Consider the following 68727-nt stretch of genomic DNA (forward strand, 5'->3'; position numbering starts at 1 on the left):
CTAGCACATTTTCTTTGGAACACTTTGAACTTAATTCTGGGGTGGCACATGGGAAAGGGATAATAATACAGGAAAATAATCATGAAGATGAATCATTCAGTTCCTACTTTGACTTGCCTTCTATAATTCTTAAATGCAGAGGTGATGATGATGATGCTTAATTAATTTTGCAATTGTTTTTGCAGGCAATGTGGATAGTTTTCTGTTTTTGTTAATTTGGTGAGAAAATATTGAGACACAGTGATGTTCCTTTTGTTCTTCAATATTGAGTTGAAAATATACCTGTGTACATGTGATTGTTTAGAACATTGTTTTAATAGAAGATGTTTATTCTATTAATTAAAATAAAATGGCTCATTTCATCGCCAGTGAGAGAAAAAAACTCTGTTAAACCAGTTCATATAAATAAGTAACCCGATTTTAACTTAATTTTTCAAAAATAAAAATCAATGTTTTAATTTTTTCTTCTTCTTATTTTTAGTTTAATTTAGAACAGTTTAAGATAAATATAACTTTCAGTTAAATAAATTTCTTAATGAATGTTAATAAAAAGGGTAAATTTTGAATAAATTTCTTGATGAATTAAAACAAAACAAATAACTATCTTAAGCTTTTATAAATTTAAAATCACTTTATATATATCTCTAGCTTTTCTTTAAAAGCCATCTCATCCAACCTTTTTATAATTTAGACCCACAAACCAATTTTGATAATAAAAACTTATTTTATCTTTAATTTTCATTTTTATAAGTATTTGTTGAAAACTTTATCTAAATTAAGCCTTCTACCACTTAAATTACAATCATTAGATGCATGCCTTCTCATTACTAAATAATATTAATGAAAATCTAAATTTTAAAATTTATGAGAATTTAATAAAAGTAATAATCATTGGAATATTAAAATTAAATTTAGCTAAATCTACAAGAATTAATGTTTGTAAAATTACATTTAAAATATTTTTTTTTAATTTATTACGTTTTTTTTTTTGTTACCACATATCATTTTATCTATTCCAATAAAATAACAATAAAATCATTTTTAGTTTATCCTTTTATTTGTCTTTCGTTCTAGAAAAAAAAAAAGGTTGCTTATCCTATTATTTTTAGCTATATATCATATCCCTTATTTAATTAGCCTGGTCAGTAGACTTATGGCTTAATTAATTATTGATCTGGTTAAAGATACTTGTTCGATTATGGACGTCATTAAATGATTCGATTTCTTTTTTTTTTTATGTAAAAGAATTAGATTATGTTTAGATGATTTTTTTTAATAAATATTTATGGGGGAGAAAAAAGAGAAGAAATTAAGTATTAAGTCAAAATTAAGTTTTGTTATTCAATTTTTTTAATTGTTTATTTTCTCCAAAAATTAGCACGTATAAATTAGTTTGTAGAAAATTTTACTATTTAATTTTTGTTTTTCCTAAAAGTACTTAATATATTGTGTAAAGAAGACTTTAAAGTACTCTACAACCAAAATATTTATGCAAAAATCAATTGTTAAACTTTAAGAGATACAATGTATTTTGTCTTTCTAATTTATCATTACTATTGTACTTAACATTGAATCCTGAATTATCATTATCTATCACATTATTCTTGATCGTTAATATTAAGATTCCATTTGAAATCGACTAATTTAAGCAATGGATCGTACAAAAAAAAAAAAACTTTCCACTTACCCTCCATAAATTATCATTCGATAATAGACCATAATTAAAGACCGACTTTGGTGTCTTTCTTTACAACACCTTTCAAATTAACTGATTTTTCCATATTTCAATAAATTACTAATTTGTTTTCTTCTTGATTCATCTACAAACTAATTATTTTATATGTATTGTTTAAATTAGTACATGCGTTGACAGAGTGAGACTATCTCAATAAAATTATTTTAAATAGTGATATATTTATTGTCTAGTAATGAGATGGAATATTCTCTCCATTGTTGCAATTCAATGTTGGCACTTAGAACAATTTGATGAGAATACAACTTTTTTACATGGTGATCTAGATGAGTAGGTTTACATGACACCACCAGCTGGTTTGCATCTTTCTGACCCTACTCTTGTTTGCAAGCTCATAAAATCTTTATATGTCTTTGCCAAGCTAATAGGCAATGGAATTTTAAATTGACTGCTACTTTCACTGTAGAGGTTTTATTCAGATCAATCACTGATTTTATCATTGTGCTTACTTGTGTTGATGATTTGATCCTTGTAGGGAATAATCTATCTGAGATCACCCAACTCAAATCCCTATTACATAACAGATTTGGCATAAAAAAACTTTGGTCCTTTGAGGGTTTTCTTAGGTTTTGAAATTGCACGATCTTCCAAAGGCATTTCCCTTAATAAACGCAAATATGCACTGGACCTTTTACAAGATACTGGTTTGTTGGCCTCCAAACCTCTTTCAACATCAATGGATTACTCTCTTACACTTTTTATGGTTGTTGGATCTTATATTCCCGATGCTTCTATATATAGAAGATTTCTTCGCAGATTGGTCTACTTGACAAATTCCATGCCTAACATTAGCTTTGTTGTTAGCAAACTTAGTCAATTTCTCAGCCAACCGTCTTCCATTCATTTATAAACCGCTCTTCGCATTCTTTGGTACATCAAAGGCAACATGCACAAGGTCTCTTCTTTCCCACTCAGTCCTCTCTTCACCTTACTTGTTTCTCTGACTTTGACTAGGGGGTTTGCCCTGACACAAGACAATCTGTCATTGGCTTTTGTTTCTTCCTTAGATCTGCATTGGTTTCTTAGAAATCCAAAAAACAAACTATTGTCTCGAGATTTTCGTTTGAGGCCGAATATAGAGCTCTAGCTCAAGCAAGTTGTGAAGATCAATGACTAGGTCTATATTCTATAGGATTTTGGCATTTCTCTCGTACGTTCAATAGTTCTTTATTGTGATAGTCAATCGACTCTTCACATAGCAACAAATATAGTCTTCCATGAAAGAACCAAACACATTGAACTTGATTGTCACTTGGTATGCGAGAAAGTTCAGTCCAAACTTATTCACCTCATGTTTATTCCTTCCAAGGACCAAAATTGCATATCTCCTCACAAAACCTCTTGCTCCAGGACTGTTTCAATATCTTGTTTCCAAGCTTAGAATGATCAACATCCATTCGAGCTTGCGAAGGGATGTCGACGTGCAAAATATTTAACCTTTGTTATTCTATTTAATTTTTGATGATTATGTTTTTAGCATGTATCATTCTATTATGTTTACAACTATATTGGGTTAGTAATTAATTTTCTTTATCACATGCTTAGGTTCATCTATATAATGGGCTGGTACTGAAATTTTATCAGAGTGAATAATACATATTTTCATCCCTATTACTCTATATCCTCTTCCCTTCTATTCTTTTCACAATTATCTTATAAAAAATCTTTATCATATTTTTTCAAAACAAATTGAATTGGTGAATAAGCTAATATAGTGTGGTAGTGTAAACAAAGAAAAATACACCATAAAAACCGTCTATATCTAATCTAGGTGTTTGGTGCTAATTAAGTATTTAAATGTGAATTAGAAGTTTAACATTTGGTAGAAATTAATAGAATAACCTATATATAAGAAAAAAACACAAACATGTTACTTTTAAAATTTTATAATTTTTTATTTTTTATTTAGAATTATTTATGACGCATTCATATCACACTTAAAGAAAAGTTCACTTGAAAAAGAAGATAATTAAAATTTTCAATAAAAATTGAAAGTTTTACGTCAAATAAAAATAAATAAATAAATTATATATAGAAATTTATTCACAAACATATTATTTTTAAGATTTTAGGTTAAAAATTATAGTTTGTATCTTTTATAATATGTATAGTCACAGCTCGATGTTATCAAATTTACAAGCAATAAAAAAACTTTCCCCTTCTGTTTTGTTTGAAGAAAATATGTATCTGAAAACTAAACTTTCGATTTTTTTTTTTCAATGATACAAATTTTGGAGATTTTGTATGTTTTACAGGGAAGGATGGGTCAAATTTAGAGGTGGGCCTAGCCCGAAAAAGTAAGGGCCTTCAAATAAATCCTCTAATGGTCGAAGTTTACTTTTAACACCCCCACAATTATTAAATGCACTAATACTAATATTAGAAAACCTAACTGCGTCATATCACCGCTATTGTCGCAGAAGAAGAAAAATAAAAGAGAAATTGTAACATGCAGAAAAAGCTCATTCCAAAAATATTGTTCTGAAAATCCTATTCTGAAATTTCAAAAATGTTAGAAAGTTTGTTCCACAAAATTTTCAGAACAAATAATCCAGAAGTCCCTCACGCGTGATTTTGAAAATTGTGGGGGTGCAGGAAGAAAAAACTAAAATGGACTTCTCAGACTCCAAACGCTACCCATGAATTATCGGGCAAAGCCCAACCTCATTTCTAACTCGTGTGCTGTAAGCAGAGCGAGCCTAAATACAAACAAGAAAATTTGAATAAAGAAGAAACACTGAATTACATTAATATTTCTGATTTGTTTTGGAATTATATAAAATGTTTTGTAAAATAATTATTCTTATATACACATTGTGATATATTCCACAAAATTAAAACAGATTAAAGTAATTCACCAATAGTATCAGTGTTGACCCGTTTTGCCCCAAAAAGATTAGAATGCATAAGCTGCAAATCACCACATTGCTTTTTCATTCGAAAAAACAACCTAAAATTCAGAATATTTTCCCATTTGAAAAAAATTAAAATAATTTTTGAGGAATAAAATTATTTAAAATATAAAATTAAACCTAATTTAAAATTTATAAAATAGAAAAATAGAAAAGTATCCATCATTATCTATAAATACCTCTAAGTATGAAGTAGTTTGCAAGCATCATTCAAGGAAATATCCTACAAAGGAAATATACTTTTTTGACAAGACATACAATAAATATTTATGTACATTGAATTATTTTTAATTTTTAAAACATCAACACTTTAGTAATTAACACATGTTTTCATTTTGTTAAATCAAATCCAATTTAAGAAAAATTAATTATAACTTCCGTTTTACGCATTAATTATCTCCGTCCAAATATAAAGTCCACTATTTCCTTTGTCCAATAACTATTTTTTCCCAAAAAAAAGGTATTTTAATCTTTCTTATTAATCACTATGTTATTGTCATGTATCTTAAAAAGAAATGAAATAATTATAATTCTTTTTATTTAAACTAATAATTTAAATGTGTTAATTTAAATGAACAGAAGAACGTAAACTAGATATTTACAAAAGTATAAAAAAACTTAATATAGTAATTGTTTCTACTCGATCCAAATCACAAGATTTATTTATTCTATATTTACTGGGTCCAAATCTGGGGTCCAATGTCAACTTTAAAGATCCTTCGACAATTTTTAGTAATTTTAGTAAGAAAATTTTTAGTAATTTTAGTAAGAACAATAATCAAACTTAAAGATAACTTTTTACATATTTACTTTGAAAGGAATTTTATGCTTTTGAATTGAGAATGCTAATATAAAAATTATACATATATATTTTAGAATTTTTAGGTTTAAACTGAAAAAAAAGTAAAAAATACATGAACGGTGCACAATGTCATAACCATTTATGTAATAACAATTTATGTAATGCAAAGTATAAAGCTTTCCCTAATATTATTGGTTCACATGTCACAATTGCTATTGCAAATCATCTTTTTTCAACTGATAATGATGATGAAGTATTCCATATATTTCAGTTTTAAGTTAAGACATTAACAATTATTTTAATTTTTTCTACCGAAATACATTCCTTTTAAAAAAGGTTAAATATGTTTTTGTCCCTCGAGTTTTAGTGAAATTTGAAATTAGTCTATTTTCAAAATTTTTGAATAATTTAGTCCTTCATCTTTAAAAATGCGTGAATTTAGTCCTTTTAATCAAATTTTGTTAAGTTTATTTGACGTTTCAAATACGTTTTACGATAATATTTGAGTTAACATTAAAGATAAAATGTGTCAAACGAGGTAAACAATTCAACTACTATCATGAAATGTATTTAAAATATCAAATAAACTTAACAAAATTTGGTTAAAATGACTAAATTCACGTATTTCTAAATATGAAGGATTAAATTGGTCAAAATTTTCAAAAAGGAACTAATTTCAAATTTCACTAAAACTTTAGGAAACAAAAAAAATATATAACCTTTTAAAAAATATTGATCAAAATTTGAATTAAAGAACCAAATATACATATACATGTTCTTGCAATTGGCTTATTTAGAGATTTTTTATTTTATTTTTTTGAAAGGTAGAAATTTAGGAAAAATTTCTACAAACAGAAAACATAAAAATAAAATAAAGAAAGTTGTGATTCCAATGTATTACTATTTGTAAGTTGTAAGTATCTCTTAGAATGATTCATAGTAGTCAACTAAAACATTTTGACGTTGTTCTCTTGGAACATGCATTGTGATTTATTCAGGAGATTGAATAAGATGATAAAATAAGAGGTTTGGAAGAGGGAAATTTGATAGGAAAATAAGAACCACCATTGAAATGAATTTGAGAAAGCAACCACTTCTATTATTGTGTTAAAATACGCACTTTATTATAGCAGACAAAATGGAAAAAGATAGGATTATATGGTAGGTCACAGGAATTATTCATTCCATTAATCAACAAATTGTCTATGTCTCTCTTTTCACAAATTATATATATTTATTTTTTAAAATGATATGTATCTTTATATTTTCCAATCACAATAATAAAACTGTGTCGTATAAGCAACAAGTCCTTTTAATACTCTTTGGTTCAATGATTAGAGAGCGTAGGTGCCATCGCCCTTCCAGGTCTTAATTGGGAAGGTGCCATTCAAGTTTAGGTTACTGTTTTAACTTTTCTCACGTTCTATTACATTATAACTAAAACAACTTCGAACAGTGTGTGATTTATTTTATTTATATATACCTGTCTCAGCTTATTATGAAACCGCAGATTTTGAAAAAGCAGCAAAATAATGTAAAATAAAATTATTAAACATTTTTTACTCTCTAAATTTTAATAGGAATTAGGTAAATTTCGATATATTTTGATCTTTTAATTTTTAAAATGAATAAATATTATTTTTTCAATTTAATTGTGTTGAAATTTTTTATGTATTAAACTTTGTTTTAAATTAATATTTAAATTGTTACGACCATTTACTAGTTTTCGTTATTTAACATGTAAATAAAAATGAGGGTGGTCAAGTTAAAAGTATTCTGTCATTCGTTTTTTAATATAATATTAAAATTTATCAAAATTTGTAGCTTAACAATTTTTAATTTGATCTAAGTTTAGAAATTACAAATCATTACTTTAATATTTTGTATTGAATAATATGAAAGTTGGGTTCAGCTGAGTTTTTTTAGTGTTGATTGAACATTAAAAATACATAAAATTTTAATATTTAAAAATTATTTTTATATATTTCAAAACTTTAAAATCAGTAGTTATTTTTGTATTTTAAAAACACTAACAGAGGGTCGGTACAGAAAAAATTAACAAAAAATTTAAATTTGTGAAATTTGAAGTACCGCATTAAATTATGTTTTATTGATATTGTATCTCTGAAATTTTTTATGAGGAACTCGTCATCTAGTTAGCGAAGTACTTAGAAACTATTGATGGAGGTTGACAGCAACAATTTTGGATGAGATTCACAGACCCACCCAGACAAATAATTTTTTGTACATAAACAGTAGATGCAGAAGGAGAGTGTGATGATGAAGCAGCTATGAACTGTTCCTTGAAGAACTGGACCAGCACATGGTGCAGTAGGTAGTAGAACCTCATTTGCATGTAAACCATTGGTTTTTCTTCTTACTGAAAAGAGAGATAAAGAAAGAATGAATTTCATTAACTATGTAGCAGTGACCATTAAATTTTCACAGCTCTCATCTTAAGTGAACATAAAATGGAGTGATGTCAGACTCATTTACTCCTCTATCCACGTTTCTAGTCCTTTGCATCTACATCAACCCAAACAAATAGGAGGTTTATGGCAAAAAGTCAGAAGCTGTGGAATTTGGTTGCAGATTAAACCAAAGTACTGACCTGGACCAACGTCAGTAATAAAATATTGCTGCAATCAAACGGTGCATTATTTAATGCTTTCATGCTCAATCATGTATACAAACATGTGTTAGGTTTATAGAGGGAGTTTTATTGAAAATAATAAACATTAATAAGATTTAAGTCCAATCATATAAGGTACGGGACACAACCATCAACTCTAATACCACTTATTAGGTTTATGAGGAAGTTTCACTAAGAAGAACAAACACAAATAAAATCTGAGTTTAACCACATAAGGTATTGACACTACTTTTAACCCAAAACCTTAAGATAATAAGTTTATAAATCTTTATCCTTATATAGTGCTCTACTCTCTCATTTCTAATCAATGTGAAACTTAAACTCATATTTATATATTTTTAACAATATGAAAAACTAATTAAGTAGAAACTTGTACTTCTGTGAGAAAAAAAAAATCATCAATTTCATATGATAGGGAAGGTGATATCTAGCAGCCACTTTAAGCAATATTTTATTAACTGGTTTGATAGGTAGAAGTGAATACTTCTTAATATATAGCATGTGATGTGAGAGTATATAGATAGTATTTTTATTAGCAACATAGGTACATTTGAGATGCTTATACTAAAATATAAATTTGTGATGAATTGATGTAGCTGTTATTGAGTGATTGTGTGATGTAGAACATATGGAGGCTATATATAAATGATGGAACTTTCCTATCATTATAATTGATTCTTCAATGGCCCTTTCTATGAAGTATCTAGTCTTTTACTTTTTGCTTCTCGTGAAGACCAGAGAAGGAAAAAAGAAGAAAAAGAAATTCAGAAATTGGAGACTCCCAACAAAACCATTTGATGTATTATTGTTAAATGCTTCCTCCATTCCTATTTTGCCAGCTCTTTCCCATGACGTGCCACCACTGCTAGTTAGGGTCCATTCATTTGTCCCCTTCACTGTAATCTTTTGTCTTCTTCTGCTCTTTTCTTCCTTCGCTGAAAACAACCCTAAACTAACTCATCTTGTTGCAAGCTTTACTTATTTACTACTGAATTTTTGATATGGTCTCTATATGTATATATTAATTAGAAGTCTCACGTTAACTAAAAATAAAATAATTTTGTAATATATAAATATAGTACAAACCTTACCATAAATCGATTTTGTGATATTGAGTTAGATTTAAAATTCACCTTTTAACATGATATCATAATTATACTTAAAAAGTCTATCTTAACCGAATTTTTGTTTCTTTGACATATTTTTCCACCCGCTATCGGACAGTTCGTATTCATAATGCAATGATGAAAGTAGGAGATGAAAGAAGGTAAAAATAGAAAGAGTGTAGTTGAAGTATACTATCATTGAAAAGCAAGTGAAGGAAAGAAGAAAGATGTGGACTAATTTTGAAGGGTGATTTTTGAGAATTTGGATTCTTTACTGGATTGTTTAGTGCTGTTTTTTTTACTGTGTCTCCATAATACACGGATTATCACTAATTTTAACGTTTTAAAATATATTAAAAAAATATATAAAATGCTAACACATTGCATTTTTAATTCTAAAAAGAAAAGATCAATAAAAAATCTGAACACGATTTTCGATAGTATAATGTGTATGGATATGTGCGTGTGTCGGCTGGGTGAGAATTTGATATTGGATACCCTACAAGCTGCCCTTCAACATAGTCACAGCAACACTTTCCAACCACAGAAGAAAGCATGGCAATAGCCTTGTAGGACCTTGCCCTTTTCTTCTCATGTGGACCACATTATCGTTTACCAGACCATGCTTTTCGATTTACACACTTTCAATATCTGTCTCAAATTTTTGTGTTTTGTGTTAATAAACACAGGGAAATTATTTAATCACACCATTGTGCTGTGAAGCCATTCCTCATCCTACCGACAACTCGACGAGGTACTTCCTGAGATTCGGCTACAGCCACGTATTAAATTTATTTTATTATTTAATACAAAAAAAAATGTGTTTAGCAAATAATTAAATCATTCTAATCATTATATAGTAATTTTGGAATTATGAGTCGATTCAATTCACTGAGATGAAAGTCAACCTACACATCGACTGGTCCAAATTTTTGACGTGAAAGTTTGCTAAACAAGTGTGTTTTACCTTATCATTAATGTATTTGAGGACAAAACAAAACTACTTTTACATTATAAGAAATAGAGTAATATTCAGTTTGAAACCCTACCTAATAATTTAAAAATGTAATAATAGAATAAATAATTTTTTTTTTCTTATTAGTACATGCATGATCTTGAAACTCCTTCAAACATTTCTCCTAATTTTATAAAGATATGTAATTAAATAGTTTGTGATTAATTAATTAAGTGATTAAATGACATATATTAAAGAATTTAAATACGTATATAATTGTTTTTCATAACCTATTTCGTCTCACTGTTTTTAAGTTGATTTTAATATCGCTTTACAATTTTTAAAGTCATCAATTAGCATTCACTAAATATAGCAATATTTTAGTTCTATTGTTATGAATTAATATAAAATTTTAATTGACGATGTTCAATAAATAAATAAACAATTTTTTTACGTTTTTTTTTATTTATACTAGCCACTGAAATGTGTTTCAGTGTGAAGAAATATTTTTTTAATCTTTTTTGTGGAAGATATTTGATTTTTAAATAAATATACATACGAAACTCGTATATTATACAAATAAAACTTTAAAAGTAAAGATTATAAAATGAAAATGAAATGTAAAGACGAACAAGTAAAGATAAATGAAACTGAAGTTTGTAAATGATTAAGGTAAAAATCAATCAAGATTAATATATAGAGAAACACTCTTAAAAAAAGCTTAAACATAAGTACATGGAAAACAAAAAATAACATAATAAATGAGGTTGAGTTGTTTTGGAAATTTTTTTAAAATTTTCTTTTTTATAGTTAATGCAGGTCCAACCAGATGATACATAATTATATATTAGTTGAATCCATCATAATATGTGAAATAGAATAAAATATCAAGAAAAGAGAATATACTCAGAGTATTCTTATACCGAATTTTTAATTAATTAGTCAAGTTTAACTAGCTAAGCTAATATTATGAATTACACACAAATATTCTCTATTGATATTCATGTTAGGGTTTGTGATATTTTTTTAAAATTTATCATCTTAAAAATTGGATTTTTTTTTCTTCTACTTACCTTTCCTTTTCTCTCTGTTTCCTTCATTATTTTTTTAAGTTCTAGACTTCAGATGCAGAATTTATGTATGAATATTTGAAACTTCTTCATAAACAGACACACGCCATAAAGACACCTTTGACTTATTAGGGTTTGCGTTGCATAGATCTATTACATCATTCTCAATATGTAAATGCATTTACTATATTATAAGAAAAAAAATTGAAATTTAGGAAATGTTTTTAAATTTTATATCGCCTACATAATTCACCTGCTGAAGTGGTTCTTTTTGATGAATTTTAATTAGTATATGTGTATACTAATGGGTCAATTTTAATATATTGATTTTACTTTAGAAATTGATTATTTCAGGAAGACACAATAACCTGTCTTAGTTTAGGAAAATGTATCCTATTATATGTAAGAATAAGTAGCAGCATTAACTACAAGATTGATTTAGAATTTTAAAAAAGTAGATTAAATCTATTGAAGTATTATTGAATGAAAATATAAAGTTTAAGAAGAATAGTAATGCATCGAGTCAAAATCAAGTCCCAATGATACGTTGAAGCGCGTTTTGTTAATTTTAAGCGCGTTTTTAAAAATCTATTTATTTGCAACAGATGCAGAATTTACGTGGCTTCATCTTCTGTTGTTTCCCATCAAAATCGCATATAGAAGTACTTTTGCGTCCAAATGAATGAAAAACGCGGAAGCTACAAAGGAAACGTCAAATTGTTTGGCATGTTGAATTTGGAATTGCCATTGATGCTAATTTATTCTCTCTCTCTCTTTTTTTTTAAGTTTAAAAAGGTTGAATAATTTTTTTCTTCTTTTGAGTGTGTATAATTTGTAATTGGTATGAAATTGAAAGAAATCACGCCTATTTTTGTTTAAATCACAAGTGAAATGGATATATAAAATGGAAATTGAATGAAGAAAAGCCATATAATTTAAATAGATTTTCAAATAATATATTGTTATGTGCAAAATTAATTACAATCATAAAATAATTATTTTTTTAGTTATCAACTCTTTAAATTTTATACAATTATATACAAAAAATCAACTTACATTTTAAATTTATCTAAATTAATCATACATTTCGTAATTTTAAATATTTATTTAAATTTACAAACGAATAATTTTTAGTAACTGATACATTAGACCATTTTTACATATAGTTTATTTTGGTCCATTTTATTTGTAACAACCTCTTTATAAGAATCTTCATTTATAAACAAAAAACGTTGATTTGAAACTTTTATTATAAAGAATTTATATTTTAAAGACATAAACCCCAAAAATAGATAAATATCTCATAGATAACAATATATTTAACTCTAATTTTAGCTAATAAAAATAATATAAAAATGTGGTGAATTCATTGCGCCTTCGTCTTATTTTAAATCAGTTTGTTAAAATCCCAATCAATGATTTTAATAAAGGACTTATACAAGAAATAGATCGAGTTTACTTATTAAAGAACAGAAAATTACTTATTTTATTAAAAACACTTATTTAAAAAATAAATGCCAATAAGCTGACCTTTGTCTCATGTAATTATTACTATTTTGGCATATTCCTCCAATTTTTTAACACTACTTACTGAACTTTCTCAAATTTGTGTTAAATTAAAAAGATACTGTAAAAAGCCATATAAAATTAGGTATTTCCAAAACACAATTATGATTTGTTAAAAATAATTAGTTACAGAAGACCAATGGTTGAATGATGCTCTTTTTGACTTCTCCAAAAGCTAACCCCTTTCAGCAATCACTTCCTCCCAAATAAAACACGTTCAGAATTTTCAACAACTTTAACATAAAAGTCTACGAACTCCACAAATATGCTTGGTATTAGAATTACGTAGCTTTCTTTTTCTTTCTCTGCAACAGGGACGTTTACGAAATTTCTTAAAATTAATTATCAAAATTATTCGATTCATTTCCTGTTATTAATTAACATAAGTGATGATTAAATCAAATTTAAAGGGTACTTAGCAAAAATTAATGGAACTAAAAATGAAATAAACCAACTACTATATCACTTTTAGAGATGAAGAATCTTAAGCGGAATAATTTAAAGAAAATAATAAAAAAAAAATAAAAAGATGCATGAATACCAGCAAAGCAACAGGAGCACATTAGGCACCCTCCATATGGAGCCACTGTAGGTGGGGATGCCATCATGTCCCACACCGACAACATAATTGAACCATTCATCTTTATTCATTATTTTTTACAAAATGTAAAAAGGGAAAGAATAAAAAAAAAAAGGAACACATATTAAAAATGAAACAAAGATCATATACCCATCTGTAAATATACCACATAAAAAAATGAAAAGAAAGAACTGCTCAATGAATTCCTATTTTCTAACACAAGTTAAATTATTATCATATAGTTCAAAAAATAAAATAAAAAAGTGTTGGCAGTGTCATTGCCGTGTCTTCTGTATCCTATTTCCAATCATCTTGAGCTCAAATTTCTTGATCACACCAGCAATGTCTCTCATGGTGGTGTCCAACACATAAGGGGTTTTCTCGTACGTGATTTCTGTCGAATTTATAAGCATTTTACAAGATTCTCTCCTTTCAGCTATGGTTCCATGGTAGTGGTAGTACATTATTTTGCCCTCTGTTTTGTGGGTTGTCTTCCCCGCAAGGTTCTGCGACATGTGAACACCGGTCGCAAACAAACTCCTAGGTTGCACTGCGTATTTTCTATCCCTTCTGATCCCTTTCTTCGAATCTTTATACACCAGCTTCTCAAAACCCCATTTCCTGCAATGCAAAATTTCACACCACACCATGTGAGACCACACACACAACTACAATGGTTGACAACTGTGTGGGAAATGTAGTTGTCAAAACAACTGTAAAGGCAAAACAAGACATTCCCTCCAACAGCATAAACCAGCTTTCTTCTACATTCAGCGTATGGTACAAAAAGCCACCCGTAAACACTTACGTTAGAAAAAAAAAAACTAGATCTAACTGTTGTTGAAGGAGTGTGAAATTGGAAACAGTAACTTTCATGAATGTAAAAAAAGTTTAGTGCACCCCAACAAAACCGTCGCAATCAAAGGTGTGGTGGACCGGGTAACATAACACGGGTCTCATTCCAAAACCAGAATCAAATACAAGTGAACGTTCAGTAAAACAATAATCATCATTATCATCATCATCATCACTTGTTAGCACGCCCTACTACTATTCTTTCATTTCAATTACCGGAACTAACAAAAGGACATGTTTGTGATAGAATTAAAGAACACTTATGAATTCTCAGTGTCACATTAAAATACTCTTAAACCAGACAGCACCAGCTAATAAATAAGGAATAATAAATAAATCAGTCTCCTAGAAAGTTCAGAGACACCACCACACACACACTCTTCACCTGTCCACACAGGAATGGGCTAATTCACGCTTCTACAGTACAAGCCAAATCAATCCCCACCTTCCACGCTGGGGAATGAAACACCACGCAACCACTCAAGATCTGCGACATTACCGAGCACCGAAACAAAACAACATAAAACAAATGACATCACATTTGTTCCTCCAAACGAACCACCCCAGTAAATGCTCATTAAACTCCACACAACCATCCATCATTCACTTAACTCATAAACTAAAACCCCTAACCAATCCACTTCAAAAACCTCCACAGATCCATCTCCAAATCTCACAGTTCCTCGATCCACCAAAATTCACAACCGACACACAAAAAACCAAATCTTTCTCACACTTTCGAAACACGCAAACACCCAAATTAACCAACCCGAATCAAAAACTAAAAACATGGAAAAATCCAAACTTTTGGCATGCCCGTTATGAGTTATTGCTACAGAACTACCATGATTCTTTCTTTGACACAATCTTTCTTGAGTCGGCTAAAAATATTATCTTTTTAAGGCGGTTGGATACCTAAACTTCTTACTTCAAAATACTGATTAAGTTGGCAAAACCCAGTTAGACAAAAACAACAATTATGAAAAAAGTAATGAGTTTGAGGAGAATGTACCTATATGTTTTGCCGTAATCGGAAGTGAGGCACAGCTTGCTACTCATCGGCATCTGTTCAATGGTGAATTGCGAGTACTCGGAGAGTGAATCAAGCACAGACTTGATAGTGCTCTTGGGTGGCACATAGATGTATTCATCCACATCAAAGAAGAACATCCACTTAGTCATGAACTTGTACCTATGTAGGCAATCATTCACCACCATGAACTGGTTATGGTAGTATCCATCAAACCGCTCCTGGTCCGTTATATCCTGCAACGTCACGTACCCCAGATCAATCCACGGCTGGAGCACCTCCCGCACCTGCGCGTGCACGCCGCCGGCGTCGTGAATCACGAAATGCGACCTCGGCCCGAAGAACTTCACATGGTACGCGATCCACTCCCTCACGCGCTGCGCGTTCAGGTTCCCGTAGAGAGAGGAACCGCAGTACAGGTAATCGTACTTCGGCCTCGACGTGAACAACGTAGTGTCGAGAGTGCCGGGTTGTTCCGTGAGAGCTTCTATGGTGTCGGTGATGTTGAAGCTGGCGTCGCCGCCGCCGGAGGTAGAGGCGGAGAGGACGAGCTTCCCCCCGGAGTTGTCAGCATTGAGTGGAGCCGGGAAGGTACAGTTCACTATAACGACGGTGTAGACGCGGCCGTAGCCCCAGTCGGGGAGGATCTTGTAGCCGACGGCGGTGGAGAGTTTCTCGCCGGCGAGTGAGTGCCACGCGCACTCGTACGTCGGTTTAGCGTAAACGTGAAGAGGCTTGGACGCGAGGCCAATGATGGCGAACGTGTTGAGGCCACCACGGTAAGAGCCCATGGTGATGAAGTTGTAGGCTGCAGAGCCGTAAGGGTTGAACACACGCTTGATGATGCCTCCGGGGAGGACTTGCTCCGACGGTGGCGGTGGAGGCGGTGACGGCGGCGGCAGCGGGGGTGGTGAGGCATGTGATAATGATGCTTTTATTGGGTACGACGAAGTAGCGTTTGTTGTGTTGGAAAGTATGGGTGTTGTTTGCGTGACACGTGAGATGCAGACACGGAGATCGGAGGCTGAGATGGTGAAGCGGGAAGGGAGGAACTGAAGAAGCGTGGCCACCACGCAGAGGAGAAGCAGTGTTGTGAGGAGAAGCTTGAGTTCTGCAGCGTAGTTTCCGAGCACTGCCACGTAGAGCTTCTTCTCTCTCTCTTTGGCCATTGCTGAGAAAGAAGAAGAAGAAGATGTGAGAAGCTGTGTTTTTTTTTTTTTGTGTGTGTGTGTGTTTGTGATTTGTGTTATGAAGAGGTGTTTGAGGTGGCTTATAAACACAGTGTGTTTACGAGGAGGAATATTTATGTCATGATATTATAAATCGACGTATTATGGTGATTGTTGTTGATTGAAGGTTGTGTTTGAACTGTGAAACGATGCCGTTCATCTAAAGGGGATTTCTTTATTTTACTTTCAATTAGACAACCTTAACCTACGTTTTCAACTGTGCGTGCTTCTAATTAGACAACCTTAATATTATAGTGTTTTTCTTTTTTGAAAATTCGTCTTCATTTTATTCCGATTTAGATGGAAGAACAATATTAGAAGTACAAGCAACTTGCATTTTTAATATATACTAATGTTTTTATTTTGTTTTGCAATAGGTGCTAGAATTCAGTCGCAATACTATTTTTGTCTCTATACATACTTTCTTGGTTTGAAATTATCTACCGTCGTCCTCTTAGTCGTATTATTACATTTCTATATGACAATCACAATAAATAAATTAAGAATTAAATAAAAAAGTAAATGGAAATTTTGGTTATGATTGGGGTAAAACCAAGGTGTGTGTGTTTTTTTTTAATCTTGTTTTTCGGCTTTTGCTTTAATTGAGTTTAAAGGAGCATAATTAAAGGGGGAAGAGGGGAGAGGTGGCATGGGGAAAAGGATTTATGAAAAAGGAGAGAAAGAATTTATCGTTGGGAAGAGAGAAAGGAGGGATTACCCTATTGATATGAGAAAAGTTATAGTTATTAGAGCCACAACCCTTAAAGATGTGTGGGACCAATGGGAGGGGCCTGGGGCCTAGGTTATTGAAGATTTATTATTGTTATTATTATTATTTTTTTAATATTTTTAAATAAATAAGAATTGAGGAGAGAGAAAGAGTGTGTTTGTTTTGTTGGAAATGTTACCGTTAAGTTAATTTGTGGCTATGAGTGTCTAGTGTTGGGGGTTCAAGTGTTACCAAACATATCCTTTAACCCTTTTTTACTATTACACTACTTTTTCATTTTTTTTTACCATAACAGTTTTAGCATATTTTCACAGTTACATTACACTGTTTGGAAACGATGATGTCATGAGTAAAAGATAGTACAGTTCTTTCCTCTGGGTAATGTATTTTTTTTTTTTTGTCAAGGAAAGATATAAATAAGTTGTGTTCAAAGGAAATGAACATTATGTACCTAATGTCTGTTTCTTAAGCTTTAACAATGAGAAAGTAAAGAAAAAAACAGAAAAAGATGACACTTGATACAGAAGAAACTCTGGATACCATCAGAAATTTGTGAGATTGTTTAGATAAAAGTTATCTTTCTTTATTATTTAGAAAAAAAAAACTTCTCTTTATTATTCAGAAGAAAAAAAAATATTTATATTTGTTTAAGTTGCTTGATTTCATTAATGATAAAGAGTCTTTTTTGCTCATTTTATAAATTAATTTTATGTAATTGAGTTAAATTTAAAATGTATTACTTAATATACTTTTTCATTATTAACAACATTTGAAAGATTGTCTCTCTGACATTGTTGATGAGTGCACGATACATTAACAAAGTTGATGTGAATTTTTTATTTTGTTTTTTTTTTTCGATTTTTCATAGTAAATTAAGATTCAAATGTAAATATTTTGTTAAGGTTGGAGGAGGAGGAGGCTACAAGGATGATTTTGCAAAATTTGATAATCTTGTGTTATAAGAACTTTCTAGGATTCCTATTCCCAATGGGATGATTCACCTTTTTAATCCCGTATGTAACGAATTACATAAGTTTGATATATAATTACAATGTTACTTTCAAGAATCTTATTAGAACAATCAAGTTTAGGTTTATGTAAATGTTTTTTTCTTTTTTATTTATTTAATTGGTATTTTTAGATTGAATTACATATTGTAGATTAATTATATTCTATTAAGTAAAATCTAAATATGTATAAATCATATGATCGTAGTTACAAGTAGATTTAAATGTGCATAAAAATAAACGAGACAAAATGAAAATTAGAAAATAAACTATTTTTGTAGATTGGATTTCAAGTTTATTTAAACTGTTGGTGTTTCGAATATTACCTTGAATTACATTGAAATTGAATTCATGATAATCCATAATCCTTCTCAACATTGTTAAAGTATTTCCTTACATGTTTTTGCATGTCTAAAATTGTTAAAAATGTTTACCGTTAAATATGTTTATAATTTTTAAATTTAGACTTAAAATTAAAATTCGTTATATTTTAAGTTTTGATCTTAAAATTCTAAAAATAAATGAATATAATTTTTCTATTCGATAACTTTATATATTAAACAATATTTTAAATTATTATTTGAGTGGAACATATCAAATAATATAAATAATTAAACATTAATTTAAAATGACTCTTAATATAATAAACAATTGAATCAGAATAAATATATATATAAAATATTTGAGAATTAAATTATATCAAAATTATAAAAAGAAAATATTTTATTGTCAAAATTTATAAATTAAAAACGTATTTAAGTTATATAAGTTTTTATTAGGTGGCATATAAGAGGCCACATCTCCTTTTCATTGTTGTGGCCTACATAAAATTTAACTTATTTTATTTCACATGTCATCTTGTTTGCTGATTATGTATCAAATTGGTAAAATGTGGTGGAATTTTGATTTTATACGGAGTAGTGAGCAAAAGAAATAAATGACAATTTTGAAAAAAAAAATACTAAAATTGAATGGTACAAAAATATAATTAAAGCTTAAAATCAAACTTCTGACATGTTTATCCCAATAAAAGATGGAGAAAGAAATAAGAGAAAAATGGATACAGCGAAATATATTCGTTCTTTATTTAGTTAAGTAATACGAGAAGAAAAGGAATTAAAGTGAAATCAACGTGTTTGTTTTTCTTTTTAGAATGGGGAAAACTTAGAAATGGTTAAAATATTTTTGTTTTATATACTGTAATTTTTAATGAAACATAAATATATGGATAATTTTACTAACCACGTTGTTTATGGCAAGAAATTTTAATTGGAGAAATTGCATTTTCCAATTACGTGTCAGTAACACTTTTCTTCTTGTCGGACAGAAAATAGAAAAAGAAAATACAAACAATCATGCTACGACAGTTTTTATCACCAAAAAGGAAATGTCATTTCGCAATTTGGATTATTTTTTCTAACCAGTGTTTTACCTATTTACAAAAGGATGGTTTGACAAAAATAAATTCATATTTATAGACATTTTTAAATTTTATTTTGGTGTTGATAAAAAATATTCGAATACATTTTTATATATTTTAAATTACAAAACTTATTAGTTTTATTTAGTATTTCACTTTAAATTTTAAAGAATTATAACTTTTATTCATATTCGCATTAAAAAATGTATTATGTATATTAATTTTTTAATAACGCAATATTTGTTTGATTTATAAAATTATGTAATAAATATTTAAATGAACATAGCTATTATCTAATAAAAACAAAGAAAGACTCACAATTTATTACTATTAAATATTTATTACATGAATAGAGATTGATTATGATCCAGAACTTACCTATTTTTTCTCACTAAAAATTTAATTTTTCTTTTTTCGTTTAAAAAAAAATTACCCAGAAGAAAATAGATAAGGAATCTAATAGATCATTGAATGAAATAATTATCAATTGTGCTGCTAAAGCAGCTGTAGCAGACTAGCAGACATAAATGTCAACAAATAATGTAAAAGAAATTAATTTTGTAATCACTTTTATCTTTATAGGTTGGATATGTTTGTCTGATATGATCATATGACGAACTTCATTCAAGTGTTTAAAAAGTAAATGCATTATTATACTATGATATAACATTGGGATCTAGATGTAGGTAAACATTAGCATGTTTAAACATTTATCTAATGAATTTTAGTTTTTATTGCATTTTCTATTAAATTTGAAATTGAAGTGGTGTTTTTCTAATTTATAAATACTGATATAGTCTAGTTTATAAAATAAAAAATAGAAAATAAATAAATAAATTGATAAAGTACTATAATAGAGATTTGAATCCCACTTCTATCTTTGTTCCAAAATAATATATTTGTTTAATGGACAATTTTGAAACTAAATTATGTATGATTTAAATATATCACTATTACACGTATATTTATTGTCATTGTATATATACATCCTAAAAACATTAAAGAACTCAACTTTGCATTGAATATATGTTCTCTTTAACATGAATTTCACACATAAGAGTTCTATTTACTTAAATTTCTTGAACTTTTAATCATTTGAATATTTGAGAGTTTTTTTAGGTGAATTTCCCCTCTTGATTTTCTTTGATTTCCTAAACTCTGTAGAACTAAAAAAACCAATAAGCAACATGTGACATCCTAAAAAATTGTATTTTAGAAGTGGTAGTGTTTTAAAATAATAAAATCCTATTATTTTAATGGTTAAATATGATTTTGGTCTTTTAATTTTCAGTGAAAATTGGAATTAGTCTTTTTTCAAAACTTTAAGCTAATTTAGTCCTCAATTCTAGAATTACGTGAATTTAATTATTTTAACCAAATTTTGTTAAGTTTATTTGACATTTCAAATGTGTTTCATGATAGTTCTTTAGCTAATGTTGAAGCAAAAATGTGACAAACTGTATAAACAACTCAAATGCTATCATGATAGTTGATAGAGCCAGTCGAGCTTTTCATCAAGTAAGGAAAGTTACTTTTGCATGTGTGCGTGAGTCTGAGAAAAATTAATGGTTGCATGTTGATGCGCTTTCAAATTAAGGATGAAATTTAGTTGTGATTGATGAATATGTTATAGCATGTATGACTGTTGTGATCAAGTGTGTTTTTGATGAAAATTGTATGTTAAATGTTTGTGAATTGCTTTAAGTTGCGAATTGGATTAAATTGGAAATTTGAGCAATTGAGCAATTTCGTACAAATCCTATCTAGTGAAAAAATGTTTTGACTTAAAATAACAGCACAAAATTTATGTTTTCTAATGTAGAGATAAGCCTTATTGTGGCACTGAACGTTTAACTTTTACGAGCTGATTAACACTGAGTGTTGGCTAGGTAGCATTGGGCACTGGAGACCTCGGCAAGTCTGAGAGCATTTTAGCTCCCTAGCGCAAAGCGCCCATTTTTACGAGCAATTAGCACTGAGCGCCGGTGTTGAGTGTCAAATGTCCTGGTTTTGCCTATTTTTATGTTTAAGTATTTTTGAATGACATGCAATATGTATTAAGCATATTTGTTGGCTTTCCTTATAAAAATATGAGGTAAAAATGTGGTTGGGTATGCCAAATGCTAATTAGTATGTATGTGAAGTTGTGATGTTTAAAGAGTTTCAAGAAAAATTCTTTTGCAATGATCATCAAATGGAGTAAGTAAATAAGGAAACAAGTGGAAAGGCTTCTTTGACGGAAAATAATGAAACTACCGAATAATATAAGATTTCATAAGTTTTGTGTATAGTTTTTTTTTTAAAAAACTCCGAGATATTATTGGTTTTGTTTATATATATATATATATATATATATATATATATATATATATATATATAAATTTATATTTATCTTGAAGTGTAACATTTTGATAGCGTTTTAAGAATATATATTTTTTATATAATGTTTTTACTTATTAGCTAGTTTAACACACCTCATTAAGCTAACTAAATAATTTATGAACTTTCCGTTAATTATTATTTTTAATCGCTTTATTGGTGACGAGGATATTTGTCGAAAAAGTTAAAATAAGAAAAAAGTATGTGTTTTTGTTTTTTTGTTTCCGTGTGAGTAAGTTTTTTGTTCGTGTTGGAGTGTAAAGAGAAGAGAAGAAGAAGCAAAAATGGAGATAAAAAACTTCCAAAAACAGAAGAAGAAAAAACGTAATAATTTTTAGCATGGAATTTTATCACCAAAAAAGAAACACAGCTATTGACCGCAACATTGGAAATTGACTTATCACACAAATCACTTATAAAAACAACTTCTCTTAAACATCAACTTCTTAAAATTTCTTTGGCTTACATAATAAGTTTTTAATCTTTTTTCTTCTAAACTTTTGTTTTAATTTAGCATAAAGTTATTATATTAATTAATATACCATAAGTAAAATCTTTTAGATATATAGAATTTAATTAAATATATTTTTAGTTTTTTTTTTTGTATAAATAAGATAATTACCTATAATTTTTTTATAACTTTAATGTATTATATGTTTTCATTGTTTTTAATATTGTTCGCGTAGTTCTATTCAAATGATTTACTTTTAATGTTTTATTTAAACAATTATAATTTATTTATATGTTATAGTTTACTTTTAATATATTACTTTATAGTGTAACTATAATTTTGATTGATTACAATGTAATTTATTTTTTAATATATAAAACATCATTTTTGTCTCCAAAGAATAGTATAAATGTTTTATTTTGGAATTTAAATTAATAATGATCTTTTCCAAAGATTCACAATCACCATCTCAGTGTTTACTTCCACTAAAAAACGCAATTAATTATGAATGCTCCTTAGCTGGATAATTAAGAGTCAGAATATAATCTGGTATTCATAGAAATTATTTTATTTAAATCGATATATTTAATGAATATTAATAAAATTTAATTTGTATTTATTTTCATAAATTTATTTTTTTTTTGTAATTAAAACTAAATAACAATGGATAAAAAAAATAAACATAATGAAAAATATATTAAAATATATTAAAATATAAAAAAGTAATAAAAGAAAATAAATAAACTAAAAGTTCCAAATTCTACAACCAAACTACTTTAAAATACCTTTTACATTTTTGTATTGATGAAAGTAGTCCATAAATTTCTTAAATAAACTATTAATTAGCAAATTAATCTTACTAAAAACACTTCTAATGGTATAAATTAAAGAAATAAATCAAAAAAATATAATACAACTGAACTTACACAAGAACTAGAGTTTAGACTCATATTTCTTTCTCTTCAAACAATGTTTCACTCCGAAGGATATAATTCAATATTAAAATAATCTAAAGTTTCTCCTTACTAATGATGAAGAAAATTTTATCTCAGTCATAAAATTATAATATATAAGTAGTGATAAATCTCATTTTACTAAATTGATTTCGTATGGTTAAATCATGTTTCAATTCACTATCTTAATATAATATAACAATGGTAAATTACTATTATTTTTTAAAATCGGTAAAATTGGTTAAATTCTTTTGTTCGCTGTTATATTTGATTATTGACGAGTCTTATTAATAGCCCCCGACACTTCACGTGAATAGAAAGTTGAAGGATTTTGGGGGTAAATTGTTTGAATGAATTGAATGTAATAAGAGCATCTCACTGGGATGTGAACTTGACTATGTGCTTGAAAAATATCTGTGATTTTTTCATTGGAGATGCTTATTGAGTTTTGGAAATAATAATTTCCTTACGAGCAAATTTAATTTATAAATCTACTAAAAAATTTAAACCCTTTTTTAATTATTAATAACTTTATTTTATCACCTAAATTTATATAAAAAAATTGAATAAGATCATAATATGTACTTATTTCAAAAAATGAATATAAATATAAATGAAATTGAAAGAAGCAAATTATATGATGAGTTAGAAGTGGAAATATAAAAGTGAGTGAAAAGTGGTCCATAGCATGGCAGAGATATAAGAGAAATGTAGGACTGATAAGAGAGAATGAGAAGGTGGTGGAATGCCATGTGGCGGGTTGTAAGATTGCATTTATATCTATTTCTGTTTTGATATCATACTATTTTTATTATCATTTCATATTATTTTTCATTATTATTCACTTTCTCTTACTTTGTAGAAGTATAAAACTTAATTTTTATTAAAATTATTTAATCTTTATAAGAATTATCAAATCATCGTCAAATTATGTGAAATAATTTTTTTCTTATATATTTCCTTTTATGTCCGTATATCCACACTTTTTTAACAAATCATCTTATACATAATATTATTTTCATTAAATTCTCCACCTCATTTCCTAATACTTCTTAAGTAATAAGAGGTAGATTATTTTAAAAAAATAATAATAAAAAATAGTTCATAGAAATGATTTAAGAAAGATTAAGATGATCGAAAATTTGACTATGTCGTATTTATAAAAAAAAAATCATTTATAAATAAATATTTTGTTCTTTAAAAAAAATAAAGGTGTATTATATGTTACTAGAACATCTCGAATAATATAGTATCACGTTATGTCAATAATGACAGAGAAATAATAAGGATCAAACATAAACCAATAAAACCAATGGATCCACAGTAAATAAAATTGTTTATAAGGTAATTATCACATATTTAATATAGTATTTACTAGTGTTCACGGATACATTCGATTTGAGCATCATAGTGTATTTATATATACTCTCCATATACAACTTTGATAACATTGATTCTTAGATATATCTCAAACTATCTTAGAAGTGAAGGAGAAAATATCTCGAATTATCTGAAAAAAAAAAAACATATCTAATAAAACGTTAAAGAATATTATGAAAAGTTTATCGTGAATTATGATAATAACAAAATATTTTTTTTCCCGACAAATATTGATTAGTTAGTTTTTACAGAAATAAAAATTACAATAAAAGTTACAATAAAAAATGTAATATGATAAAATATTTTATATATTTTATTTTTATATTCAAATATTAAGTCCATTATAATTATATAAATTTTTTAAATTATCTGATGGGTTAAAAATATTTTAGAAACAAATATTTTAACAAATACACTAAAAAGGAACATAACAAGTATTTATATATCTCTTTTTTTTATATTTAATTTAAAATTTTAATATTATCCATATTTAATTTTAAAAAATTAAATACTACCCATATTGATAGAAGTGACTAGTCAATACAGAAATCCATGATAAAAAACAAAAATGGATTAGAATTATACATGCAAGAACGAATTAATCTGTCAATATAATTCATAACTTGTGTATATTTTAAAGTGAAGTTTAAAATAAACTCACATGAAAATCTATTGTACTCCCTAAATCTTGCCATTCACTTTTCATGTCGGATCAGAATCTGGACATAGAAACCAATTTTGTAGTCGGTTTCATCAATTATTGTAAATAAAAATTCAGTCACAAACTTAAAAATTAAATTAGTGTATATTTTACTTGTATAACCTACTTAAAATAGAAGAAAATACTTATAAAATGTTAAAATCTTTATATAAATAATTTTCCACCATTGAAATTTAAATAATATAGAATCTACATTAAAATAATAGCTTTTTATTTAAAAATAAATTATTATAAATAAAATTACTCTTATCTATATGTTTTCGTCTAAACAAAATTGACTGTCTATTTGGGAAGTAAAATATTTTTTAAAAAGAAAATGAAAAATTGATTTGATCGAAAGAAATTAAAAAAAAAAGAATAAATATTTGATAAAAATTCTCCTCTTTCAAATATTTTAAATAAGTGTTTTCTGTGTTATGTATTGAACGATTCTTTAAAGTAAGATAACCTAATACTTAAAACAAATTAAACTGATTAAATGATTACAACAGAGAAGAATTGTTAATTCATGATGCATGTGCAATCATTTTTTATCATACATATAATATAACCAGTGAAACTTTCTTTAAGCACCATACTTTATTTTTATCATGTGAACACTTTAAATTTGTGAATTTATTCATATATTATAGACTCCATCAAAATATAATTTTTATTATATGATATATTATGTCTGCATTTCTTTCTTTTCCTCTTTGTATGTTGAGAGAAAAATCGTCGTGTTAACCAATGTTATTTCTTTTGTATTAAGTTCTTGATAGATTTTATTTTAAAACATAGATACTTATATTATCTCAAAGAATTTTTAAAAGTATTTCATATATATTTACAGTTTATTTCAATAATTTGTAACGTAATTCATAAAAGCAATATCATATAAATAATTGGTTAATAAATTAAAGTGGTAACAAAAAAGAATAATATAATATCGGGGTAGACTCGAGCACCTATTATTATACGGTGTCGTGTTGGGTCCATGCTTCTTTCTTTTCAACAACCTTTCTATAAGATTCTACATTTGGCGAGTCTCTATTATTGTTCTGCCACGTATCATAGTTCGACACATGTCACGAGATGCGCTGCACACGTGTAAATTTATTTCATCATTATATTTTTAGTGGGATCTTGTTTAGATTATTATTACCTTTGAATTTTTTTTCTTATAATGATTATTACTACTTTTGCCTGTCACCCACAAACGTGGGAATTTTCTTACACATTTTTGCGCATCTTTTGGATTCGATAATCCTAACATGACACCCATGTTTTTGGTTTTGTTGTTGCTAAAATGAAAGTGAATATGGCTAAAAAGATTTACATGTAATTAAGAAAACTTAAATTTAAAGTGATGTATTTTGTAAAATTAAGATTTACTTGTGAGTTTTAGAAGAAAAAAGAAAGAAAAAAAAAAACCGCCTTAGACATAGCATATGATGTATTTTATCCATTTTTGAGATAAGTCTAAGGTGGTGAGCGTAAACATCTCATACAAACATTCAATTATTTTACTATATAGTTGCTGGTGTCAAGTGTCATTAAATGTACAAATTTTGTTCTTTTTGAAAATTGTTGCATCACATCATGTGCTTCCAAGTTAAAACTTAGCTTCTCTTTAAAGGAACATCGATTCATGCTTTTTACACATGCTATGCAGCGGTAGGAATTTAAGGAGATGGGTTAAATATGTTTAGTATGTTTCCATTTAAAAATCTCATATATTAGAATTAATTATTCATTCTAGTGACTACTCGAATAAATACAATACAAAATAGATAAAAAAAAATGATTTAGAAGCCTTACATCACATTAAAATAAGTAAAATAAACTATATAAATAGAAAAACTCATTAATGTCAAATTTGTCCTTCTTAAAAAAAATAAAAACTCACATTTAGCACATTTTGTGGATAAATAGTTTGCTTATATATTATTTGTGGGTTGAACAATATTTTAGGTAAATTGGATCCTAAGTCAGTCCATGCCAATTCTTTCTTAGGGCCTTTTGGAAGAAATAAATGTTTGGGCCAAAGATTAGGTGGGTCAAATGGTTTGAACTATTTTTGGTCAATGTTTTCTTTTTATACCTCCATAATTTCTTATCTTGGTCTTCCTTTTGTAAAATATACGTAATTATGGTCATCTCAGCACCTAGTTGACAATTGTCAGTTTTGTGCTCAAATTCCATAGTTTTTTAGTTTATCAAAGGGAATTTCTTTTAAATTTCAATTATATATTTATTGTAATTATAGTTCTGATTGTGAATTTGTATATATTTCGGATGTAAAATTATATTTAGAATTATAAAATTTGTAACGTTTCCGAACTGTACAATTTGTAATATAAATTTATATTTTGGATTATACAATTCGTAATACAAATATATGTTGTACAATCTGTAATATAAATTTATATTTTGGATTATACAATTCGTAATACAAATATATGTTATGAATTATGTAATCCATAAAATAAAATTTTATTAATGATTGTACAATCCGAAATATACAGAGATTGTAAAATTTGAAACTTTCATTCCACGTATTTCATCGTTGATTCTCATCTTTTTCTTTACATTTTATATTATTGTGATTTTTCCATTTATTTTAATGGACACTTATGAATGTTTTTTATGATAGAGATGAAAGAAGAAGACGAAGTGGAGGTGGAGGAAGAAGATGTGTTGAAGGTGAAAGAAGAAGATTGGTTGGAAATGGAGTTGGAAGATGGAGTGGAGGTGTAAGAAAAAGATGGGGGGTGAAGATGGAGAAAAAAAAAGGAGGTGCAATGGAAAAGGAGGAAGGAAGAAGGTGAGGGCGACTTTGACTTTTCTCCTTGGTTATGGGGGTGCAGGAAGAATTTTCCTTATCAAACTATCAAAATGGGCTCTTTGTTTTGTTGCCTAAAAATCAATTCGACCCAGTATTTTATACACACAAAAATATATAAATTAAATTAATATAAAAAATAGAGAATAAAGTAATTAATTTGGAAAGATTAAACAAAAAACACTCTTGTTACAAATTAAAAATGACATTAAAAAAATAATTAATGTTAGTAAAACTTAAGAAATATCTCAAAAACTATATGTAATTTTATATATAGAGAAACCCATATAAGTTTTGTTCATCATTTTCTTTTAATTTTATTTATTTAACCTATGCAACTAACTTGAAGTGTATTTTATTATTTACAAGTCACAAGGTTTTCGATATCTTCTTCTTTTATTCACATTTTTCATAGTCTAATAATCACTCCACAAACTCTAAGTTTAACCTTTTTAATCATTTATAAAAAATATAAAACAAACTTCATCTTCATAAGAGTTTTCAAAATTTTGTAAAAGCACAATTAAACTTATTATTACTATTTTTTCTTATGTTTTCTCTTGTCTTACATCATAGACTTGATATTTAGGAAAACACTTTATTCCTATCTATAAATTAGTATATTTCAAGTGCATCCTTCTCTCTCTATTATTGCCCCAATAGGTATGAATCACAAGGTTTCCTAATAATTTTATGCCACCAACCTTCTCTAATTACAACTAAATCCAAAGCCAAAACCAAAGCAATAACACCAGTACAAATTCAATAAACTTATATCAATAGAAAAACTATTTTAATGTATATCTCATAAATAAATATAAATGTTTTAGAGTTAAACTATTACTTATACTAAAATTACTTTTTAATTTTAGTAAAGAATTCATATATATTTTTTAAGAAATTTGAGTTAAATATATTTTAATTTCTCAACTCCGATATATCTAAATTGAAATTCGTCTCAATTAGAAACTTTAATATATTTTAATTTTAAATTTAAACAATAAATAAATATAATTCTTTTAATTTAATTTTTTTATGTTTTTTATATGTTAAACTTGTTTTATGTTATATTTAATTCTTTTACGTTATTTGACACGTTGTTATTTCAATGTCATATGATAAACATGTTTAATATAAAAATTTATCAAAATTAAGTTAAAATGATTACATTTATTAATTTTTAAAATTCGAAATATAAATATATAAAATTTTGAATATAAATAAATTCCGGGTGTTAAAGGTCGGATAATAAAAACATATTAAACAATAAAAATATTTATAGAAGATGTTCTAAATTTAAATTTGACATTGTATTTCAAATGTTAATCAGTGATGCAAAGGAGAAATAAAAAACTTTTTAGTACAGTTAATTTTCAAAATGCATTTAATAAGAATTTAAATACTCGCAGTTGTTTGCTTACTATTTTTAAAATTAATGTTTCTAAAAGATTACAGTAGTTAACAAGAATGTTTTTATAGGAAAAAAAGTTGGAATGTTTTTTGGGGTAACAATGAATCATTATTGGTCTGTGGGGTTGAGCTGTTTTGAAAAGCAAGATAGGTTGACATGGGTCGGATATTGTAGTGAGAGATTTTCCATAAACACATACTCTCACAAACAATTTATTAAATTAATGCCAAACTAACTTAACCCTTTTGAATTAGCATATAGTTTAAGAAGGAGCTTGAATCAAGTATCAAACTTGACCTTATTCATTTAAAAAAATTGAAAATGAATTGTAAATTATACTTGGTTGTATTGAAGGGGCAGTTATCATAAATTGGATTGAATAAATGAAAAAAAAATTAAAAAGTATTAAATTTAATTAGTTAGATGATATTTATTTTTGTAAAAATGTGTCAATCTAGTATTGAAAGTCAACACAATAACATAATGACATTGACATTTAAAATTCACCGGATTAACACACTTTTATCAAAATAGATACAATTCGAATAAATAAACCAAATTATTTGGTCGATTGGTTTTAGAGAGAGAAAGTGGGAAGAGAATCACCACCATTTGCAAAGAAAGCAATGTTGGAAGAAGATGGAATATGTGATAAAGTAAAAATATTATTAATAATAATAAATAATAATAATAATAATGGAAGCAAAAGCATTAACAATCCACATCATGATTGCATCACTTCCCCAGTGCTCATCTCATCATTCACAGCTTGCAATATGCAAATTGCATGCTCACACACACACACACTCACAACCTCACTTCACTCTCTCGTCTCAATTCAATTCAACTCAAAGCAACAAACAAAACAACCACTAACTAACACCACACAACACGCAGAACAACACAGCACCGTCAAATTCTGAATCCAGCAACACAATGCGTTCTCGATCTCGTAATGGATTTTCGATTGCCCAAAATGCCCTCACGCTGCTTTATTTATTTTGCCTCCTCACCAACCCACCAGCGTCGACGGCTCTTAACTTCACCGCGCTGCTCTCCACCGTGCCGGACCTCTCCCAATTCACGGCGCTCCTCGCCTCCGCCACGCCTATAACGGCGGATCTCTCCGACCGCTCCTCCCTCTCCATCCTCGCCGTCCCCAACGCTTACCTCGCCGCCGACGACCACCTCGCCCGCCACCACCTCTCCCCCGCCGCCCTCGCTGACGTCCTCCGCTACCACGTCCTCCTCCAGTTCCTCTCCTGGTCCGACCTCCGCGCACTCCCCCCCGCCGGGAAACTCGTCACCACGCTCCTCCAAACAACCGGACGCGCCACCGACAACTTCGGCTCCGTGAACCTCACGCGCGACGCCCAATCCGGCCTCGTCTCGATCCGCTCCCCCGCCCCTTATTCCCCCTCAAACGTCACGGTTCTGTCCCTCGTCAAAACCCTACCCTACAATGTCACCATCTTCGCCGTCAATTCCCTCCTCATCCCTTACGGCCTTGACCTCATGGCATCCGAAACCCGCCCCAACATCGTCCTCAACATCACCAAAGCGCTAATCGACGGCCACAACTTCAACGTCGCCGCCTCAATGCTCGCGGCCTCCGGCGTAGTTCAGGTAGTTTTTGTGATACAGATATGGAGTTTGAATTTGAATTTGATTAGTTAGTTTTTCGTTACGATGTCATTGATGTGAAGCTCTCTATCATATATACATCATTTAGACTTTGACATTTAACTAACTGTTTAATTTCCAATTTTAGGAATTTGAGGCTGATGAGGGTGGCGCTGGAATCACTCTTTTCGTACCGGTGGATAATGCCTTTGCTGATCTTCCACCCTCTGTGGCCCTTCAGTCTCTACCTGCAGATAAAAAAGGGGTGGTTCTTAAATTCCATGTCCTCCATTCCTATTACCCTCTTGGCTCGCTTGAATCAGTTGTGAACCCATTCCAACCCACCCTCGCTACTGAGGCCATGGGTGCTGGTAGTTTCACACTCAACATTTCGCGTGTGAATGGCTCTGTTGCCATCAACACCGGCATTGTGCAGGCCTCAGTTACGCAGACCGTCTTTGATCAGAACCCTGTTGCCATTTTTGGGGTTTCCAAGGTTCTCTTGCCGAGGGAGATTTTTGGCAGGAACCCAATTGTCACTGCCAAGCCTCTTGAAGGTGCTCCTCCGCCGGATGAGGATGCGCTGTCACCAGAGAATTCGCCGGGATTTGGTGGACAGCCCTCCCACCTATCGTCACCGCCGGGGTTTCGCGAAGATGTGCGGTCTCATGGTGGTGGTGGTGGTGGTTCCTTGTCCTTTGCTGTTGTTCTTTGCTGTATAGTATTGTATCTTGTGGTATAGAATTATTGATTATTATTTTTTTTGTGGGGTTTCGTTTTAATTTTCTCCACCTTCTTCTGTACACGGTTAATTGCATTATTAGGTTGCAAATGCAGCCTTTTTTCATTTCTTTTTCTTGCTTTTTTGTTATCTTCATTTTTACGATTTATTATAAAATTTTCGATTGTGCCATTGATCTAATAATTAGTGTAATTAATTTAGGAGGTCAATGTTGTTTGTTTTTCTGCTTTTATCGTTTCCTCCCTTGTATTTTGATATGCACAATACACTCCAATTTCATTATTTGTGAGTTGTAGTTGAATAAGCCTTATCATCTTGATTTAGACAATCCTCAGAATTTGGTTGACTGCGACTTTCTCTATTGTTATCAAAACCCTTTTACATGCGAGTGATCTTATGCTGCTAGGGTGTGCCTTGCAGAGTAGCTAAATTCTTTTGGTTCAGGAGTTTGTGCTGGTTGCTTATTACATCTTACACCTAGATGACCGTCAGGTAGTTCCTTCTTTTTTAACCACAATTGAGGATTACATGTTCAGTAGCCTTAACCTGCAATCTAAGTGCAAGTAATACAAAATAACATCATAAAGTGGAAGTTAAATCATATTATTTGTAAGAAGAGAAGTAGTAAATTTGAAGTCAACAATTTTGTAATTGTTGGATATTATCTGTCGAATGTATTGCATTGATTTGTAGCTTTTCAGAGTTTAGGGAATTTCTTGTTGTAGCTTTGTGTTGTAGTATGAGCCGTGCTTAACATTTGCTAGTGTTCTGTTTACACTACACAGGAATGACTTTTCTTGTTTTTACAACTTAATGGTCAATCGTAATCTGTTTTAAATACATAATTGCAATGATCCAGTTTCAAGTAGATTGGTCAATTGTGTATTTAGATGATTGAATAGAATTGATGTGTTATGGCACTCGAAACTGATCACATTTATATTATGCTACTAGTTTGATCTGTTGTCGTTGAACGCATTACATCTTCTTGATCACTGATTCAATGTTCTGATAGAATTTATTTATGGTCTTCATTGTTTGCTATTTTGCAAGTACTGTAGAACTGGGGCTAATAAACTGGTGAGTTAAGACTAGAATATGAAGTTTAGAGAGTTGTGCTGCAAGCTTGCTGCTGGTAAAGATCTAAGATTGATAGATTCATGCAATGAAAGAACAATTTTGAAGATTCTTAATATGCATGAAGTTACCCTTGTACTTATTTAGATCTCGAGAACCAGTGTAGATGATATAGTCCTGTTGGTGTAAGTTTGGCTTTGAAAGGATCTAAGAGAATTTTGATTTAGCCTTTTGTGGGAGAGATTAATCTATTAGGGGTTTCATTTGCCTTCTATAAACCTTTTCACTTTATGTTTTTACTCCTGTCATGAAACTTGAATTTAGTTGTCTTATCTGCTTCCAAAGGTCCTATCACTATCATTTTATTTGTATCTGGGTTAATTTCCACCTAGTTCAAAAATTGAGGGGAGAAATAGAATAAAAGACGCTGTATAATTAAAATGAGGGATTTTTCAATTAAGCATCTCTATCATTGGAGGATTTGATGTGCAAAACCCAGAATGCCAAATGTCCTACCACCCTCGTCTTAGACTGTTGGGATCATCATATGCCTAAGGTTTCTGTGGGCTATAAGCATTGGATTTGTATGTGGGTTGGCTTACGCCTAGTACAAAAATAAGAGAGAAATAGAAGAAAGACGCAAATGTGAAACATTTTGAAATTACACTTTTCAATGATTGGAATATTTGATTTCATTCGTGCAAAACTCAATTTCGCCAACCTCACCAAGTCGAGAAGAAGGCTTTAGTTATTGGTGCAAAACCCAGATCAAACTCTTGCCTCAATTGTATATTTTTGGTTCTTTTAGACTAGGATTTGCTTCTTTATATTTTTGGTTGCTTCATCTACTGCAAAACAAGGGAAGTATTGTTTGATACTACATATAACTCTAAGTGTTGATGATCGTCTGCTCCCTTTCTTTTGTTCTTTGTGTTGTCATGGAAATATGCGGTAATATCACGTGTGTTGGTGGTGGTTTTGATTAGATCTAGGTCACTTGTCTTAAGATTGATCATTCTTCGATTGATAGGGATGTTCTACCTTTTTTTGGAGTTTACTTTCCTTGTGAGTGTAACACTACATAAGTCTGTTTCAAATCTCAACAAAACAAAAATCTACTCGTTCGTCAAGAGTGCATTTGCCACATCATACTCGGGAAGTAAAATTCATAAATGACTCCTATACGGGTGGTAATTACTTGTTTGCTTGTTCAAATATCAAGAAATTGTTTCCAGTAAGATTATTAGATTAGCTTTGCCTATTGTTAAAAGTAGCTGTATTTGGTGGTTGATATCTAAGCTGGGTACAGCTGGAGTTAGCGTTGTCATTGTTTTAGGACCAGGAATGACACTTTGTGGACTTATGGTCAGGATAAAGATACTGAAAAGTGACAACTACATTGATCAGATTGAGCAGAACCATGACTTTTAATAAAGATGATTGTATACATGGGATGGATGATAATAGAAGTGGAGTAAATTCTTAAACTATACTCCAAGATTGTAGGTATTTTTTGTTTGTAATTTTTATTTCTGACTTTACATTTTTTTCTTTTAGATCTTGTAGGATGCCAGAAATTAAAGTGATTGATCACATAATCAGTGACTACTGATAAGGATATGTTTAGACACAAGAATGAGATACATAATATATAATAGAAATGCCAAAGTCTAATTGGAACATCTTAATGATATTAGTAGGTACAAGGATGTTATTATTGTACATCAAGTATGGATTTGGATTTATATTGTGGAAGTTATCTATTTCAACTTCCCCTGTTTGTTTTAAAGCTAGAAAATTCAATCACTGTACTTTTCGATTGGTCAGTTTTAGATTAATTTAGTCATATATATTAATCACAATTAAGGAATCAATTAATTTTATCAAATTAAATTCCAACTACAGGTAATATGTCTTTTAGGTGGTATTCATTCAATAAAGATTACTACATTATATATATCTCAGTAATGAATGATGGGTCAGTATTGGGCCACTTCCAAAAATCAGAGGAGTGGAGTGCATTTGCACTTGTTTATTCCGATGTCTATTCAAAACTAGTAAAACTAAGCGCAACTAAGTTGAGAATGGTAGTTTTGATATTTAATAGATTTGCCAATTCCATTTCCTGGCTTGGCAGTTATTATGTGGCGTATTATATGGTCCTTCTCTTTTTATGGTTATTTACTATGTCTTTGTTTTGGATGTACATGCCCTGTCTGAAGAGAAGGAAGAAAGCTGACAAAGCAGTATACTTTGGGGCCATTGTTGCCTCCTTCGCAACTCTCTCCTCTGTTAAGTTTCCATCTTGTAGTTGCAGCATTAATTATGTGTGGACTTCAACCCTTTCTATGCAGCTCATACGTGGTCTTCAAGTAAGGAAACCCAGTGGGGCTGCTTCGCGTACTTTCTGCTTGCAGCTTTTGGTCCTCCTTTTGAACCTCACCATTTACAAACAAGAACAAATATGTCATCATTTCTTCTTCGTAGAGCATGGATCTTTTTTTTTTTATTGGATAACACAGCTAAGTGTTTTGTGCAGGTGTACATCGATGATTTAAACTTGAAAGTTCTGTTTAATTGAAACAATCTTATACCAGTTGAACATGTTCTTGGTAGTAATATGACATAAATTTAAGTCCTACTTCACCTAGATGATCCCATATTGATCCCCTCAGCTAGTGACACAGGATTATAGTTTTGGTTCTTTAAGCAAATGACAAATTTTTCTTCTTTGGTTATATGCAAATAGAGTAGCACCTGTAAGTTATATTCTACTTTCCCTGGAGATTAGTCCAATAGTTTTCTGGTGTAGAAAATACTGATGGGCCCAATCCTCGATCTAAGAGAAAAATACTGGTCCCCTGGTTGCGGCTTGGAAGATGGACGCTCATGATGAGTAGCAGACTTGTCTTGGAAGTGCACCTGGGCCTTTGCTGGCTGCCTCGGCTGTATGCATTGATGAGGTAACTGTAAAATCACTCCAGTGTCCAAGACAAACCATGTAGTAAGATCCAATGTTTGGATTAAAAACCTAACAAGTTACGTGATATCTTGCGGAGAGGAAAGCGATCCTTGTAATGATTGCAACACATGTTCACTGTGTCTTGATAATAAGGTCTTCTAGAATGTGACTCATGGAATTGGGCTCTGAAAAAACAGAAAACGAAAGAGTAGATGATGGGAGTAGCTAGGTAGATTGGATATTTTGGTAGCAAGTAACAAGAACTGGCTTGGTCACATCCAGGTACGGTCCAGCTTGTGAGATGATTCAATGAGAGCGATTGAGAATGACCTCCTTCGTGGTCCTCTACACTAACCCCAAAAGCTGCAAATTGGGTTGATTACACTTACCTCAATTTTCAGACTTATTTTTGGATTTAGAAATATGTCAAATAAATTCTTGAAATTAAAATTTAGTAATCATGTTATTTCTTATCGTAAACTCCGTTACAAGGGTTAAACTTATTAATTAGTGGAGAGTAATAAATTTGTTTTAAATTTAGTAGATAGCATCCAAGTTTATATCCATACAAAATTTGATCCATTGAGTTGAGAAAATTGAATAATGAATATATCTATCTCAAGGAGAAGAAGTATGTTGTCATTAGGGATGTCAATCTCCTCCCTTTTGATCGGTCTTACATTAGACTATTGTACTAAATTTGATTAGCATTCTCTACGACGATATGTCTAGTTTTCAGGATGTTTATCCCCTCTAGAAGAATTATATCATGTTCCTTTCTCATGAACTTGCATTTAATAGGAGGAAATGAAAAAAAGAAGAAATATGTATATTAAAAATGACCAGTTTGACAGGAACATGTATGGTTACAATATCATTTTTCCCGCGTTTTTCTTGTCCTTCGAACTTCATGTACTATTAGATTATAGTTCTAAAGGCTCTGCCACTTCCTAATTTAAAAAGAAAAAAATATGTACATACATATCATTCTTTTGATTTGATGCTATTCGTTTTTCACCCCCTTTGCCCAATAATGTACTACTATTTACACCTTCTCTGCAAATACATATGGGTGTTGTGTAAGCGTTTGTCTTAGTTTTATTATTATATATATCCTTGTAATACAAGACTCAGACTTTATTATACTGAACACCGACACATATCAACAAGGAAAAAAAAAAGGGTTACATTTAAAACTATGAAATAATGTACAGTGATGTTTTCCAAACGAGTTTCTCCTCAAAAAATCACACACTCCCTTGACGAAAGTATATGTAAAAAGGAGAAACTCGCGTGTATGTTTATGATGTTAATTGTAGCAGCTTGCTAAGTTTCAGGACTAAGGATAGTCGTATGGAGTGAGATTCTGTCGAATGTGACACCTAACCGTCAATATATACTCGAACAACATCCACTATTTTAGCCCGACATATGGGACATTTTCCACTGTTACATTGCAACTCGATGGCACACTTCAGACACGCACACATGTGTCCACACCTGCAAGTTCAAGACGAAATGAGTCAACTTTTCTTCCAAAATAGAAAAAAATTGACCTTTAAATTTAACTTAACCTCATAAAATTGATTTTAAATTTAATTTATTTTCACAAAATCGAATTTTTAAGGTAATGCAAGTAATTTACCTGTACAAAACAGAGTCAACTTTGACCTCATAGCAAATGCAGCAGTTGCCTTTCTTTTTTTGAGTCCTGTTACGGGACTTTTTTTCTTGTATTTTAACTGTAATGGTATTTGCATTGCATCACTACTAAGAGGCAAACAGGAAAAGACAAAAAGCATCAAATAGAAATGAACACAAACCTGAGTGAACCTCTACTTTCATGGTTTGTTGTAATTCCATCTGCATATTCATGCAGCCCTTTATTATTTTCTTCAGCTCTGACATCTCCTGATAGAGTTGCTCCATGTGCCCTCTCAAATCATATATCAGTTCCATTTCCTGCATGCAGAGTAGTTTTGGCATTTAACAAGAGATTATTCAGAAGCCACATGTATATCAAGATCATACCAAGTGCAAACTCACCATTGAATGATGATTGGTGGACGGAGATGCAGATTGCCGACTCTCTGGATAGAAAGATTGAGATTGATAAGGTTGTCGGGATGGAGAAACAACTCTATCAAAATCGTCACCGCCTTCATTGTCCCTGTAACTGCATGATGAGGAACGATTAGAATAATCACCAGCTTCATGATATGGATCACTTATCAAGCTCTCATGCTCGTGCTCCTCTGCATTATCCTCATCCTCTTCTTCCTCAGTTCCATCTCTTCCATCTTCTTGAGAAGCTCTTGCAGAATGCAAGCGTTCCTGCAAAAATGCCATCAATTCTTGGCTGTTTTCCTCATAGTCCTGGCTATTCACTAAATGTGCTTGTGTTCCCCTATGAGATTCCATCAATCTATCCATTCTATCCCGGAAGTCACTAGAAAGGAAACTTGACACTGTTCTTCTGCAGAAATAATATACTAATGTTCAGATCAATGAAGTTTGTACAAAAAATAGTTTCACTATAGTTCCAATTCCAAAGTAAATGCTTTCAAGTTTATGCAACTGACACAAGAGGTATCATTCAATAGAAAATTATGTACCTTTCAAGAAGCCTCCTTATATCCTCATTCTGAGAACCAGTTTCAAGCATCTCTCTATACCAGGCTTGCCTGCGCTCTTCCCAATAGCTCCTAGGCCTAGAAATTTCACTGATCCAGTTATAATTACTTTCATAGTCACAATTCTGGTCAGTTTCCTCTCCCTCCATCTCATCACCAAAACTGCTTTCAGCATAGTTCTGATTACTTGCCTCTTCTAGTGTCTCCTGGTAACCGGATTCAGCATTGGATTCAGCATACTGCTGGTTACTAATATCTTCCTCATTTACTGTCTCATCATTACTACTTTTAGTAATATCATTCTGTTCGCTACTAGCTTCTGCTCTGTCTGTCATCTCATTTAGACCTGAATCAGTCATGGATGTCGTTGCCTCACTAGTTTCTTTTGAGAGTTTTTGTTGAGTCTTGGCATCTGAACGTGGATTTGTTTCTTGGATCATGACATCTGAACTTGGAGGAGCTTCTTCAGTATTATGATCTATTCTAGTATGTGAAACAGATTTTTTTGGGGATTTTGTGGCATGATTGGCACTGCTATGAGCTGTCTGGTTTCTTGTGTCTTTTCTGACTTGATCGGTGGTGGCAGAGTTACCCAATTGAATGGTTTTGTTAACTGCCTTTCTTCTAGGACTTCTTGGGGTAGCTACTTCTGCATGGACCGGAGTTCTAGGTTCAACCCCACTGCTAAATCTTTCCCTGTATGTCATAAAAACATTTCTCTTTTAGTATCTTCCAGGAAAACTTAATTATGAGGGATCTTGCTGTGTTCATTTTATCAAAAGAACTAAACTTAGATGACACAAAAATGAACTCTATGTTTAATTAAAATGGTCAAAAAGTTCTGAAATGATCAAACCTTAATTGCATAATTGCAGACCCTTGTGATTGTCTGTTTAGTTCGCATGATGTTGAATTCTGCCGGGAGCGATCATTAGCCACCAGATCACGTTGCAATAATTTAATCCGAAGCAATGCCTGCATTCATGCATAGAAAATGAGTCAGAATCAGAACTAGTAAAAAACATAACACAGCAAGAGAAGAAGAACCACCCTTTGGTTTTTGTTTTACCTGAATGCGACCTTTTTGTGCGAACTTAGACACCGCTCCACGCTCTGACAAGTTGTTGAGCTCCCTGTGTCTGTCATTCTCCATCTGCATAAGCAAATCATTGAAAGCTTGACGCCCTCTAATTCGCAGGGGACACGCAAATTTAAGCTCTGAAGGTGGTTGTTGTTGACCACATTCACGCTCTCTACAAGGAGAACCTGTCACACTTGTCATACTACTACTAAAATACCCTTCTTGTTCATTCTCATCGATAAAGGAAGGTGTTGGACTCTGGTTCTGGCTGGTGGAAGTGAGTTTCTTTATGATGCTAGCAACACTGACACCACTCTCAGACCTGGCTTGAGGCGAAACGGAATGGTCACTCGATTCCCACTCAGGAAATGAGTGAAAGGAACTTTCTTCATTCCCTGAGGGTCCATCAAAGCATTCTTCCTCGGGCAATGAAGCATTAGCATGCTCATTCGTGGGAGAAGAGGATGAACCGATCTTCTCAAACGATGCGTTCGTTTTGGAGACAACACATTGGTTCAGCCTCTTCTCCCATATCTGAACAAGAGAAGAAGCAGCCATGTTGGGAATCTCTGAGGAGCTTGATTCTTCCTCAGATGTGGAACTGGGTGTCCTTGGGAAAATGTCAACGTCATCCATTGAGAGAAGTTCAGCCCCATTCTCCATATTCGACACCATCTCCCGAGCCTGTCTCGTTGCCCATCGATCGAGAAGCTGCGAGTGTCTTGGGCTGATCAACAAGGACAAAGATGTCTCCTTTTTGTTGTTGATGATGCCGTTGTTGTTGTTGAAGGAGCTGGCTCGTGTGAAACGAAGCCTCTCCAAGCGGGTGTTTTTCGGAGCCTTACGCTGGTTAACGCCCTTGTTCTTGCTGCTGCAGCAGCCGCTGTTGTTTTCGTTTGTTGCGGAATCAGAAGACACCCCCCGACACGTGTTAATGTCCGTGACAAAGTTCTTGTTGTTTCTCTGTAACTTAGCATGATGGTTATGCGTGCCCTTTGCGTTGCTTTCCCTGCATTCTTCGCGGTGGTTGCGGTCCCTCAGAACGGAACCGAAGGGCGAGGAAGAAGCAATCTCAACCTCGGACGATGCCATGTGGGCTCTGTTTGTCGTTTGTGGTCGGTGGTTGATGTTTTGTCTTGGTTTGTGGAAACCTTTACGAAGGAGTGTGTGAACGTGGAAACACGGTAACCCATTTGGGGGAAACGGGTGGAGAGATTGGAGACATTGCAACCTCACAAGTCTCTTCTCGTTTTGCTGAAACACAGAAAAAGACAGAAAATAAAAGAAAACAGGGTAGAGCGAAACAGAGGAGGGAGTGAAGGAGGGAGAATATGAAGGAGAAACGAGTTGTTGTACGGAAACTAGGGAGCTTTTTATGGCTTATTAATGCTCACAAATCATCTTAACCTCATTCCCGTTTTCTCTGCCTCTATTTAGAGCTCTTTCGTAACGAAAGTACACAGATAAAATAAAAAATAAAAAAAAATAACGTTGGCCGATAATGTTTGTTTCTGTTTTGTTTTGTTTTGTTTCCTGGTACCTAGGGACGTGTCTTTTGGTTGAGAGGGGTGTGGCTAAAAATGGAAGAAACCTTTTGGTTGATGTGAGAAGATGAAGGAAACAGAGTGTTGGAAAAGTACAACGAAACTTAGAAAACTTTGAGAATTGTTATGACGAATATAACAGTGTGGTGTAGTGAGAGAGAGACGTTGGGTTTGAACCGTTGAGATTGTGGGGTAAAGAAAAAGAGAAAAATATGAGAAAGAGAGCGTCTTATTTATTACTATTTGCAGATTAAGTGCATCACTCTCTACTTTTTCATTCTCTTCACCAAATTAAGTTCACAACTAACTCTGATTTTCTGCTTTCCTTCACTCACTTTATGCACTTTCCTTTTGATGATTATCAACACTTACCACATTACTTCATCTTCTTGTAATTTTATTTTCTCAAGTCATAATTTGTTACAGTACACACATTCTTATCAGTTTTGCAAAATTTCTTTTCCACATTTCGTTACTAATAATACTGAAATAGTATATTTATATATATATATATATATATATATATATATATATATATATAATACTAAATATAATAGTTACAGGAAGGAATCAAAGTGTTTTCTGGTGGTGAGCTTTTCCTTCTGTTTTCCTTTGCTTTATGTACTTTTTTTATTACATTTAATTACTTTTTAACTAAATGACTAAAATAAAAAGATGATTACACTTAATTATTTACTTCTACCATTTTTCTTTAAATTTAAAAAAGATAATTAGTTTGTGATATTAAAATAAAAAAATACTCTACGATTTGATGTATGTATGTATTATTATTATTTAATAAGTTAATAACAGATAAACTGTTACATAATGTTGCAAATACTACTCAATAAAAAAGTATGAAAATTACTTATAAGTATGGTACTTAAAAATCGAAATTTAATTCGTAAATCGAAATTTAACTACCTTGCTTATAACTATCAAAATGCTACTTGTCATTTGATTCGGTAAAAAATATTCATTTTTCTACTAAAATGGCTTCGCTTTTCATTTTAGAATATTTATAAATGTGTATTTATGGACATTAATTTTGAAAGACTCGTTTAAGTTTTATTTTAAGTAGGGATGAATTTGAAACGTTTTTTATTTGAATTTTTAGCTTATTAGATTTGTCCGATTTAATTGTGCAATTATATTATTTGAATTTTAATTTGTAGCTACTTTGGTGGGTGTATGTTTTGATTTGTGTGTAAGATTTTATTACGCAATTATAGCTTGAATTTTAATTTGTAGTTTGTTTTATTGAAATGTGGGAATAATTTAAATTTGAATTTTAAATTTCGTATATTAATTAGAAGCAATAGTTAGGTTATGATATGTTGTACACAAAATCATTTTTTTTTTCATTTCAAATGTTAATGAGCTAGACGTGATTTTAGATAATTGACGTTAGTTGAGACTCAAGTAAATTATCACAATAACAATAAATTATAATTAAGATAAAATTTGACCTACGTTTTCAAGGATTAAAACTCGGTATCATTGTGAAATAATCTAGGATTCATATGATATCATATGCAAATCACAAAGAATTCATCTTTATTACAAAATATTAAATATTGTTTTGGTCTTTTAATTTTTGATAAAAATTTAAATTAATATTTAGTCTCTCAAATTTAAAAATACATGATTTTAATTTTTTTAATTAAATTTATTTTAATATTTAAAATATTTTTCTGCTAATATCGAAGACGACCAACAAACAAGAGTGTTAGATGGCTAAAAAAATTTCCTCTCACTTATACAACATAGATTTAATTTAACTTTGTACTTTACTCTCACATTCATATTATTTTAATTACCATATTCTTTATTAATTTTGCAATTTAATAACGTGTCATTTTGTATTATTTCATTAAAGATTACGTATTCACACGCTCACACAATCCATGTAACTAAATGACTTATAGTACTGTACTATCTATTATCTTATATTTTTAAATTAAAATAAATTTAGTTTATATTTAAAACAAAAAAAAAATCAGTGTAACTGAAATATGTTACTGATAAATTAAATAACAATTGTATTATTTTATTCTTTTATATAGAAAACTCAGGGATTATTTACTTTCTATATCTGAGCATGTTACTGCATTTATCTTTCTTTGTTATTTTTAGGTTTAATTACTCGAATCATAATCATTTTGGTTCGAAAATTTTAAAATGGTATCCACTTTGAACTTTGTTTCAATTTAGTACCCAATTTTGATTATTGCATCAATGTAGTACCTTCCGTTAAGTCTTCACAAACGACGTTAACTACCTTGCTACGTGTCAGTCTCTGGATTTTTTAAAATTTTTTAATTTTTAAATTTTTTTTTTTTAAAAAAATTGCCACATGTCAAATCCTTGATGTGACACGTGGCAAGGTATCGCCACGTGTCAAGGTACTTGGCAAGTGTCATTGTCTTCATCTCAACTTAGTCCCCATATATGTCTATTTGTTTCAATTTAGTACCCATATATGTTTATTTGTTTCAATTTAGTACCCAATTTATTTGTTTGAATTTTATTCAAATATATATTTTTTTTAAATGGAGAAATATTGTATTTCTTTTAAGACAAAATTTATTATTTATATAAATGTTATATTGATATTTGTTACTAAAAATGAGTTATAAAATTAAGGGCTTATTGAAATTTATATTAAAGTTAATGGTAAAAGTCATGAATAACATAGTAAGTCATTTTTAATAACAAATATAAATATAACATTTATATACATAATAAATTTGGTCTTATGGGAGACATAATATTTTTCTATTTTGTAAAAAATATTCAGACAAAATTAAAATAAATAAATTGGGTACTAAATTAAAACTAATAAATATATATGGATACTAAATTGAAACAAATAGGGACTAAGTTGAAATGAAGATAATGACACTTGTCAGGTACCTTGACACATGGCGATACCTTGCCACGTGTCACATCAAGGATTTGACACGTGGCAAAAAAAATTTAAAAAAAAAATTCAAAAAATTAAAAAATGCAGAGGCTGACACGTGGCAAGGTAGTTAACGCCGTTTGTGAAGACTTAACGGAGGGTACTACATTGATGCAATAATCAAAATTGGATACAAAATTGAAACAAAGTTCAAAGTAGATACCATTTTGAAATTTTCGAAACAAAATAGGTACGAGTAATTAAGCCTTATTTTTATAACTGATTTTGATTCCTGTGTTACGCAAACAAACATTTTATCATTTAACACTTTAATCAATGAATCGAAAAGAAAGTTTTATAAAGGAAACTTAACAATATACATAAGAAATATTTATATATTGAACTTTACTAAATATTAAGACACCTGCATAAGAAGGATACCATTAGTCCATTACCAATGTTACATTCCTAACACGAAATCCTCTTAATAAAATTAAGAATCTGTGTCTGAACATATAGGATAAGTTTTGGAAGAAGCAATGCAGAAACATAACATATGCTAAACTTACACACAGCAACATTAACAAACATGTCTTCCTTCATCTTGAATATGTTGGAATGAAAATCAGTAATGATCCAGATTCTTCTTATCAAAATCCACAATTTTGTTGTTGGATACGTGCTGGAGATGATGGCATACTTGCCTTGATGTTGGCCTCTCTTGTGGTGCAGTTTTTGTGCAGTGTAAGGCTATCTCCAGCACCTGCAATGCAGCAAACTCTTCACCAGGCAAAAGGGGTTTCAGCTGAGGATCTATCACTTCTTCAACCGCAGTGCCTTCCTTCTCAAGGTTCATCTTCACCCATCTCACCATGTCCATCTCTGCTCCGAAACCTGCATCTGTTGGCATTTTACCAGTAACAAGTTCCATAAACACAACTCCCATGCTGTACACATCAGTTTTCTCTGTGGCCTTCAGTGTGTATGCATACTCTACAAATATACAAATGTCAATCAATAGTTTGCATTACGATGGATCATGCAAATCTCACTTTACAAATTGATTTTGTAAGATTGAGTTAAACTTAAAATCCACTTTCTAAGACAGTATAGCCGGTGTACACTATCATGGCAAAACTTCGGTTCTGACCATGATTCGTAAAAGAATGAGGTAAATAACAACTCAAGTCAATGGTGTGATGAATTATTACCTGGGGCTATGTATCCATAAGATCCAGCAAAGCAAGAATTAGATTCTGCATTAGATTCTGGATTCTCAATGATTGATTTTGCGAGTCCAAAGTCTCCCAGGTGTGCCTCCATGTTGGAATCTAGTAAAATGTTGCTGGATTTGATGTCCCTGTGAATGATCTTTGGCACACAATCGTGATGGAGGTACTCCACTCCGTGAGCTAATCCCATTGCAATTTTGAACCTTGTGTCCCAATCAAGGATCCTCTTTGCTTTGAGGGGCACCCCATGTAACCAATCCCAAACACTCCCATTCTCCATGTACTCATATATCAACAGATTCCAACCTGTTCCTTTCATTCTGTTGCTACAACAACCCATCAGTTTTACCAGATGCCTATGTTTGATCCTCCCTAAGGTTTTGATTTCTCTTATAAAGCTTTTGTTCAACAGATAATCATCTTTTCCTGAAATCTTCTTCACAGCCACGATCTCTCCAGAGGGCAATTCAACTCTGTACACTGTCCCAGAGCCTCCACAACCAACTACAAACTCATCACTTAGATTGTTTGTGGAATACATGATGTCTTGCCACCTGAAATCTCTCTTTGCAGGCACAGTCAGAGGGATCAACGATCGTTTATGTGCTCGTGAAGAAGAGGAGAAAACAAAACTCAGTTCACTGCCTCTCCTGAAAAATTCTTGCTTGCTTTTAAACAAGACGATCACTACAAGTACAAGTAAAGCAATTACAGCTAAAGTTGAAAGTGTAGAGACTATAATCACTGATGTATTGCTGAAGACTGATCGCTTATCACCACCTATGCATCTTGCAAGGGAGGCTCCACAAAGATGAATGTTCCCTTCAAATGATTCATGAGGCCAGCGAGAGAATTGCTTATCCAATGCTCCTTGAAGGTTATTGTAAGAGATGTCAAGCTTCTGCAAACTGGTCAATTCACCAACTGCTGAAGGCACTTCTCCAGTGAGTGCATTGTGAGAAAGATTAAGTACTTCCAATTTTGACAGCATGCCAATTGAAGAAGGGATATGACCAGAGAGATTATTGTAACTTAAGTCCAAAATGCTTTGGACATTTTGAAGACTTCCAATCTCAATTGGTATTTCCCCACTAAAGCCATTCCTGGATAGCCGCAGCTCATAAAGATTGTTCAATTTACCTATTGTTTGAGGGATTGGTCCAGAGAGGTTATTATGGTCCAGCCTGAGGGTGTTAAGAGATACAAGATCGCCAATATCACCTGGGAGAGTTCCACTGAGAGAATTGTTATTCAAGGAAAGAACAATCAACTTGGGTTGTTTGAGTAGGCCTAGTGGAATAGACCCAGAAAATTGATTGAATGAGAGCTTAACCTCTCCCAACTGAGGCAAATTTCCAAGCCATAGCGGTATGTGTCCAGTTAGAAGATTGTTGTTCAAATCAACGTGAGTCAGGTTATTGCACAAAGAAAGCTCATCTGGTATTCCACCCGTGAGTGAATTTCCTGAGACGTCTAACAATGACAATGCGGTGATTTTTCCCAATGTCCTTGGAATTTCACCTGAAAACTTGTTGTTACCTAATCTCAACCTGTCAAGGGAAGGTGAATTTCCCAGGACAAAGGGTATTTCACCGTCAAATTCATTATCTGTGACATCAAAAGAAAGAAAGGAACTAGAGCTACACAATGGAGCCAAACTACCATTCAGTCTGTTATTTGAAAGATTCACTCTGGTGAGGTTTGCTAGATTTACAAGTTGGTGAGGAAGACTACCTTCAAGAGAATTGTTGTAGAGAATGAACTGCTCCAAGTTTCTGAGGAATCCGAATGTTGCTGGAATGCCACCTGAGAGGCGATTATCTGCCAAATCCAGCACAGTGAGTTTATGACAGTTCCCAAGTGTTGGGGGAATCACACCCACAAGCTCATTCTGCCTAAGGTGCAAAAAGTTCAAATCTTTCAGCCTCCCTATAGTGAAGGGAATTTCACCACTGAAATGGTTTCCAAAAAAATCAACCCATTGCAAGCTTGAACAGTTACCGATCTCGAGAGGAATCTTCCCTGATAACTGATTATCATAAAGATACATTATCTCCATTTTCCCAAGCGTCCCAATCTCTCTGGGAAGATCACCCCGCAAGTTGTTATGAAACAGTGCAAGACTCTGCATGTTAGTGAGGTTTCCTATGAAGGGAGAGATTGAACCATCCAAAGTGTTGTTGTGAAGTAAGAGATCGGTTAGCCCCGTCAACCCATAAACCTCAATAGGTATTGACCCGTTGAGATCATTGCCTGATAAATCAAGTTGTTTCAGGGATTGGCACTCACCCAACTCAGCTGGTATCTCACCATGAAGTCCATTATCTCCCATCAGCAAGGTCTCCAAACTTGTTGCATTGGAACATATGGTTCTTGGAATGGTTCCATTGAGTTTGTTCCCAGAGAGAACCAGATATTGTAACTTACCCATGTTCCCTAACTCCTCCGGAATTTCCCCAGTAAGCGTATTATTTGTCAAGTCGAGATTTTGAAGGTTACCCAATTGAGCCAGAGACGGTGGAATGCGACCCTCGAGTTGGTTACCCATTAAATTCAGATATGTAAGCTGACTCAGCTGCCCGAGTTGACTCGGAATAGACCCGGTTAGGCTGTTGTTGGCGAGGTTCAGAATTTGAAGTTTCCTGAGTAGACTCAGTTCACTCGGAACCGAGCCATTGAGGTTGTTCCCGGCGGCGCTGAAGACTTGAAGGCTCCAGCAGTACCCCACTTCGTACGGAATCGGCCCAGTCAAGTCGTTTTCCTGCAGAGACAAATATTGCAACTCACTGAGTCGACCAAGCTGGGCCGGGATCTGACCGCTGAGTCTGCATGAGGCCAAACCAAGGTACTCGAGGCTGGGCATATACCCAAGCGTCTCAGGAATCGGGCCACTGAGTTGGTTGTTACCGATTCGCAAAACTCGGAGACGCATGAGCGAGTCTAACTCGGTGGGGATTTGACCGTTGAGTTGGTTGGAGTGGAGAAGGAGAGTTTCCAACGATGTGAGGTTCGAGAGGGCCGATGGAATGGGACCCTCGAGGCGGTTTAAAGAGAGATCAAGGTGCAGCAGGTTTTGCAAACCACCGAGTGACGGTGATATCGACCCACCGAGTGACGAATCGGACAGGTTGAGTCCCACCACTTGCACCGAGTCGTCATCAGCATCCAAAGAATTGAGCTTCTTTGAACCACATGACACCCCTCTCCAGCTACAGTAATTGGTGTTGTTCTCTGACCAATCCCTTAAAACATTTTCTGGGTCTTCAGTGAACGATGATTTCACCTCCAAAAGCACTCTCATGGTGCTCTCATTTCCACGGCAAAGGAGTGCAGAAGAAAAACACAGGAGGAGCACAAAACCAAGGGTTGAAATCCTCATTGATGCTTCTCTCATTTTGGGATGGAAGGTTACTCTAAATTCTTCAGCTCAAATTGTTGTTCTTATTAACAAAAAGACACACGAAGACAAGTGAAATTTAATGGTGTAGTTGTGGGTTGGGAAGCGGTGGTGGTTGTTCTTGGATTGTGAGTATGTATTATTGGCAGAAGATAGAAGTATGAAGCTACATGGTAGTAGTGCATGTTGGTATGCTTTCACATGTTATCTTGAAGTGTGTACATGTGTAAGAAGATCGAAAGGTTTGAAGGTTTGATCATGATGCATCTGCATGACATGCATTGGAGATATATAGATGAGTTGGTAGAAGCTGAGACTATGTTGACAAAGCATGCCTATATCATCCATGAATGAGAGTATAAATGAGCATGCAAGTGTGTCAGTCAGCTGCAACAGTGACCAATTACCATTTATGGCAATAAACGCTTATTCATTAATGTGGAAGAGCTGAATGCTGAGAAGGTCAAAAGACCATTGGAAATAGTATCAGAACAAAAGGTGGTAACGAATAAACTATTAAGAATATGTGATGTGATACAACAGAAAAAAGAAAAACACGGTGAAGTGATGAAGATATGAGGTTAATTACAGTGGTTGGGTGAACAAACAGGGAAATATTATTCTTGGATTTTACATGGTTTGAAGAAGAAGAAAACTCCCATTGAGAGAAAGTGAACAGTTTTGTGTCTGTATCTGTAGTTTGTTTGTTCTATACTAAGTCAATGGAGTCCCCACGAAGTGTTTGTCATATTATACGTAAGCCACGTAAGGGTTTCAATCAATGGTTAACATTTGTGTTGTGCAGTTCTTCAAGTAACGCGCATCAGAAAGTAAAAATTGTAGGAAAATGAAGAAAAGTTGTGTATTTTATGCATGGATAAGGAGTAATGTTGTTGTTCTTGGGAAGCTTAATGGGTTGATGTACCAAACCAAGACGCGGTTTCTGATTCATTGGTCGTACACTGCATGCACTAAACCCTCTTGGCTGGTCCAACTCGTCTTGTCTTTTTTTTTTTTTTTTTTTTTCGATTTGTCCAGCGAACTGTTCTAACTGTAGCATTACTTGAGAAACTAGTCATAATATATTTTAAGTTTAATTAAAACTTGAGTTTCTTATAAATCTAGAAAAAAATAATTAAAGTCTTCATTAAATTACAAGTATATTACAGTCATATCAACGGTCAATAAGAAAAAATAAGGTAAATTGTTCGAGAAAATAAATTTAAACATACAATTCACAAAAATTAAAATTATCAATCAAAATCAGTCGGCCTTCTCTTTTCTTTTTTCTTTCTTAGAATGACATTTCTTCCTGCACCCCATAAAACCTATAATTCCCAAACTACTCTTAATTAAAATTTTAATGAAAGGTAAAAGGACCTTTAATCTTTTAATTAAAATTCAACCTAGCCAACAACCAACATCAACTTCTACAGATATTGGAAACTCCAGTTGCTCCAACCATTATAGTGTCGTTTGGAGAAGACAACCTCAATCAAAATCAATAAGCTCGTGAGAAAAGAAACTTGATTCACCTCTACCTAATTAATTCGAAGAAAACTTCCCTGGTGGACAAAGAAGGGAAAGTGGAAACAAAAAGTAAGTTTAGGGTTTTAAATTTATTTTATTTTAGGATCAAATGTTTTTCATTATATTAAAAGTTACAGCTATTAGTTAGGTATAACTCTTTTTTACTTAACAGTATAATACAAGTTAAAACATTACGATTCGATTGTGACCTGACCCATTTAACCTCTGTCACGGAATAATTGATGTCATCTACAACATTTTATTCAGGGGTGAAACAGGGATTCTACATCTTATGGTATGCAATAACAAAAAATGGAAGTGCAGAGAGAGAAAAAAACTGCAGGAAGAAATGCACTTAGAATATTTAAGATCAACTTTTAAAAAAAGGCCTTTTTTCTTTTTTTCTGTAGTCCTACAATTTCTAAGTGCACCCTATAATTTTTGTAATAAACATTTTGCACTTCATAACTTTCGTATTATCTCTTCCGAAAATTTTCAAGAACAATTTTTTTTGGAATAGGAATCTTAAAAGGGAATTTTAAGAATAAAATTTGTAGAGAATAAGTTTTTCTGAAACGTATAAAATACATTTTAAAATATAATTTTTAGAATATTATTTTCATAACAATTTTTTGAAAACAAACTTTTAGAATATATATAATCAATATTTTACTCTCTCTCTCTTCTTTTTTTCTTCTCAAAGACTGCCATTGCTATTAAGGTCATGACGACAATAACTGCATCAGCAGACAACAGCGGCGATATAGTGCAGCAAGAAAGAGTTATGAGATTCAATTAATAATCAATAAAGAACCTTATAAACTGAACAAAAAACTTAAAACAACATTTGGTCAACGTCAATCATTAGAGCACAATCAAAACTAATAGTTTAAAGTAGAATGTGCCTATAATATTCTTCCCATGAATATTAACAGTATTTGAAAACTTACACAATCAATTGTTAATACGCAAGTTCAAAACTTTTATCCCTCAAACACACTTTTGTCTAAAAAAAACATTTAATACATATAATAAACTTAACAAACTTAACATTTAACAGGATTAAACCACACTTAAACTTAACATTTATTATGCTAATATTTAATGCACCATATGTATTAATTGTTAAATAAAATTTCCTATAAAATTTTGAATGGACACAGAATATAAAGCAATATTCCCATAATTTCACAATCCTTAATAAATTTTAACCTTGTACAAATTTGAAAAACTATATAGAAGGTGTGCTACTAGTATTTTTAAATCAATTATTCAGTCATGCCCGAAAATAATATAGGAGAGAGATAAAGTATGGAAGAATTGTGCTAGATTTTGAGGTGAACAATAAGAAAAAACAAGAACATGCTAACATGTCGTGTTGCTCCATTTTGTGCTTCGCACGTTGGTCTCAGCCTTAACATAATCCCAATATATCATACCAAAGTCGTCTTCTCTATATAAACTATTCACCTATTATCACCTATATCATATATACCTTATTTTAGTTCATTTGTGGTGTCAACAATAACCCAAAAAAATGTGTAACTCTTCCCTCCCATTGTTTCTTCTTTTGGTTTTGTGCATCATTTCAGCCTCAGCTGATCCTTATTACGAAAACTCTGACTATAAACCTTCCTCTTCCTACACAACCACAACAAGTGACACTGTCTTCTCTCTTAAAGTGCCAACGTTAGATGAAACCACCTTTGATAATCTTCTATCCTTTGGTTACTACCGCAAAACCTGCCCCAAGTTTGAGTCCATCCTACACAACAAAGTGAAAGAATGGATCAAGAAGGACTACACTTTAGCAGCTAGTCTCATGAGGCTCCATTTCCATGATTGCTCTGTCAGGGTATGTTATATTATCAATTACAATGATACTACGACTCCCATTTTTTTATTTTTATCTTTTACTTTCTGATTGTGACTTATTGTAAATCATTGATTAATTAATATATCATTATTTTTTATTTGAAGAAATGAATGATCTACATTAAATCATGTCAAAGAGTAAAAGAAGGAGAATTAAAAAATGGAAGTCAAAATATCATTTTTCTATCATCAATGATAGTGAAAAAGTGTTTTACTCAAGCAATAACACAGTATCAGTATTATTTGAAACAATGCAGGGATGTGATGGGTCTATTCTGTTGAAGCATGATGGAAGTGAGAGAACAGCAGAAGCTAGCAAGACGCTGAGAGGGTTTGAAGTGGTGGATGATATCAAGGCAGAGTTAGAGAAACAATGTCCCAAGACTGTGTCTTGTGCTGACATTCTCACTGCTGCTGCAAGGGATGCCACAGTTGAGGTAGGTGGACCTTATTGGGCCGTTCCTTATGGTAGGAAAGATGGTAAAGTCTCCATTGCTGAGGAAGCAGCTTTGGTGCCTATGGGCCATGAAAACATCACTTCCATGATTGAGTTTTTCCAGTCCAGAGGCATGACTGTGCTTGACTTGGTTGTTCTCTCAGGTAAATAAACTAAATCAAACAATTATACCTTCAATATCTTGATCAATAAATCCATCAAACAGCAACAAATTTCGTTAAAATAGATTTTAATCAATGACTCTGATACTATGTTAAAAAATAGTGTTGGAAGTCCCATATCGATAGAGATAAGACAATTTCTTAGTATATAAGTAAGGTGTAGACACCTTACAAGTTGATTTTGTGGGAATTAAGGTAGGCTTAAAGTTTACTTCTAACATACTATCATAGCCAAGTTAAAGTCTATCTTAATGAATTTTCTTGAACATTTTGTTCCGCCCACTCTTAGACTATTAACAGATCACTGTATGTGATGATTATGCTAGGGGCTCATACTATTGGAAGAACTTCATGTGGGTCCATTCAATATAGGCTATACAATTACGAAGGAACAGGAAAAGCAGACCCAACCATAGATCCTAAGTATCTGAACTTCTTGCAAAGGAAGTGCAGATGGGCCTCAGAGTATGTGGATCTTGATGCTACAACACCAAAGATCTTTGACAATGTTTACTACATAAATTTGAAGAAAAAAATGGGGTTGTTATCTACTGATCAGTTGCTGTACTCAGATCCAAGGACTGCACCTCTTGTTTCAGCATTGACTTCTACACATTCTGTTTTTGAGCACCAATTTGCAGTGTCAATGGGAAAGCTTGGCATTGTTGATGTTATCACTGACCAAGATGAAGGAGAAATCAGGACCAATTGCAATTTTGTTAATGCTTATTATTGATTTCATCTATGATTTTTTATTTTATTTGTACTTGGGATTTGTTTCCTACCACTTTCTTCTTTTTTCTGAATGCTAATGCTTTCAAATTGTTACATCAAGTAATCTACACTTTTTCTTTGTTTATGTTTTCTCTTCCTTTCATTCTATCCCCCATTCACTATTTTTGGTTTTAATAACGTAAAACTCGTATATTAATATGTATATATTAATAACGAAATAAGCATTGCAACCTTTATGTTGAAAAATAAAATTTAAATAAAGTGATTTTAAAAATAAAAATTGAATAAGTGAGAAAAGTTAACTGATGTATGTTTTATATGTAGAACACATAGTTATATATTTAAAATGTTTTTTTGGAAAAAATATCATAGATAAATTATAATTTATGAAAGAGATAGAAGGAGAATAAAAACAATAAATTAAATAAAAACAAATAACGTGATAGGAATATAAAAAGGGAGTTACATATTGCGTGTATGTAATAACTTATGCAATAGATGCGTTAGAGTATCAGCTTTACAACATTCACTATTAAAAATACTAATATTTTATGTTAATCTTGTTTTAAATTTTTTATGTAAAAAATAATTATAAATTTTATTCACAAAAAAATTATCTGTCAATTAAGAAGAAAAAAGTCTTTTTTATAATCTTTTTTAATAAATTTATAAAAAAAAATTCCACTAAGTATAAATTTATTTAATAATGACTCAAGATAAATAACACTTTCAGCATTGTACCGCATCTAAGTGTTAATGTTAAGGAAATAAAATCTGGAAAATGTGTGTGAATTTGTGTTGTTTGGAACATTTAGAAACAAAGAAATAGAATTGTTTTCAACAATAGAAGAGTTGATGGGGACAAAATATTATTTAAATTTTTAACAATAAATATAAAATATATATACATAATAATATTAACGTTGGTTGTTAATTTCAATTGGAATTGGATTGCAGCAATTTTAAAAACGAAAAATCTCCAAATTGACAATATTAAACTTTAATTATATGAAAAGTTAAAAAAAGAAGAAGCAAGATCAAATTAAACTTTTCATTAAATGGAAGATGAAAATAATTAAAGAAAAAGTTTCACTGTAATTTACTTAATAAAATATTTCGTGTATGTCTAAGTAATATGAACAACAACTTCCACCATTGTTAATATGAGGTTGCAACTAAACGTACAACTTTACACTAAATGAAAAAGGAAAACAGTTCGATGTTAATGAAAAAATAACCCTAATTATAATAACCCCAATGTATGTGTTTATAGTATAGTAAGTATTATAATTTATTTTAGTATAGATATGTACATGTTTGGTTATTATTAAATAAAATTTATTTATTTTTATTTCTTATATTTTGTAATTATGTTTTATCGGCACAAAATATTAATTAATTTTGTTGATGATTAATTTTCATTGAGGTATTTTTTTTACCAATTTTCATAAATTTAGTAATTGTCTTATGTATATACAAGTTTGGATTAATTTCATTTAAATTTAAAAATGTATATTCAAATATCGTCAATCATTTAAAAGAAGATACAGTAAATTTAAGTTTATCTAATTGTGTACTATACGCCATCACTGGAGATGAATTTTGCCAATGTCACTACTTTTTTCTTCTTCAGAAAAACATCATCTTATTGTAAGTTTTATTATTTAACTCAATTTATATGTAGTTTAAAAAATGTGTGCAATCTATTATTCAATCACAAATTGGTGTATATATATAGATAAATTTTGTACTAATTTATGTTTCTCGTTAAAAATATCAAATTAATCCTCAAAATTATTATTAGTTTTAATTTGGTCGATTTAAAAAAAAAATGAATTTTTTTTATCCGTTTTAAAAAAATAAAAAAAAGAATCAAATTTAATTAACTTTTCAAAAAAAAATCAAAAATAAACAACCACCTTAATATTTTCAAATGAAAACAAAAATCAAATAAATAATTAAACTTTAATTAAAAGTAAGCATTAGTACAACATGGTGGTTCATTTGGTGTTTCGTTAGTGTTGGTATGTGGTGATTTGTCGATGATCTTCGGTGGTTCGTTTCTCGTTTATCTCTTTGTATGGTCACTTTTAAATTTTTTTTTTCTTTTCAATAAAAGATATTAAATCGGTTGTTTTGGAACCAATCTAATATGTCTTCGACATATTACATCGGTGTATACAGTGGCGGATCTTGGCAACAAATGTTGGAGGGGCCAAAATAATATAATTTTGAGATTATTAAATTCGATCATTAGTATAATGCTTTAAGAAATAAATTCTCTAACTGAATTGATAATTAGTCTAATGCTTCAAAATATGTGAAAAAATAGATTTTATCTTCTTTTCATCAATAGTTTCTTTTTTATCACTTTTAAAAAATGAATTTATTCTTTTATTATTTATCAATATACTTTTCTTTTGTAAATAACATTAAAAAATAATTTATCATAGTATTTTTTTTATAATTGAGACACATAATTATTAAAATAAAAATATATTATAATCAAGTCATAATTAAAAATCGGTTATGAAAAAACGTATAATACATTATTTATTTTTCTTCTATATTCATAAAAAAAATGAATATAAAAAAAGCTCATGAGATAAAAAATAATGTTTTTCGTTATTGAGACAAGAGACAAGAAAGGATGCGATAAATGAGAAATGAGAGCAAAAATAATGAGTTTGTTTTTAACTTTTTTTTTTCTTCAAGAACAGAAAGAAAATATATGAAAGAAATGATTACAATATTAGAGTGAGAAATTATTACAATTTGTGAAGAACTAAAAGATAATGAGAAAGAAAATAAAAATTATCTTAAAAAATATTTGGTTTAATTACTCTTTTTATTCATGTTTTGGTTTAAAAATGTTAAATTGGTCTTACAGTTTTTTTAGTTTCAATTTGATCTCAATTATTGAAAAATTGATACAATTTGATCTTTTACGATAAATTTCGTTAAATTTTTTAAAACAGATCAATGACTTTTTTATTAAAATTGAAACTCTTAATATGGATATTTTGCTTTGTTTGTGTAATTAACATTATTGTATAATCAATTTTTGACAAAACGAGGGTCCAAAAAAATTAAGCCTAAATATTTTTATTCTTTATTATATTTAATTTTATGTTTTATTATATATTAACACTATGTATTGTGCTTTATAAAATAAATAGAAAAATACATAATTTAATTTCATCCATTTTTAAAATATACTACCTATAATTTAATAAATTTTAAATATATATATATATATATATATATATATATTATAAATTAAAAAAAAATTAAAATTTTGGGAGGCCAGGACACCTCCCTGCCCTCATTAAAATCCGCCGCTGAGTGTATATTAGATTGGTTGTGAAACCGATCTAATATGCACTTTAGAACCGACCTAATATACTTATTTTGCACAAATAATTTTTTAAGAGTTCCAAAACCCAATTTTTATGAGCTAATTAAAAAAAATTACAGCATAGAAAATTAAACTCTCTCCTAAAATAAATTGAGGAAGGAGACAATGGATTTGATATTTATAACTAAAGAGAGAAAGAGTGAAGTTGTAATTGTTTGGTTGAGTTTTGAAAGAAGGAGACAATTGGTACCATGCCAGTTGCAGAGAAAACGATATCATATTTTCAGAAATTCACAGTTAATGACAACCACCCTCGTTTTTCTTTTCATAAATGGATGTGACACTTCCAAAAAGAAAAGAAAATCTGATAATACACGTAAATTTTATTCTATAAACTATTTTTCAGGATTAAGTTAAACCAAAACTACTTCCTACCTCTTCTTTTTGGATACCATTTTCTTATAAATGGAAGTTGAGTTGGTTAGATCTCTCATTTCTGCATTTTTTTTTTCTAACCCCTTGTTCGTTTTTGTTACTTTGCCGTGTCTAATACGAAAAGTTCACTGTTGAAATTTGGAAGTTTTGCGTTGAAAATAGATATAAGACCAATTCATAATATATAAGTAGTATAATTATTATCTTATAAACTGATTTTGTGAGATTGAATTAGACTTAAAAACTTACTTTTAACTATAACCTTTTTACCGTTGATTTATTTTTGTAAAATTTAATTAAATTTTAATTATCGCATAAATTTTCAGTTTCCTTACTGTTCAGATTTCAAATACTAATATTAATGTTAGTGTTTTAGTTTGGATTGGAGCAGTACGTTCACATCAGGTGTCCTTAACAGACAAAGACAGAAATAACCTATACTCATATAATTATTTAAATAATTTGATCATATGGTAAAATCTAATTAAAGCCTGTGTAGTAGGAGGACCACTACCTTTTTAAGGATTAAAATTGATTAATAGCTTATATTCAAAAGCATTTGCAATGATGAATAAAGTACTAGTTATGTTCAAATTTTATTACTTAACTGTGAGTATATAGGTATTATTATACATATAGCTTAAATATGGATCTGGGATTAGCATATATCACGGTTAAACATAATTAAAATTTTCCATATTTATAATATCCAATCCAGAAAATTTGTTTGCATAAAGAAAACTTGTGAGAAAACATAATAGCATATTATCAATATATTTTGAAGATGTCAAACACGAAAAATTATATACAAAATTAATTTATGAAAAAGGGTGAATTGGAAGAAACAAAAAGACGTATGCATGATTCATTGATGGATAGAATGGGGCACAATAATATGATGGCGATTCTGAAAAGCAGCAATTATATATCTAAACATAATCATTACTTGAAGTAGAATCTCACATACAAAATATATCTTCGTGTTGAATGTACATGATCAAGTTTTCAGCGTCAAACAAAAATATGAATAGACACCAATTATGAACTAATCTACTTTGAAGCCCTACCACTCCAAACTAAACCCTTTGTAAATGGCTCACAAAAGAAGGAAGAAAAAAAAAATCTATTTGTTTAGGTAAAATGATTCAAAGAATGGTGGAAATGAGCGTGGTTTGGACCAAACTTGATGCACACGAACATTGAAGATCGTGTTTGATGATTACAGCATTGTCTACTTAGATCTTTTGTAGTTTGTGCAAATTGGGTTCTCTAGCTGAAGCAGATATGCATCATGATGTTCCTGGTTTTGACACCATCTCATGATGTTTGGAGAAGACCATATATAGTTAAGTGTAATGCAGAAGAAGTTGGCCATGTTCGTGTAAAAGGGAATGCAGCACCAACAACCATGCAAAATCAACTCCAAATCATGTAAAAAACCTAAATATCATTAGGTGAGTAAAACTTTTGAGTTTAATATTTGAATGTTGTGATCATGACAATAAGGTAAATAAGTTTCATGTATTCAAGAGGAAGGTAGGAAAATAATTTTCTTTTTAAAAAATTTATAGAAGACAAACAAAAAGGTGTGTGTATCCTCAAGACTCATAATATTCTGTAGACACTGAAGGCATGTGGGCAGAAGCTAGTCATGAATACTAAGGGGACGAACCCCACATAATTTAAAGATTCATGAATATATATTTGAAGGAGTATCTGTAAATTAGTTTTAGAAAAGTGGTATTTTGAAGTAAATTTTATATTAATTCAAATATGAATCTAAGTTTTATATCGAATAAAAATAAGAAAGTAAAATATTATATAAAAATAAATATTCATAAATTTATTGTCTTTAAAGTTTTGAGTTGACAATAGTATTAATATCAATATCTTATGTGATTGGACTGAAGTCTAATGTTATATTTTTCGGTGAACCTCCCACCTCTTTATACTTAACATATTCAAGTATTTTTATTTTACAAGGATAGCAATAAAGATTTCTATTTGATGCAAAAGGCTTTCAAAGTTATGCTTGCAAATTTTTCTATCAATTTTATACTCTCAAATATTTTCTCACCATGTTAAAGATTATGTGAAAATTAACCTACTCAACGTGATTTTATAACTTGATTTGAGTCAAATATATGAAAATATTTTTAACACACTATTTTAGACATATATATACTCTGATTCGTGTTGAGAACCCTAATCTACTGAAAGAGAGAAAGAGTACGACAGATTAATGAATTAGTCTATCGAGAAATATTTTGTATAATCTAGAATTAGTACAAAATATCTTATAAATTAGTTATATTGATAGCAAGAATTGAAATTTGTTACACAATCCTTTTAAAATAATAATAAATATTTATTGGTCATCTAACTTTCTGTGCTAACAAAAGTCACTATAATCAGTTAATTATTCTTAAATATTTGTATACAGTAAAATATTTAGAAAATATGTATACAGTAAAAAGAATTTAGAAGGAAAACCAAAACCATAAACAGGCTTTAATCATATCCAGTGCATAAATAAAATGAAGCCACACATTTTTTAAGATAACAGTATATTGAGAGAGATTTATTGTAATTATTGGGTGGCATTTGCTTTGGTTGTTTAGAAGATGAGCAGTATTTTAATTTTGGAAAGTATTGGCTGCTTTGATCATGATTTCAAATTTTGGACCAAAGCTGCAAAGATTACAAATTTGTTATCATAACTTGTTGTCTTTTTGTTCTGTGAGATGAAACACATTTGCAGTTCTTTTCTTGCAACATAACTTCCAATACCTTATTGCTGGGTCCTCAAACCAAATGCTGCTTAAACCATTTTATTACAGAAAGTGCTTAATCTATTACCCAACTGTTTTTTTATCAGTAAAAAGTAAATTAAATTAAACAGAATACTTAATAGATGTTCTAACCCTTATACAAAACAGTCACGAATAAAAAGATGTTCTGATTTAGTTTCACGCTCCAAAAAACAAAATCTATTACCCAACTAGACATATCAAAATGTAAGAAAAACTTGAAGTAGTTTTTTTTTTCTTATAAAAAATCCATCGAAATATGCAAAATTCTAATAATAGTTATACATACATAACCTAAGTAAAAAATGTACATTATAAATAGAGTATTGTTCCATAGAAACTTCATTGGAAACCATGTACTATGACACTATTCGATAAAATTGAAAATTTAGTTTTCATAATTACTAGTAATTAGTTGTAGAATTGACCTCGAACTACGATAGACAAGATTAAAAACCATGAACAATCAATGTTAGAAAGAAAGTAAATTTATATAAATTTCAATATATATGTATAGATAGTAGAAGAAGAAAACAAGGAATGTAAAATATTTGAACTTCTTTATAAAGTAAGACAAACTTATATTAATATTTAGAGTAGTTAAAAAAGAAAACTACAAACTTAGTGTATAAATTGATGTTAGCTTAATTTAAGATTTTTTTTATTTATTTCTTTCTTGTCCATTGTCCTTTTAGAACGACAAATTTTGTAAAGATGACTTGATTGAAAATTTAAATGTGAATTTGAGTTCTATATTGGATAAAAATGATAAAGTTGAATACCATAAAAGCTATAAGACTCATAAATTTATTATCTTAAGGTTTTAAGTTATAACAAAGTTGGTATCAATCTCTTATGTAAGTTAGATCCAGTTCTCATTAGTGTTGTGTCTCTTCAATCAATTCTCTCATGGATAAAAACCCGTTAGACTTTAATAATTACAATTTTAATGACCAAAAGTTGTTAATTACTATAATGACCAACTAGTTTAGATATCACTCTACAAAATAAAAAATGATTGATTACTGAAATAGTCACTATATATTATGAATAAAACATTATAATTGTTTGCTAAATTGGTCACTAATTAATTAAAGATTAATTTATAAACAAATTTTTTTAGTAGCAAAAATCTTAATAACTAATCTTTAGTAACCAATTTTCTTTGGTAGCTAAAACGTTAGGCCATTAGTGAAACATTTTCGTGTAAGCAACCATGGTTACTAATATAGATGGTGTTCAAGAATATATTAAATGAAGATTTTGTAAATCAATATTAAAGGCTTCATTAGGGGGAAACAAGCAGTTTTTAATCGTCTCCAATTCAATAAGAGAAGGTTGTCACTAACACAAAAAAGTCTTTTAACGTCCGATATTTTCGACTTTTGACGTCTGCTCAAACACCGACGTCGTACTGGGTGACGTTAAAATAACGTCGGAAAACAAAACAGACGTCACTTAACGTCGGGGCAATAGGGGTCCGACGTTATCCAACGTCGGGGCCAAAAGCAGCAGACGTCAATTTTCACGCTAAATGGAACCAAAAAACAGAGCAATTTGACTTCTGTTGGGCTCTGACAGACGTTAAATAACGTCGGCCACAGTAAGCTCAGACGTTAAACAACGTCTGTCAGAGCACCACCAGACGTCAATCTGCTCTATTTTTTTTAATTTGGTTGTTTTTACAACATTCCCACACCTGAAAATCAACAAATTTCCAGAACAGTTTCATAATAATTTCAGCACAATTATGGAGTTACAGTTATATCTAATAACACTTAAGTTTTAACATATATTCTAAACTAATATACACAATTCCCATTAATCTACTTGCTTGTTACACTAAACATTACAAATAAAATAAACACATATCAAAGTCATAAGTTGACATACAAAATTTAATAACTTTAAACTAAATGAGTTCTAACCTTTGAATATAATACTTTAAGTTGTTGGCCTCTAGGCTTACTCACAATTCTAATGAAATTTTGGAAACATAAAACATATGTTAGTTTTTATAACTAAGTAGATACATAGGTTATTGAAAAAAATTAATACTTACTCTTGTAACATGTTTTTCAAAGCAGATGGAATCTTCCTATTGCATAAATAAAACCATACAACCGTGCATTGTCTTGGAATGATGGTACATAGTTGCCAATGATACCTACCGTCAATCACAAGTACTTAGCAGAAATAATTAATAATACTTCATAAAATATTACTAGAAAAAAAACATACGCATCAATGTATGGCGCAAAGTAGATCTCTCTATTTGACTCAACCATCCATGTTTGCAAATAAAGTTTGATGTGGTCATGTGAGTTTCCCGAAGGTTGAATGGTTTGAGGTTCAATGGATCCATATACGGCAGATCGACCTTGGTCCACAATGAATCTATAATAAATCTACATACATAAAATAAAAATTAATGCAACAATAATATTAAAAAATCAAATACAATTAGTCCAATTTTACAAATAACAATAAATATAATTTTATTTCGTAATTTTACAAATATTATTATAAAAATTCAATTAAAAAAAGAAATAGGCCAAAAAAACTAAAAAAAAAAGTCTAAGATAAAAATTATAATTGCAAATAAAAAAATACAAGCAATTACATACATACAATGAAAAAGAGATAACAAGCAAAATAATCTCAAAACGATGCAAATGGAGATGAAAACATATAATATTTGGTTGAAAACGCCTAAAATCAATCCACAATCAAATACCAACTAGTTTGTGGTGAAAAATGTTCGAAACTCACCTAGAGGAGGTCGGAATAACGGTCACCGACGGGAAGGATCGCGAAACACTGCAAATGAGGATGAAAACGGAAAATATTCGGTTCAAAACGCCTAAAATCAATCCATAATCAAATCCCAACAACTTTGGTGGTGAAAAACGTTCAAAAATTACTTGGAGGAGCTCGGAATGGTGGTTGCCGACGAAGAAGCTTCCCGAAAAATTGGTGGCGCGACGAAACAATTAGGGTTTATGCGTTTCGCGTAGAGAAAACCCAAAAATTGACGTCGGGGCTGTGTGGTCAGACGTTACTTAATGTCGGTGTAGAGGGGGTCAGACGTTAAATTAAGTCGGGGCAGAGTAGGTCAGACGTTAAATTAAGTCGGGGGCAGAGAGCTCAGACGTTAATTTTTACATAACGTCGGGGTACTGTGGGTCAGACGTTAAATTACGTCTGTGTTGGAATGGGCAGACGTTAAAAAAGTCAAATAATTTACAAAAATGCCACCGATCATTTTTAACGTGGGACTTTTTCTAGACAGACGTTATATGGGTGACGTTATAGGACTTTTTTGTGTTAGTGTGTATAAATAGAGTATACATGGGATAGCATCAGATACTGTGTATTATTTTCAGTCCTTCAGTTCAGATTTTCTTGGTTGATAATTAATTAATCTGAGTATATAATATATGTTGGAGTTAGAAGAAAGAGGTAATTAAAGAGAATGTTTTTGCCTTAAGTTTTTGATTTGATAGCATCACTCAAACCAAAAATAATGGTTTGTGAGTATATATCGGTAGAGAATGTTTGTCAAACCAAAAAGATAACTAAAGAACTGCTTCCCTGCTTTCACAAAAGCTATCCAAAGTGCTTTCACAGCTTTCCTTTTACCCACTGTTTACTTTATTCTCTTATTTATTATCATCATTACTATTATTTTTACTCATATATACCTATATATCTAACCACAAAACCATCAAAACCTTCTTCAGAGTTTTTCCTCTGCCAAACCCTAACCAAATAAACTATCATCCAAATAAATTATATAAAGATATTTATATAATTATTTTACTTTTATATAAGTTGTCAAATGATATCAAACAACTTTTTTTTCATTATATAATTCGTGAATGACTTGTTTATTAGGCCAAAGTTTCAAATATATCCGCTAAATTAGAAAAAATATGAATAATTACTTTGTCAAAAAGTGTAACACAACATTCAGCATTATAATTCATATGTATGAACTGTTAATTATGATGTTCACAAACAACATGTATTTCTCAAAGTCATTAAATAGTTTACAAAATACATGATAAATAGATTTTACTTTTGTAAATGAGCTTCACTTTTGGCGTTGTTTTTAACGCACGTATTACTTTTTCACATCCTTTTTCTACCCTTTTCAAATTTATTAGCCAAATGGGTAACAACAGAAGGTCGAAATGAGATGTTTTTCTTTTTCCAACCCTTCCAAACTCTAAATGCTGGGAACTAACTCAGGCCTCTAAAGTTCTCTTCTTATAACACTTCTATCTGCTAACCAAAAGAAAGAACAAAAAAAAAAAAAAAACCAAACTTCACGAATAATACACAAATTCCTATACACCAAAACACTGTTAAATTTCCCACCAAACTCATGTTGGGAAAAATTACTTTTTCCATCATTAAATTTAGACTTTTTAAAATCTATATACATCTCAATTTTGATAAACTTTGTTTATAAAGTTTATAAAATGAACAATGTTAAAGTCTTATAAACACTTCTATATGTTTGTAATTAAGATAGCTTAATACACACCTTAGAGCAAGCTTGGTCAAGTTTTAGCATGACATATGTATTTAGTTAATGTAAAATTGTAAATTAAAAGTTCTAAAGTATGTGAAATTGTAGAAGTTCTAACTCAATTAATTAAATAATGTTCATAAACTGTTATAAATATGCAATGTGTTCAATTATTTTTTACAAAAAAAAAAAAAAATCCCTTCACACCTAGATCAAAGGTCATAAATTTTTGTAGAATAAAATGCTTAAATTTGGCACCCCAAATATATGAATATCAAATCAGTGATTAATATAAAATAGATGTGAAAATTTTAAACCTATTTTCCCAATAGAGTAAGCTAAACTTATATACTTGTTACCTTTATAGAATAACGCTTAAATATCCTTAACTTACATACAATATTTACTTTAAATTAAACCATAAAAAAAAAATTACCCATGAATTCTTTCTAATTTATTATATTTACGGTACAATTTTTAAATTATTGTTAAAGTTTAAAAAACAAAAAAGTATAAATTAACTACATTTTATAATAAATTTAATTTTCTTTTCACAAAATTCGTGGATATATATGTATCTATGAATATCCAGAAGTTCTTAAAAATATCCTAGATATTAATTATGAGGAGCTTTGCTGTGGAAGAAATGACAACTATTAATTATTACCATCTTACCAGATATAGAGTTTAATATGTAACAACTCATCATTCACCATAAATATTGATATTTCTTCTTTCTCTGATCTTTTCTCTGTCTTTTCCCACAATTCAAACGTTTCTTTAACTCAGTAATGTGTGTGGGGGACTCTCTTTCCTTCTGACCAAGTTTTCTCCCTTTAGAGTCTTGTGTTTCACACACACTTTTTTCTCAACCAAAAAAGTTACACTATATATGGATCCCACTTTTGCCTCAACCTTCTTATTGTTAATTAACACTAATATTCCTCTCAGTTAAACAATTAATTTTTCTGTGTGTGAATAGAGAAAGATTAGTCTCTTTCAAGCATAAAAAAATCACCAAAGTATATATTACTTGTCTTAGAAGTCTTTTTTACACACAACTTATACGTGTTGGAAGTCTCACATCAATTAAAGATTAAGATCAATTTATGTATATAATCATGGATAATATAAGTTGATTTATAGGGTTTGAGTTAGGTTTAAATCTCATTGTTTAACGTATCAGAGTACGTAGAGTCTCTATAAATCTTAATCTGTATTTTAGTTTTCCTTGCTCAATAAGACAGAAGATATTGATAAAGCTATGTACCTAACAATCAATTAACACACCGTCAAAGGAGAAGCTCACCAATCTCCCCTTTCCTCTTTTCATATTTCAGGACTCTCTTTCTCTTTCTCTTTCTCTGAGTTGAACTTCTTTATCATTACAATACAACAAAACCCTACAACCTACATATCTTCTCCACAAAAATCATCTTCCACCTTTAAAAACATTCACATACGTTGTACTCTCAACTCAACCTCTTAATTTGTTGCTTCACAACCTAATAAGCTGTTCACACTTCTTGGATGATTTGTAGAAGGCTCTTCGTTTTGCATGGCTGGTGATGCAGCTTTTCCCTCTACCACTTCCATGGTGACCCTCTTGTTCTCTTTGCTCTTAGCATTTCACTTTGCCATGCCCGTCCCAGATCGCAGCTTATCCACTTTAGCTTCCATAAAAGACGGTGTAAAGAAGAGAAACACCATGGTAGCAGCTTCAGCTAGAGAAGGAACCTCACAGAATCTCAACACAGAAACCACACCAAAACAAGATCTCTCGAAGGGCCCTGAGAGAGGAAGCTCTCGAGCTCCACGCCCTCCATTGAAATGGCAAAACAAGATCTTCAATGCTAATGAGCACGAAGTGCCTAGTGGTCCAAACCCCATTTCAAACAGGTGAATATTCAACATCAGGGTTGAACCTCCCAAGACAAAAATTAAGATTACCAACCTAGAGGTTCGCTGTTTCCAGGTTGTTTATGTTGTCTTCGTTGTTATTTTTATCATCATTACTATTATTTTGTTGTTCATTTTTGTCCAGTTGCTAAGGATTGAATTGGGGTGTTAGCTAGCTAGGGATTAAAAACATGCAGTTTGATATATATGTGAGTGCAGTTCAGTTCATGTTGTTGTCATGAAACTGAACCACACGTACCAATCATTTAATCATGAGGATATGTGTACATGAGATTCTATATCTAGTCATCATGATATTCATATATGTATATGTATATATACGGTTGCTTCTTTTCTGAATGATCATCATATTTTCTCAATCACTAACATTTTTAACCAATACATCCAAATTTATCTTCACTGGATCCTCCTTTCAGTAGTCTTTACGAGGCTAAACTAGGTTTTCTGAATTAGCAAATTGAGTGCACGATAAAGTAAATAATGTATTCTGCTGGTAACATGTAAGAATCGCATCTTCCTGAAAGACAAATTGCAATTTTTTTTAGTGACTTTTACAAATTGAAAGAGGAAGATTGGAAGAATAAAAGTGAGTACTTTTTAGAACTGCATTTGTTCAATAGGAAGGCTAGTTTTGACATCTTGTATACATATTTGAAAAAGGGTATCCAACCTTTTCTGTTTTTAGGTATGTGGATGTATTATGGATTGGACAGAAACGAAAATGTGAGACATGGAAATGGAACTGTGAATTAATATACTATACTATACCCTTAACTCTGGTTAGAAAGGTTTTGTATTGGACAGTAATAATCGAAAGAATAAAAGCGGACATAATGATTCAAGTTACAATGAATGTGGCTTTTGTTTAAGACGAGGAGTTGCTTATTGCACACAATAATGAAAGGGGAATTGGGGTTAAAAAAAGTATGCAGAAACATCCCTGATTCAGCATTGTTTTGCGTGAAAAAGTTACACGGATTTGTGATGCAAAGCAGTGTTTGAAGGGTCAATATCTTTCATCCTCAATTACCTAAAATGTCCTCATCATTTTCTCAACACTTCCATAGTATCCTTTGTCCCCTTCCTTTGAAATCCATTTTTATATGCATAAATCAGTGTCTGTTTCCTCTTGATAGTACCTTCTGGTTTTGTTTATCACATGAAACTGCCAAACTACCTAATTATGCCTCCTTTTTTCTCTGCTCATCATTTATTCAAAATTCACTAATCTCACATTGCAATTAATTAATTAATTATCATAAATTATCTTTTAGCAGTTTATGGAATGAAAAGCATTGACATTGCAAGCATGTGATGGAGTACCATTTACCAAGTTCATTGCTGAATATATATTTTTCACTGCATTGGTGTCCCATCATCACATTTAATCTTTTGTTTTATCTTAAAAACACTGAACATGCATGAAGGTAGATGTTGGAGAAGCAAGCTAAAAGAGATATGGGTAGGCTCTGAGACATGATTTTGCCTTCACTTTTGTTTTGTCGCTTTAGTTAGTTGCTTTAATTTGTTACCAAAGACTCAACTCAAAAAGCTTTGTGCTAAGCATATACATGGCTACTATATACTGGTTTCAGAATGTTTTGTCAAACAGAAAGATAGCAAAACAACTGTTATCTTGCTTTCACAAAAGCTATCAAAGTGCCTTCACAGCTTTCCCTTTTCATGACTGTTTTCTTTATTTGGTTACTTAGATTTCCCTTTTAATTCTTCCTCATCTTCCTTCAAGATTTTATCTCGCTTTCTTTTTCTTTTGGCTTCTCAATTCTCAAAAGGGTAAATGTTGTGTTCTGTGATTCTTCTTCTAAAAGAAAATTAGTTACCGTTGGTAACATAGAATAAAAATAGAAAGGTGAACATTATATAAAAATAATGATGATAAATTTATTGTTTTAAAGTTTTAAAGTT

At 30.8% G+C, this 68727-nt stretch overlaps 5 protein-coding genes across 5 annotated transcripts; 2 read left to right on the plus strand and 3 right to left on the minus strand.

Moving 5' to 3' along the window:
- Positions 1 to 13521: 13521 nt before the first annotated feature.
- Positions 13522 to 16554, minus strand: LOC114163173 (galactan beta-1,4-galactosyltransferase GALS3-like). Its single transcript, XM_028047311.2, has 2 exons — positions 15265 to 16554; positions 13522 to 14018 (listed from the first exon to the last, which is right to left on the minus strand). The coding sequence occupies exons 1-2, from the start codon at positions 16449 to 16451 to the stop codon at positions 13673 to 13675; spliced, it is 1533 nt and encodes a 510-aa protein (XP_027903112.1). The 5' UTR covers positions 16452 to 16554; the 3' UTR covers positions 13522 to 13672.
- Positions 16555 to 30587: 14033 nt separating this feature from the next.
- On the plus strand, positions 30588 to 32335 carry SOS5 (Fasciclin-like arabinogalactan family protein). Its single transcript, XM_028049578.2, has 2 exons — positions 30588 to 31413; positions 31559 to 32335. Exons 1-2 carry the CDS (start codon positions 30724 to 30726, stop codon positions 32150 to 32152), a joined length of 1284 nt encoding a protein of 427 aa, XP_027905379.2. The 5' UTR covers positions 30588 to 30723; the 3' UTR covers positions 32153 to 32335.
- Positions 32336 to 37266: 4931 nt separating this feature from the next.
- Positions 37267 to 41551, minus strand: LOC114162588 (uncharacterized). The gene is made up of 7 exons (XM_085666256.1): positions 39894 to 41551; positions 39681 to 39799; positions 38807 to 39520; positions 38238 to 38667; positions 38015 to 38153; positions 37837 to 37933; positions 37267 to 37691 (listed from the first exon to the last, which is right to left on the minus strand). Exons 1-7 carry the CDS (start codon positions 40995 to 40997, stop codon positions 37574 to 37576), a joined length of 2721 nt encoding a protein of 906 aa, XP_085522382.1. The 5' UTR covers positions 40998 to 41551; the 3' UTR covers positions 37267 to 37573.
- A 3171-nt stretch (positions 41552 to 44722) lies between these two features.
- On the minus strand, positions 44723 to 49117 carry LOC114196323 (uncharacterized). The gene is made up of 2 exons (XM_028086930.2): positions 45566 to 49117; positions 44723 to 45347 (listed from the first exon to the last, which is right to left on the minus strand). The coding sequence occupies exons 1-2, from the start codon at positions 48978 to 48980 to the stop codon at positions 44980 to 44982; spliced, it is 3783 nt and encodes a 1260-aa protein (XP_027942731.2). The 5' UTR covers positions 48981 to 49117; the 3' UTR covers positions 44723 to 44979.
- Positions 49118 to 52013: 2896 nt separating this feature from the next.
- LOC114164314 (peroxidase 7-like) lies at positions 52014 to 53865 on the plus strand. Its single transcript, XM_028048945.2, has 3 exons — positions 52014 to 52368; positions 52646 to 52988; positions 53333 to 53865. Exons 1-3 carry the CDS (start codon positions 52051 to 52053, stop codon positions 53740 to 53742), a joined length of 1071 nt encoding a protein of 356 aa, XP_027904746.2. The 5' UTR covers positions 52014 to 52050; the 3' UTR covers positions 53743 to 53865.
- The last annotated feature ends 14862 nt before the right edge of the window (positions 53866 to 68727 follow it).

This window comes from Vigna unguiculata, chromosome 9 (assembly GCF_037176805.1).
Source record: "Vigna unguiculata cultivar grain cowpea cultivar isolate G323 ecotype 2 chromosome 9, ASM3717680v1, whole genome shotgun sequence".
Taxonomy (NCBI): domain Eukaryota; kingdom Viridiplantae; phylum Streptophyta; class Magnoliopsida; order Fabales; family Fabaceae; genus Vigna; species Vigna unguiculata.

Bases quoted from the DNA above. Each gene is read 5' to 3' on its own strand.
- LOC114163173 (XM_028047311.2), bottom strand. From the start codon at position 16,451: ATGGCCAAAGAGAGAGAGAAGAAGCTCTACGTGGCAGTGCTCGGAAAC. The intron at 14,019-15,264 runs GTACATTCTCCT...TTTGCATTGCAG, and splicing joins GATTACGGCAAAACATATAG to GAAATGGGGTTTTGAGAAGC.
- SOS5 (XM_028049578.2), top strand. From the start codon at position 30,724: ATGCGTTCTCGATCTCGTAATGGATTTTCGATTGCCCAAAATGCCCTC. The intron at 31,414-31,558 runs GTAGTTTTTGTG...TTCCAATTTTAG, and splicing joins CGGCCTCCGGCGTAGTTCAG to GAATTTGAGGCTGATGAGGG.
- LOC114162588 (XM_085666256.1), bottom strand. From the start codon at position 40,997: ATGGCATCGTCCGAGGTTGAGATTGCTTCTTCCTCGCCCTTCGGTTCC. The intron at 38,668-38,806 runs GTACATAATTTT...TTATTTCTGCAG, and splicing joins ATAAGGAGGCTTCTTGAAAG to AAGAACAGTGTCAAGTTTCC. The intron at 37,692-37,836 runs GTAAATTACTTG...TTGAACTTGCAG, and splicing joins GTTGACTCTGTTTTGTACAG to GTGTGGACACATGTGTGCGT.
- LOC114196323 (XM_028086930.2), bottom strand. From the start codon at position 48,980: ATGAGAGAAGCATCAATGAGGATTTCAACCCTTGGTTTTGTGCTCCTC. The intron at 45,348-45,565 runs GTAATAATTCAT...GTATATTTGTAG, and splicing joins TTATGGATACATAGCCCCAG to AGTATGCATACACACTGAAG.
- LOC114164314 (XM_028048945.2), top strand. From the start codon at position 52,051: ATGTGTAACTCTTCCCTCCCATTGTTTCTTCTTTTGGTTTTGTGCATC. The intron at 52,369-52,645 runs GTATGTTATATT...GAAACAATGCAG, and splicing joins TCCATGATTGCTCTGTCAGG to GGATGTGATGGGTCTATTCT. The intron at 52,989-53,332 runs GTAAATAAACTA...TGATTATGCTAG, and splicing joins TGACTTGGTTGTTCTCTCAG to GGGCTCATACTATTGGAAGA.